This window comes from Chinchilla lanigera, unplaced genomic scaffold (genome assembly GCF_000276665.1).
Source record: "Chinchilla lanigera isolate Chin_1 unplaced genomic scaffold, ChiLan1.0 scaffold00030, whole genome shotgun sequence".
NCBI lineage: Eukaryota > Metazoa > Chordata > Mammalia > Rodentia > Chinchillidae > Chinchilla > Chinchilla lanigera.
The window spans coordinates 5,153,692-5,225,780 of record NW_004955431.1 but is presented as its reverse complement, the minus strand read 5'-3'; the positions used below and the strand labels follow the sequence as shown (position 1 = coordinate 5,225,780).

General features: G+C 42.0%; 1 protein-coding gene and 1 long non-coding RNA gene across 3 annotated transcripts; one reads left to right on the top strand and one right to left on the bottom strand.

Moving 5' to 3' along the window:
- The first annotated feature begins 44,131 nt into the window (after positions 1 to 44,131).
- Positions 44,132 to 45,693, top strand: LOC106148856. The gene is made up of 3 exons (XR_001234573.1): positions 44,132 to 44,218; positions 45,023 to 45,093; positions 45,538 to 45,693. It is a non-coding gene; the product is annotated as an uncharacterized LOC106148856 (long non-coding RNA).
- A 9,824-nt stretch (positions 45,694 to 55,517) lies between these two features.
- Ccdc70 (coiled-coil domain containing 70) lies at positions 55,518 to 59,330 on the bottom strand. 2 transcript variants are annotated; one of them, XM_005387609.1, is made up of 2 exons: positions 59,223 to 59,330; positions 55,518 to 56,391 (listed from the first exon to the last, which is right to left on the bottom strand). In XM_005387609.1, exon 2 carries the CDS (start codon positions 56,343 to 56,345, stop codon positions 55,671 to 55,673), a length of 675 nt encoding a protein of 224 aa, XP_005387666.1. In that variant the 5' UTR covers positions 56,346 to 56,391; positions 59,223 to 59,330; the 3' UTR covers positions 55,518 to 55,670. The 2 variants fall into 2 exon arrangements, with proteins under 2 accessions (XP_005387666.1, XP_005387667.1); XM_005387610.1 differs by having other exon boundaries at positions 59,138 to 59,226.
- Positions 59,331 to 72,089: the final 12,759 nt, after the last annotated feature.

Here is a 72,089-nt window from a genome sequence, read left to right as displayed (position 1 = left end):
ACTGAGCTCAGGGGACTCTGAGTCACACCTGATGGGAGACGAGGATACAGTTTCTCGTCCAAACCAGGATACATTTAAGAGTGGCGGGATGCACTATTAATTATTAATTATTATGCCAAGACAGCTGAACTGGGACTGTGGAGATAAACTGGGACATGTCATCTTCCTCTGGAAGGAAGTGGAAATCTGGGGACAGTGGTCCATGCCTGTAATCCCAGCACTTAGGAGGCTGAGGCAGATGGACTGTAAGTTCGAGGCCATCATGGGTATCATAAGTTTGAGGCCAACCTGAGCTGACAGCAAGACCCTGTCTAAGAAAAGAGTGTGTGTTTGTTGAGGGGGAGCAACGTTGTGAAGTCACCATCAACACAAAGTTTTTTTTAAAGGTGGTGAAAATTTATATTTATTTCAAAGACACAGTTTATGTTTTTTTTTTTTTTATTAGAAGAGTGTTCCAAGACTAAGGGTATGAAAAAATGTATTCAGTGAAATAATAGAAAATTTCCTAAATCTTCAGAAAGATATAAACATCCAGGTACAGGAGGCATTTAGAACCCCAAACCAGCATGACCAGAGAAGAACCTCCGGCATCATACTTTAATTAAAACTTCAAAAGTACAGAGCACTGGACTGGAGCTGCCGAAGGTTCAGGATGGTGGCTGTGGCTAAGGGCTTGGGGTGGCGTGTGCCGCTGCCCCTGCGTGGCTCCCAAATCCTCCATCTGCTCCTGGCTATGAGAGGGGGCGGAGTCCTGAAGCAAGGAAATCTGGACCAAAGAAAAAGCATTTGGGGCCTTGCAAGCCAACTGGAACCAACTGCTGAGCTCCAAGTGGTGAGGATGCTGAGTTTCCCACTGTGTCTGCCTGTGAGGGCCTGTATCTGGAGGTCCCCTCAAAGACTCATGCAGTTTTGGGGGGACGGGGGCCTTTCTGGAGAGAGCTGAATCTAGTTTGTGATTGATTCATGGGCCAATGCTGGGATTAAGGGTGTGAGTTCTACATTCACCCTAGGTCGGGTAGCCCAGACACCCTGTAAGGGACAGGAAGAGGCTTGTTTGTTCTCTCTCTCTCTGCCCCCCTTTGCCTCCCTCTCTCCCTTCCTCCCTTTCATTGCCTTTGCTGTCTTCCACCACCATGAATGGTTGCCCCTCTGCCATGTATCACCCTGCCATGGAGCCAGCGGATTATGGACTGAAACCTCCACAAACTATGAGCTTTCCCCACTTTAAATTTGGGTGTTGGGTATTTGGTCTCAGCAATGAGAAAAGTAACTAAGACACCATCCAACAAGATAGACCGAAGAAGTCCTTGTCTTCATTGTGGAGATATTTGTATGCAGATACACTCCATATCTGAAGGCGATATGAGACACCAAACTGCAGAAATCTAAGGCCAAGCATCCATCGCTACACGTAGGGAACTATGCAGAGTTTTTCCTGGAGTCAGCACAGTGAAGCAAAGCTGATCCTTCCATGGAGTCTACAGAACATGAAGGTAGCTGCTTCCCTGAATTCTGTGTCTTCAAGTGGTTGTGAAAAAGCCTTCCATATATTTTGATTTTGGTATATAACTTGTTATGCAGCATATGCAGGTAATGAATAATAAAATATTGTTCCCTTAACTGCTAAATTAAGCTGATTTTCTTTTATTATTTGTAATCTACTTTAACCTGGGCATTCCAAATACTATTTGCTGTTAGGTTTTTAAACTTTGTTTCCTTTTAATTCATGTTATTAGCTTATGTGGTCTTTGGGCTTTTTCTTTTACTAGTACATATTTGCTGTATGTAATGATCACATTCATCATAGGGACTTTGTACCTGAACATAACATACCTTAATTCTTCTGTTTCCCATTCCCCTGCCCTCTGTGCAACCTCTCTTCCCCTCCCCATTTACAAAAGCTTTGTTTTCACCTTTTTCATTCCATTTTCTTTTTTAAAATCCCTTTTCCCTTCCTTTCCTTCCTCCCTCCCTTGTTCCCCTTCCCATTTGAACATGTTCTTCCTACTTCCCAATACCTGTCCTGTTTTGCTCCTTATTTAGCCTTTCAGTTTCTCACACAAGAGAAACAACTGTATGTTTAAACTTGTGTGTCCGACTTATTTTACTGAAGACTATGGTCTCAAGGTACATCCATTTACCTATAAATGACTCAAGTTTATCCTTTTTCATGGCAGAGTAGTAATCCATTGTATATAAACACCACATTTTAAAAAATCCATTCATCGTTTGGTGGGCATATGGGCTGTTTCCAAGGTTGAACTATTATGAATTGTGCTTCTGTAAACATGGGTATGTATATATCACTGTGGATTGATGCTTTTAACTTTTGGGAAGATACCTAGGAGGGGAACAGCTAGGTCAAATGGAATCTCTAGTTTTAGTTTTTTAAGGAGTCTCCATACTGATTTTCATGGTTGTACCAGTTTATAGTCCCACCAACAATGTAGAAGGGTTCCTTTTTCCCCACAGCTTTGCCAGCATTTGTTATTGGTTGATTTCTTGATAACAGCTATTCTTTTTGGAGATGGAATCTCAGTGTTGTTATAATTTGCATGTCTTGAATGACCAGTGATGTTGAACATTTTTTTCATATATTGATTTGCTGTTTGTACTTCTTCATCTAAAAAGTATCTATTAATTTCAGATGCCCAGTTTTGAATGGGTCTTTAAATTTGAGGAGTCTGATTTTTTTTTTCAGTTCTTAAATATTCTAGATGTTAGTTCTTTCTTTGAGGAATGACTGGTAAAATTTTTTTACCATTCTGTGGGCTGCCCTTCACTCTGTTGGTGCTTTCTTTTAAAAACTATAATTTGTGTAAAAGCTTTATAATTTGAAGTAATCCCAGTTGTTGATTTTTTTGTAGTATTTCCTGTTTGATCAGGTTTTGTTCATAAAATGTTTTCTGGTTCCTGTGTCTTTGAGAGTTTTACCTATTCTATCTCCTAGAAGATGAAGTGTTTTCTGTTTTGAATTTAGATCATTGATCCATTTTAACATTTACTTAGTGCATAGTGAGAGATATTTATCTAAGTTTAATCTTCGGTATTTAGAAAACCAGTTTTCCCAGCATCATTACTTATTATTATCTTTCTTCCAATGAAGGTATTTAGTCCCTTTGTCAAAGATAAAACTGAGTATGCTTAGAGTTGTTTCTGCAATTTCTTTTCTGTCCTATTGATATTCAGGGCTGTGTCTTTGCCAGTACCATGCTGTTTTCATCATGGTAGCTTTGTAGTATAGCTTCAAATCCTGGATTGTGATGCCCCTGCCTTACCCTTGTTGCCTGGAATTGTTTTTGCTATTCTAGGTCTGTTCTGGTTTCATATGAATTTTGGGATTGTTTTCTCTAGTTTTGTGAGGTATGCTATTGGTATTTTGATCAGGATTGCATTAAATGTGTATAACAGTTTTGGAAGTATGGATATTTTTCACTATATTGGTTTTACCTATCCAAGAACAGGGGAGATCTTTCCCTTTTCTGATATCCTGATCAATCTCTTTTTTTCAGAGTATTGTAACTGTCAGTGTAAAGATCTTTTACTTCCTTCATTAGATTGATTCCTAAGTATTTCATTTTTCTTGGTGCTATTGTGGAAGGTGGTGTTTCCATCACTTCTGTCTCAGTGAGTTTGTTATTTGTATACAGGAATGCTACTGAGTTTTGAATTTTGACTTTGTATCCTGCTACTACCAAATTGATTTTTAATTCTAGGAGTCTTTTGGTGAAGTTTTGGGGATCTTCATTGTAGAGTATCATATCATCAGCAAACAATGATAATTTAACCTCTCCCTTTTCTATCCATATTCCTTTTATTTCTTTTTTAATTGCTCTGACTAGTGTTTCCAGACCTATATTGAACAGGAGCGGTGATAATGGGCATCCTTGTATTGTTTCTGATTTTTTTTTTATAGTCGAAAGAATTTGTTGAAAGAAAGAAAGCTTCTGTCTAACAGAGACTGAAGTGGGCCTGAAAAGTGGGTTGCCTCTGTTTCTGGTTTTAGGGTGAAAGTTTCCAGGTTTTGACCATTTAGTATGACGTTAGTTGTTGGTTTCTCATAAATGGCTTTTATCAGATTGAGATGAAGACCTTCTGTTCCAATTTTCTTTAGAGTTTTTATCATGAATGAGCATTGGACTTTGTCAAATGTTTTTTCTGTATCTATTAAGGTGATCATGTGTTTTTTGCCCTAGGTTTTGTTTGTGTATGTTGAACCATCTCTGTATTCCTGGGATGAATACTACTTGGTCATGTTGTGTTATCTTCTAGATAATTCGCTGCATTCTTTTTGCCAGTATCTTATTGAAGATTTTTGCATCTATATTCATTAAGGACTCGGGCCAGGGATCTAGCTCAGTGGCGTAAGCACCTGCCTGGCAAAAGCAAGGTCCTGAGTTCGATTCCCAGTACCAAAAAAAAAAAAAAAAAAAAAAAAATCAAACCAATGTTCATTAAGGAGATTGCCCTGTAGTTCTCTTTTTTTGGTTGGATCCTTCTCTGATTTCAGTATCAGGGTAATAGTTGCTTCCGGGGAATTACTTTGGGAATATTGCTTCCATTTCAGTTTCATTAAAGAGTTTGAGGGGTAGTGGGATTAGATCTTCTTTGAAGTTCTTGTAGAATTCAGCAATGAATCAGTCATAACCTGGGCTTTTCTTTGTTGGTGGGTGTTTTTTCTTAATTTTTTTCTTCAATGTCATTGGCTGTTATTGGATTACTTAGAATTTTTATATCTTCTTGATTAAGCTTTGATAATTCATATATACTTAAGAATCTGTCCATTTCTTCTGAGTTCTCCATGTTATTAGAGTACAAGTTCTTAAAGTAGGTGCTGATGATCTCCTGGATTTCTGCAGAAGTCATTGTGATTTTTCACTCATAATTGTATGTAGTTGAGTCTTTTCTTTCCTTTTTTTTAAATAAGGTTGGCCAAGGGTTTGTCTATTTTATTTAATCTTTCAAAGAACCAACTCTTTGATTCATTGATTCTTTTATTGCTTTCTTAGTCTCAGTTGCATTAATTTCTGCTCTGGTCTTTATAATTTCCTCCCTGTACATACTTAGGGTTTAAGTTGCTCTTCTTTTGCTAGAAGCTTGAGGTTCAACATTAGGTTATTTATGTGCGCTCACTCTGTTTTTATGATGTGGAATTCACCACTATAAATTTCCCTTGTACAACTGCTTTCATTGCGTACCATAAGTTCCAGGATGTCATATATTAGCGTTATTGTTTAATTGTAGAAACTGTCTGATTTCTTCTCTCATTTCATCTGTGACCCATTGGCTGTTCACGAGGATGTTATTTAATTTCCACGTGTTTATGTAGGTTTTGTGGTTTCTTTTGCTGCTATGATCTGATAATACGAATGGGATAATGTCAGTTCCTTTGCATTTAACTGAGCAAGTTCTTTGAGTTAGTATGTGATTGATTTTTGAGAAAATGTTGTGTGCAGCTGAGAAGAATTGTATTCTTTTGGGTGGGACAGTGTAGATATCTACTAAGTCCATTTGCTCAAAAGTTTCATTCAGTTCTGATATTTCTTTGCTGAGTTTTTGTCTAGTTGATCTGTTTGTGACAATGGATCATTGAGGTCCCCAATTACAGTTGGATTAGTGCTTATCTGATTTTTCATATCCATTAGTGTTTGTTTTATATAGTTGGGTGTGCCACTGATATTTGGTGCATATATATTTATGATTGTTCTCTCTTCTTGGATTGTTCCTGTAACAAGTATTTAGTGACTTTCTTTGTCTCTTTTGATCAGTCTTGACTTGAAATCCACCTTGTCTGCACATAGAATAGCTACCCCTAGGTAGCTTTTTTTCTGGGTTCCTGTTGCATGGAATATTGTTTTCCACTTTTTGACTTTCAGTCTATGAATTTCTTTTTGGATTAAACATATTTCTTATATGCACCATATTGTTGGATATTGTTTCTTGATCTGTTCTACCAATCTTTTTCTTTTGATTGGTGAATTGAGACCATTCATATTGATAGCTATAACTGATACTATCATATAATTGACTCATCCTTGTTGTTATATTATTTTCTTCTTGTCACTTCCCTTTCTTCCCCTTCTACTTAACTGCCTTCCTTGCCTGGTGGATTCAATCTACTGGAATTGTTGGAATTGTTGTCTTCATTGTCTTTTTTTAGAATATCCTTCAAAACCTTTTGGAGTGCTGGTTTGGTGGTCATGAATTTTTTCAAGTATTCATTATCAAGGAAGTGTCTTATTTCTCCATCAATTTTGAAAGATACCTTTGCAGGGTACATCAGTCTGGGTTGATGGTTGTTTTCTTTCAGGGCTTGGAATGCTATGCTCCAAGCTCTCCTTGACTTAAGCATTTGTATTGAGAAGTCTGCTTTGATTCTGATGACTTTTCCTTTATAGGTAATTTGTTTCTTTTTTCCCTAATAGCTATCAATATTCTGTTCTTGTGTTGAATTTTCAGCATCTTGACTATTATATACATAGGTGTAGTCTTTTCTGATCATGGCTAATTGGAATTCTGTATGCCTCACTTTTATGTGTATGTGAAGTTCTTTTTCCATGCTTGGAATGTTTTCTGCTATTACTACTTCTGTGAATAGGATTTTATATGCTCTTTGTGCTGTCTTCTGATTTTTTCATTGATTCAGTTAATTAGTCTTGTTTGCATCATCTAGCGGGTGTTGAATTGATTTTCTGTGGTCTCTTGCTATTTTTAGGAAGTCTTTCATTTGGTGATCACCAATCACAACCCTGTCTTCCAAAGCTGTTATTTTATCTCCACATTGGTTGACTGTGCTATAAAGAGTCAAATATAATTTTTAATCTAGATTTCAATTTGAGTCTGTTTTATGGAATCCAGTTCTTTTCTGTGTTGGATATTAATGGTTTCCAAGTCTTTCCCAAGGGCCTCTATTTTTTTTTGATCTGTGTCTACTCTAGATTCACAAACCATTTTCTTCAGTATATTCGTCATCCCTTTAATTATCTGTGTTCTTATTTCTGTTTTGGTTTTGTGAAGACTTACTCATGTGTTTTGTTACTTCCTCTGCTGCGTTTCCAGAAAGGTCAGCTGTTTGGCTTTTGATGTCTTCCATCTCAGTACCCCTGGATTTGCTTTGGGTGAGTTCAGGGTGGTGGGTTTCATCTTGCATCCATGTTTCCTTATTTTCTATTTTTTTATTTGTTTTCTACATTTAGGCTTGTAAATTGCTTATGGTAGGTAGCTTTATTAATAGTATCGAGACCTCTAAGAAATGGCTACTTTTCAGGGATGTCTTCTAGGCATAGATGACTTCTGACCTTTGAGTCTGTCCGAGGATCCTACCACTTCTGGTTCTTCAGGATGAAAGATTGCAGCCTGTTTGGCCTAGCACCTAGTTTTTGGTACTGGCTAGTAGTATTGTTTATGACCCCCAAGCAATCTAGGTGTTGGCATAGAAGGAAGATCAGTTGATTACAACTATATCACCTTGGTTAAAGTAGCACAATTTGTAATAACATTAGCCTCAAACACAGACCAGAAAATGACAAATAATTTTGCCACCTTTAACCCTAGGTAGAAGAATTATAGTTATATGACAAAATCTAAGATAAATTAGAATATTATATATAGTAAGTATGTACTCAAAAGAGCAATTTTATCCTAAGGGGAGAAAATTTAAAAGGTAGAAGAGGGAAAAAATAGAAAAATGAAAGAAGAGAGGTTAGAAGCAAGGCCAAGACAAAGGGAGATTATCCAAGACTCAGGAAGAAACTTGAAGAGGAGAAGACAGAAAGGAAGGAAAGAATCAGAAAAGAACAAAACAAGACCAAAAAAGTTACTAAAAAACAGTGTTTACACGTGCGCACACACACATGCACACACACGCGCGTGCGCGCGCGCACACACACACACACACACAAAGTAATTAGGGGACAGGGAACAAATGACCAAAGAAATACTAAAAGCAAAGAAAAAAAATTTCTGTGTGGTTTCAAGCCTGTGGTTATCTCCTGGGTCCACAGGTCTGTGGCAGAGTCCAATTCAAGGTGTGACTCTGCTCTCACTGGTAGACATAGGAGGCTGTCAGAGCCTGGACCTCTGCTGGGTAATCTGAGCAAGCTGGCAGTAGCATTAGGGTGGGATGCCAGTTCTGGGACTTTGAAATCCACAGAAGTTCGGATAGAACCTGCCCTGTGGTCATGAGTGACCTGCTCTCTGGTCGTGGGGGTGGGCCCTGCGTCATTTAGCTTATAACGCTCTGAGTGTCTCTTTCCCCACTGACCACAGCTCCCTGGCCATGGACATCTCCTGTGGTTGTCCCTCACCCAGTCACTGTGGCAGTTTAACACTGGGAGCCCTGAGATAAAGTCAGCCTGCAGCTTCTCTGAGTCTCAGGTTCCATGGTCTTCTCCCTAAAATGGCATCGACCAGGCGCCCGCTCTAATGCATATGGCAGATGCCTGGACGGGCATCATTCACCAGCTGTTGTAGTGCATAACATCCACTGCTCGGTTGCAATGGTGCATTGCTCCCTGAAGGTATCTGGCCTTACCGCTTTCACTGTGTCTCTATAGATTTGATCTTTTCTCTCATCGTGAGCCACAGATTGCCCCTTCCCTTTCTCTGCATTTTGCTCTGTTTCTTCAATTTCTCTGTAGGATCCAGTTTTCCCTTCAGGTCTTTCCTAGGTCCCGGGGATCCATCTCCCTCCTCCTTTTCTCCCCCAAGTTGTTATTTTCCAGTGTGTGGATTCAGAATCTTGGAGAGGTAGATTTGTTGCTGCTTGCTGCTGTGCCATCTTCCTGGAATTCTCAGGCTTTACATTTATCAAGGTAGGAAAAGAAGTATGCTCTGCGAACTGATAGCGGTACACTGAGAGAAGCTCACAGTGGTCATGTTAATCAACACAAAGTATTTTAGAACTTTGCCCTAAGTACAGGTTCTACAAACACACTGATGACGTAATCCTTAACCAGGTTTTCACAGTTCTGCCAGTATCCATGTCCTGACACGGTTTCTCTGTTGAGTCATTGAGGTGATTATCTTCTTGGCTCACTATGACCAAGAGTTAGGTGGCCAGAGCCAGGGGGGCTGTGTGCCGGTACGTTATATGCTGCCTAGCACCCACTGGACTCTGTGCCATCCAAGTATGAGAGTTCACAATGTTTGCATGTCCCACTATAGACAGGCAGCGATGGTAACACCTACGGAAGGACTCACTTGTTCATTTTAATTTGTATTGCTTTTTGAGACAAGTTCTTGCTACATAGTTCAGGCTGGTTTTCAACTCACTTTGTACCCCAAAGTATCCTCTAACTGTGGCGATCCTTCTGCTTCAGCCTTCCAAGTGCTGGGATTATAGGTGTGTGTCACCCTTTAAAGAAGACAGATACCTTCTAAAACTTGAGCAGATTCCCTAGTAGGATGTCTCGCCCAGCAGGATAAATCACAGCACCTGTCTATTCATGATAAATTTTCAGTTTAAGACATTAACAAAGAATCGTAGTGGGATCGCTTTTTAAAAAAAGAATAATTGTAGTTGTTTTTTTTTAATGTCATCTGGAAATTGATGTGTCAAAAAAAGATAGATCCCCAAATTATTGCTATTTTATTAAGGAACAAGATTAATAAAAGCGACCTTCATTCTAAGCAAATCCAGTGCAGACCAAAATCAGCCAACAGTCTAATTTGATTAGAAGATTATTTGAATTACAGTATTTTTTTTTTCTTTAAAAATTTCATGTCGGGCTGAGGGTACAACTCAGTGGTATAGTGCTTGCCTAGCATGTACAAGGGCTTGGGTTTAAGCCCCAATGCCAAGGGAAGGAGAGAGAGAGAGTATTTCATTAGACAAATTTACTAATCTGAATAAAATTTTTGAGCTATGAGTCGTATTTGCATAGTCTCCAGATTGCACATTTCTTTGGGACACATGAGGAAATGCGGTAAGCAGCTGCCCTGCTGGTTCTGTTTCGGGTCACCTGGGTGTGTGGGAAAGTTGCCTTGGTACTGGGAAGGGAAGAAACTACTCTACTTTCTTAATTTTCACACTCATGTTGAACAGGACACTATTGTTAGAGCTCATTCCAGGGGGAGATGTCTTCTGGTCTGCCCTCTTTTTGTGAAGACAATGACATAGCTGAAATTACAGAATAGAATGTGAGATTGCTAAGTAATGCTTTGAAATCCCAGAGTCTCCTTTATCCTGATCAGAAAGATGAATAAACAATAGAAAGGTAAAATCATCCAAGGGGTAAAATGAAAAGAATGGATGGGGATTTAACTTTTTTTTCTCTGAAACTAAAATGGCTATTAAATCTCCTTAATATAAACAAAATGGGCTAGTGGTACAGCTGAACAGTAGAGCACTTGCCTAGCATGAAGGAGTCCAGGGGTTCCATCCCCACCATCAAATACAGACACACGGACACCGAACAGCACATAACTGCTCCTGGCAAAAATTTAAACAGAAATGCAGGCGAGGTCTCTGTAATGATCCATCCAGGCTCCAGAAGAATTTATAAGCATGACATTGTGGAGGGTTTTGTGGGTAGAGTGCATCGGGACACTGAGGAAACGCACCCTCTCACTGTCCAGCTTCTTGACCAAATTGCGTCCATCGGGACACAGCGACGTGGCAGTGGGCTCCAGCCTGGCTCCAGTGAGAGCCGATCCAGGGCCTTGGAAGGTCAGGCAACAAATACCTTCAAGCTGCGGTGTGCTGAGCAAGCCACAGTTTGTGTCTCGTTTCCTGCCTCCAGTCCTCATCATGGCCTTAAATGCTATTTGCTTTGCGTCTCATCTCCGCTGGCCGGGAACCAAGCCTCCTGCTCAGGAGACAGCCGGAGCACGCAGACCTGCTTGGCTGTGGCCCCAAATCCTGTAAGCTCTTGTTCTCCCTTGGGAAGCTCAGACCTCCGCAAGATGAATTCTCCATCTCCTTTGTCAGGACAGTGTGGTTTATCTCAAGAGCCACCAGGTGTCTCTCTGACCAAAACAACCTTCCAGTCTGCAGCCAGAGTCCAAATTCTTTATCATCTTTTAATACGTGTGAAAATTGAAATAAAGATCATGATGAAAACACAGTGACAAAGAAGAGTGTGAGGCTGGAGCTTCCCCGTGGCACCTGGGTGCCTCTGAGCTACAGCACATTGAATACCTGGGCGTGCAGCCAGGGTGTCAGAGGATCCTGCTTGCATTTAGCTTTACAGAGGTCGCACTGGGATGACTCAACAGAGAGGCGCCATGCTTCTCTGTCGTGTACATTTGAGAATCATGTTAGAGATTCTTGCAAATTTGGATACTGTTTTTAGACTTAAACATTTTTAAAATGTATTTTCTTAAAGTATTTTAAACTTTTGTGGCTCCTGAGTCCAAGTTCTACAACTCCTGTGTTTGCCTAGGGTTTGTAGGACTTCACACCACCCCGCTAGGCAGAAGCAGTGTCAGATGCAGAGCTGGTATCTTTGCCTGCAGAGGAATCCTTACCCAGGCCCCCAGGGCCACTTGTCATGGTCTCTCTTTTCTCCATCGTTCCTTGAGGGGGCAGTGCCTAGGAAACACCTACCAAGTGCAGGATAGCCAGCGGTGCCAGCTAATCTCAACAGGCCTCAGGCTCATTTTTCTGTCCCCCTCAGCTCATTCTTACCGCATGCCTCTGCTTCTCTGTAAAACTGGAGACAATGGTAGGAGCTCTTCTCACAGAGCTACTGTGTGGGTGATGAGGTCACCTGGGTAAAGCGCTTGGAACAGTGCCTGCCACTTCCTGTGCGCTGAACAGGTGTCAGCTGCTGTGTCATCGGCAGTGAGGTCTGTTTTCTAGGGCCAAACACCACTCAACCTTTCTGTGCTGAGCAGGTAAAAGTTGTCTTTGTATGTTCCATGGTTGAGCTAGAGAAAGCACCTATTACAATTTGCGCCCCCCCACCTCATTAAACCCAGGGCCGGGGCTGGGGATTTAGCTCAGTGGCAAAAGCGCCTGCCTGGCAAGCGCAAGGTCGTGAGTTCGGTTCCTGGTACCGGAGAAAAACCAAAAAAAAAAAAAAAAACCCAGGGCCTTCTACATACTAGACTCCTACCACTTAGCTATACCCTCAGCTGCGGTTCTCCTAAGACAGTGGGTTGTTAGTGAATGTCTGCTTTAGAAGGATCAGCCTCAGAAAAACAAATGCTGGAGAAAAGATAGTTTCTTAAGCAAATGGCACTGGGAAAGCAGATTATCCATGTGCAGAAGAGTGAATCAAAATCCATATTTCTCACCCTGTATTAAAATTAAAATGGGTCAAAGGCCTATATATGAAAATAAATGTTGAATCTGCTAGAAGATCAAGTAGGTAAAACTCTTGAAGACACACGTATAGGCAAGGACTTTCTGAGTAGAACCCCAATTGCATAAGAAATAATACTAAGAATCAACAAAAAAGATATCAAAAAGCTTCTGAACTGCAGAGAAAACAGCAGTGTGAAAAGACAACCTACAGAATAGGGGGCGGTTGCCAGCTACTCCTCAGATGGAGGACTAATATCTAGCACAAAAAGCTCAAAAAAAAAAAAAAATTAGACTTCCCCCAAACAAAAGACTCTATCAAATGAACAGACATTTCTCCAAAGAAGTACAAATGGTCAGGAAGTACATGGAAAAATACTCAGCATCTTTGGCCGTTAGAGAAATGCAAATGAAAACAGCACTAAGATTCCCTTTTACTTTAGGAAGGATGGCTACCATCAAGGACTCAAAAACAACAGATACTCAGTTGCAAGGAGAAAGGAACCCTTCTACATCGTCAGTGGGAATATAAGTTGGTGTCACAAGTGTCAATCAGTATAGAGATTCCGCAAAAACTAAAAAAGAAATTCCACGTGACCCAGGCATACCTTCTTTGTTATCTTCCCCAAACAGTTAAAGCTGTCTGGTGACATTGCTACATGCGCACCCGTGACTGTAGCAACACAATTCACAATAGCTACAGGACGGAAGTAGCCTGTACACCCAGCAACAGATGGATAAGGAATATGTAGAGTATATATACACAAAGGAATGCTACTTAGCCCAAAAAGATAAGTTTGAGTTGTTTGTAGGAAAATAAACGCATTTTGAAACCATAATGCTAAGTGAAATAAATCAGACACAGAAGGTTAAATGACATGTGGTTTCTCTTATATAAAAAGCTCAAGAAATAAAGAATAAAACAAAGGTGAGAAGATAGGAAACACGGAGGTAGACTTTTTGGACATGGACAGGGGATCTGGGAAGGAACAGTGGGGAGGGAGAGGAAGTAAAAAGGATCAGGATGCAATATGTATATGTACCAGTTCTCCACAATTGAGTATTGTGGATCATAAACATACTAATAGAAGCAAATTTTTGAAAAAGGACCAAATGTAGGCTGCTCAGTGTGTGACCACCTGCGTAGTACACCACCTGTTCAAGGAAGCTCCTTCCCTCAGGAGACCACATAATGTAGCGGCGTCAAAAGCACCGGCCCTGGAGCAAAGCATAACTGAGTTCAAAACCTGCCTCAGTCCCTTCAGGAAATCACTGTGCCTTTCTGTGGTTCTACGTCAGTATAAAATGGATTAACTACTACACTGCCTTGTGAGAGTTAAGGGGAATTATGTTTGCCTAGCTCTATGCCTGGGACATGGCAGGCACTCCTAAAATTCAGTCATTGTGACAGTGACAAGGACATCATGTCTCCAAGGAGGGTTGCAAGGTGCGGACGCTTAGGAGGACCTGGAATGTCTTGGGGTGGAATGTAGGCTCTGAAAATATTTACTGATTGAATATTGGTCCTGCTGCACAGTGGGGATTGAGAGCAGGGTTAGAAGAGAGTGAACATAAGATTCCACAAGGGGAAAGTGACTTCTTTTTAACATGGCATCCAGTCTAGATTTTGGAAGTGGGAATCTTGTCTCATTCAAGCCACCTCTGTTATATTTAGGAATTTGATTATTTTACCAACCTTTTTTGATGTCTTCCCCTTCCTCCAGGATAGAACTATATCCATCCTTTGGGTATGCTTTCCTAAAGAATGTACTAATTTTTGATTAAAATAGAACAATCTTGTTCTGCTATTTTTGATGACCCAGCTTTAGTGACTAAATATAATCTCTAGCACAGTAATGTGGTATTTCCATCACAGAAGCAAGTGGGCCATGACATCATGGGAATTTAAATCACAAAATAACCTGTCTTTGATGTGCACAAGGGTGAGGGAAAACAAGAAAATCTTCCATTTTTTAGAGAAATATATGTATTTTACAAACTTGTGTTTTCTGTTTCCTGTTCAATGCTCAGAATTAAGGCTAAAATCCACATGAACTTAGAATTCAGCTAAATTTTGGTATTTACTTCTCAGGGAATCTAAAAGAAGCTTGTACTGTCAACCTCTGACTTTAGACACACTTACCTGGGGTCTAGTAATGTTTCCTGTAAAGTATGAATATGCTAAATACCTCAGGTTGGAGCTCTGTTTTCCACTTAAAGCTTCATCCATTATTTTGCGATGTTTTAATGCTACCTACTCTTGTCCCTCTTCGGGACACCCTCACAGATGACCTCGAAGATCACCCTGTGCCTCCTGCTCCCCGTGGGCCCCCTCCCCACTCTGCTACACAGAGAAACATGGGAAGGATACTGACTGTAAATGGCCACTCACAGGCTCTTCCCTTGTTCCTGGGGGGCAGTGGGATCAGAAGTGCCTTCCCCTGGGCTAGCCAAGTGTTTCCATGTTATCTTCATAGAGGCGATGTGGAAGGGCTGGGGAACTGTATACATTATTCCAAGGACTGGATTTCCCTAAGGGGTTCATATAACCTTGGCTTTCCCTGGTTACTGTTAAGTGACCAGAGCAGGGAATATGGCTTTGATGGTGGCTGGGTTTGCCCCAGCAGAGTGAAGACAGCAGCTGCTTTATTTATCCTGACCAGTGAAGAAGAACAAAGCATGACTGAGAAATTGTGGCCAGAAAGATAGGTATCAGTTAACTCTGCTGTTGCTGCAACACAAGACCCCGCTGCCCACAATTTAAAAGAGGAATGCTCACAGTTTCAGGGGATTCAGTCCGTGATCAGCAGGCTCCAGGGGAGAAAGAACATGGCAGAAGGGCATGGCTGACCAAAGCTGTTTACTTCATAGCAGCTGAGCATCAGAGCAGGGGAAAGGGCAGAGAGGAAAGGGCAAGGGACTAGCTGTAGTACCCAAGACTGCACCTCCATGACCTATTCAGACACACCCAGGAGTGTGCTTTACTAACCTGCTAGAACCAACTTCCTTGCTTCCTTCCTTTTTTAGAGACAGGGTCTTTTTTGTAGGTACTTCAGGCTGGCCTTGAACTCAGCAACCCTCCCATCTCAGCTCTCAAGTGCTGGGGTCACAGCTCTGTGCCAACATGCCTGTTGGATTTTTTTTTTTGCTGCTGCTGCTAGGTGTTTATTGATCCAGTGAGGTCGACATACCAAGACTTGACAGTCACAGGGCACGTACTACGAAGCTCTTTTTTCAAATGATGATTCTCACAATTTGAAGGTCTGGAAAGGGTAAACTCCTGTGCTCCCCACCTCTCCCTTCCTGCTTAACTCTGTGGAGCCAGCGCTGCCTGGAGAGAGCAGATGTGAGTCGTGCCTCTGTTTCAATAAGCAGCCGAGGTGTACAAGTCAGAGTGGAGGGGCTGCATGGTCAGGTTGAACTGACAGCCTCGTCCGCAGCGTGTGCGTGCGCGTGTACACACACACACACACACACACATGCACACACACATACTGGGAAGCAATGCTGGTGAGGAGCAGTAAACAAAGTTTACACGAGGTTGAATTCCTGAGAAAATGCTTCAAACACCACCCCCCAGCTGAATAGGAAAGTGAGAAGAGGAGGGACATGTTTGTGGGAGAAAAATGCTTGAGCCCACTAAATTCTGTTGGCTTGGAAGTAGAGCAGACCGTTGTCCTGTGTGCTGTGTGTGCCCTGGGACGGTGAGCAGCTCAGAGCCTCCTGTGACCCAGCGAGCAGAAGACAGAGTTGCCTGGAGATGTGCTCAGGTGGGTCTGGGGGCCAGTGGTGCCGTGGCCTTGGAAAGGTGCAGCCCCTGGGTTCCTTTCCTGGAAGAAGACTCCAGGAGGTGTGCTGACATGAATATTGGGGTGCAAACCTGCCGGGCCTCTCAAGAGGGCCTCTCAGGCACTTGGGTCATTTAGGGTTACTGAACTGGGAGCCACCTGGAGGCCAGCCATGGTTGGCATGTAATTCCGGCCCAGTGGATGTAGGGGTTAGAATAGCAACAGAGGCCTGAGTTTCTGGGTGAGAGGAAACCTGTGAGGTATCTGGATGCCTTCTCTGTAGCACAGAAAGGAAGAGAACTCCAGGCTTGGCCCCTGCCCTTGCGGGTACTTGACTGCCCACCATCACAGAGATCTACAACCACTTCTCAGTATCAGATCAGGTTTGAGTGTTGGCCTGGATATGCCACATAATATATGGTGGGTTTTTTGCTTTTCATTTTTGTTTTTGTCTCTTTGAGACAGGGTTTCACTGTGCAGTTCAGGCTGGCCTTGAAACTCACTTTGTGGCCCAGGCTGGCCTCAAACTCGCAGCGATCCTCCTGCCTCAGCCTCCCAAGTGCTTGGATTACACGCGTGTACCAGAAAGAAGCAAAAAGTGCTTCTTTCATTCTCCCCAATTATTTATTCTTTTTTTCTTTTAATTTTATTTGATGAAACAGCGTAAAGTAAATCTGAACTTCTTATCTTTTTGTCCCTACATCCTGCAGTGTGCATTTCTAAAATATCCAGACATTGAAGCCAGGTGTGGTGGCACAGGTCTGTCATCCGAGCATTTGGAAAGCTGAGGCAGGAGGATCACCGTGAGTTTGAGGTCAGCATGAGCTCCATAGTGAGACCCTGTCTCAAAGAAACAAAGAACAACAAACCCCAAAATATTCAGACATTGAGAATGATTTAAAAAATAAATTTTATTACCAAAGAATATCTTTATTTTTCACAGTGGCTCACAGTGGTCAGCCACAGAGTTGGATGAGGAAGCGTGCAGAGGGTGTCTGCACGCTGGAGACTGAAGAGCCCAGCCCCAGGCCTGGAGCTCATTGCAGCATCCATGCAAGTCTGTATCAGGAGGCCAAGGGTCTGTGATGGAAGGCTGAAGAATCTATGATGAAGGCCAGAGAGCCTACACCAGAAGGCTGGAAGCCAGGTGGAAGCCAAGCAGTCTGTACCAGAAGCCAGGAGAGGACCACCAAGCTGCAGGCTAAGACTGGAACTCCTGGGAAGAACCAGCAATCAGTCCTTCCTCATTTCCCTTTTATTGTATGCAGTCTACTCGCCCTGAGGGAGGTGGTCCTCTCCACCCACACCATCTCCAGGCCTCCCTCTTGCACAGGCTCAGGATGAGTACAAAGTAAGGACCCTGGCTCCCTGCTGAGTCACACAGTTAACCTGAACTTCTCAAGTTAACACAATGAACAACATCCTACAGCAGAAAGGGCGTGTCCTTTTCACCCCAGGATGTAGAACTGCTGAGTTACTTAGTTAAGCTTCGAGACTCAAGATGACAATGTATCAACCCTAACACTGTCATATTTCCCCCAAAAAGCGATGGATGGATTTGGTTCAGGTATGTAAGGTACCTGGCTACCTGGGAAGATTGAGAGAGTCAGGAACCCAGGGATGCCTTTATTGTCTCTGGAGTTCCTGATCCTGATTTTCTTCTTTCTGCGGCAAATTCCTTGTGGTCTGCAAATGACCCTCTTACCTGGACTTAGGAAACCTCACCCTTGCCAGCAGAGGCATATCTCCACCTGCCGTTAGTGCAGACAGAGGAGGACAACGGATGTTGCAGATCCACTGAAAGACCTTGAGAAGTGGGAGGAATGATTGCTCTGCTGAGTTCCAGGGTCATGTTTTCTCCAACTGTCAACTTTCCGTGGCTGTGACAAACATTGGAGGTAAACAGTTTAAAGAAGGAGGCCTTATTTTGGCTCTTGGTTTCAGAGGGTTTTGCCCATGGCTGGCTCCAAGGCAGAAACATCTTGGTGGAAGGGCTTGGCAGAGGAAAACTCACCTCATGGCAGCCAGGAAACGGGGAGAGCATGTAAAGAGCCCGAAAGGACGCTATAACACTATCCAACCCCAGTACCCAGCCACAAAGAGTGTCCTTTCCACCCCCCTCACCTCAGGTGGCAGCACCACCTCTCTCCTCCCTGAGGCCCTCTCCACCCCAGGATTGGTCTCTGATGCTGCAGGCAGCAGCAGGGCACGTACCTGGCTGATTTCTACTTCCCTGGTGTTCTTCATCTTGGGGCAGAGCTTCTTAGCCTCACTGAGCATCAGTTTGCATGTGTATGAAAGGGCTTAATATGATCCACCTCATAGATGTATTCAGAGATTAAGCAAGGTGTTATAACACAAGTTACATGACACTGCTCTGCGTGTGCTGGCCCGTAGCCCCTGTGGAACTGGTCATTGTTGTTCCAGGGCTAAGCTGACCTTGGTAATCAAGCAGCTACTTCTTACAGCATGCCCTCCCTGCTTCCTTTTTCTCAGTGCTTGTGAAGAGGCTGAATCAGAACACAAGGACATCTGGGGACAGCTCCAACCCCGCAGAGGGCTGAGTGAAGGCTGAAGGTTGACGGCAGCTGATTTGCTCCCTGGCAGATGTCAGCTTTGCTGTCTGTCTCTCAGCATATTTGCAGCTGTATACCAGGCTAAGAGCCTCTGGCATCCTTTTCCTGCCTTGGCCCACCCAAAGGTACCCCAAATCCTAGCCACACGGATTACCACAGGCCACTCTAATGACAATGTGCTGCCATGATTTGGTTGTCTTTAAAGCATAGGTAGCAGTATTTTTTCTGAGAACCTTCAGGTAATTGTCCCATGGACACGTGTTCTAGGAAGAAATGCTAATGGGTGGTGGCAGGCTGGGTTTCCTAACTGTTCAGTTCTCTGGAGGTTCCTGGTCATTAGCATACCCAGAAGTACATGCAACATAATGGCTGCAAAACCAGCTCTGCAGGGTCCCAGGTTGGTGGCAGGATGGCCCGGGTTTGGGTTATTTTAAACTGCCATGCAATGCAGCTGCAAATCCAGACCTGCTCACCAGGGACAGCTCTCTAAGCACATGCTGCCCCTGGCTTAGAGAACGGGGAGAGAACATAATGACAGTTGTTCTAGGAGATTCATTCTGCTGCACTGCCCCCTCTGGAAGCCTCTCTCTCATTTCTTTGCTGCCAATACATTTTTTAACATACTGGTACATTTCAAAATGCCACCAATAAAAGCAGTGCTTCCCTTAGCTCTTTGGTTTATTTGTTTAGGATTTTTTTAATGTATCTCATTAAAATTATTTTTGCCATGGCCTAAGGCTCCTGCCCCTGGCCCTTGGGGGAAGTGGGGAGTCTAAGAGTGGAGAAGGGGGTCTTTTGTTCTAAACCTGATGCCCTCAGATGTGTTCTGGGTGCAGCCTGAGCTCCTGGAAAGGAAGAGCACAGACTGTCCTGGGAACGCAAATCCCACTTATCTATGTCTTAATTTGGTGCCTGAATCAATAGGCTCTGTCCAGAAAGCAGAGAAGAGGAAGCTGTAAAATTCCTTTCCTTAGTGAGCTTGGTTTAAGGAACAGCTCTTAGTACTGACTGTTCCCTGGGACCTTGAGGTTGGGAGAGTGACATCTATAGTTCTGAAATTCCTTCTAATACTTGTTTCCATCATTCTCACTTTATAACACTCAAAGTATTTCTTTTCTTTCATTTGTTCATGTATGTATTCATCCCTTCAACAAGCGGCCATTGATATGAACTATAAACCAGAGCTTCAGTGGACGTGGGGGAAATGTCCTTGTCTCTGAGTTGCTTGCAGGCCAGTGGTAGGGAGACAAGGCAGACAGCTGTGGGAAAACCCAGGGTCAGGGGTGTGTGCAGCAGCTTCTACAGGGTCTAAGCGGGTAGAGAGGCTCTTGGAAAGTTCCTAATGAAATAAGTGGGGATCCACAGAGGGTAACTTTGGAGAAAGACAGAGCTGTTTAAAGGAGACTTGTGAAAAATGTAGCCATGTGGTATCCCACATAAACCTCCTTCCTGCCTTTATTAACAGATTTTTTTCCCCTGAATGTATCATGGCTGGTAGCTCTGCCACTAGACGCACTAGATGTGCTTTCTGACCATGATGTGGGCAAATAGGCTGTTTCCTGGGCAGCGCAAAGAGCAGCCATGAATGGCAAAACTTAGGTCCTCAGCCCTGCCCAGTCCCCACCTATCGATCCATTCTCACATCTGTAATAAGTGATACCTGTGTGTTCCCTGTCCTAAGGACTGGAAGTACTTGCCAGTTGCTCTCTCTGCCCTTTGCTTTTGGGTCTTCATGTAATGAGAACTTGATGCCTCGATCAAGGAAGGTCGTGGGTTCCGTACCCAGCAGGTTTGGTGGGGTTAGGATTAGGTAGCTGGGTGGGGGCTCTGGAGTGGTTGGTTTGTATATGAAAGGCACACTGGTGAGGAGGCTGTTCACTGTCTGCAGGAATTGGCTAAGCCTGGGAAGGACTGTCCTGCCACTGACTAGCATTATAATGGAAGTGAAAACTGACATGATAGGGGCTGGGGATTTAGCTCAGCAGCAAAGCGCTTGCCTGGCAAGCGTAAGGTCGTGAGTTCGGTTCCCGGTACCGGAGAAAAACCAAAAACCCAAAAAAAAAAAAGAAAACTGACGTGATAGTATGAGTTTACAGGCAAAAGCTTTAATTGCAAGGTAAGGAAAGATAGGAAAGTATTCTAACTCAAGGGTTCACACTGATGAACAGGATCAGACTTGCCCATCCACAAAAGAGGGAGGCATTTTTAAGTTAAAGTGAACCAGAATCTGGTCAACTATAGTCTCAGTCCTGGTTTTATAGTTCAGGTTGAATCCTCCTGACTTAATTTGGTTCCCATGGGAGGAATCCCATGACTTGAGGGACAATTTCCTTCCCAAAGGAGGAATCTCATGACTTGAAGGTCAATCTCAGTCATGTGAGGCTCTGCTGGAAACCAAGGCGACCATAGGGCATAGCTCAATGTCCTTATAAATCTCTTATTGGTATCCTCAATCTTGAAGGGTAATGAGATAGACCAATAAACCTTGTTTTGCCAACTTTTAGACAGACACTCCCTAAATGACTAACATGGCTATATGCGGAGCTGAGGATTTGACCCAGAGTTTTACAAAATGAAGGTTAAACTTTGTTCTACTTTTACTTACCTATTAGGTATATGTAGGCCCAAGGGAAGAGTCACGATTTTTAGCAAAAACCATTAAGTCCCTGAATGCCTCAGAAGAAAATACAAGTTATGCTTTTGATGAGTAAGAGGGCAGACTTTGACCTTCGTCCCTATTGTGATCTCTGACTCTATCTGTCCTTCCCTGGTCATCAGGTCCCAGAGATTAAAGCATTAGACCCACACCCATTCTCATACTTTCTTTTTCTTGTTTCCCTTTTCTTTTTAAAATGGGGTCTTGCTATGTTCTACAGGCTGACCCCGAACTCCTACACTCAAGCTATCCTTCGGCCTCAGCCTCCTGAATAGCGCGACCACAGGAAAATGCCACCACACTTCAGCTGGCTCAGATTCTCACTCTCGATGAAAGGAGAAGAGCACTGGACGATGCAGGATGGGAGGGTATTGTGACCTCTCTGCAAAGGATCTGTCTAGAAGATGTGTTAGAATGTGGCCGGGGCCTCTCTGACCTGTCAGATCAATGGGAAGAGCAGAAAGCAGTTGAGTTCTGGCATCCTTGTCTTCGCTGGTATGTGGACAAAGTATCACTGCCTTCCCACAGTTACTTCCCAGCATCCAAGGGTTTGCCCTGGAGCCACAGGGACTTTTTGTGTTTTTAGAGGAGGGTAGGCAGGGCTTTGAGTTGCTCCAGGGCCTGGCATTCCAGAGAGTGCCTGCCTGCCCTGGCCAGGAGCCTAGGCCTGTCTTTTTTTGTTGCTGTTTTTTCTTTTTCCAGTACCAGGAGCTGAACTCACGACCTTGCACTTGCCAGGCAGGCGCTGTGCTGCTGAGCTAAATCCCCAGCCCCGACTAGGCCTGTCTTACACTGTTTAAATGCCTCAGGTTCAGGCTTTCTCATGGATGTATTGTTCTCTTCTCAGGAGTTAAAGTAACCCTATAACTTTGCCCATAGAAACACAGATGCTTTATGGCCCTTGTACAGCACATGGAATTGGGCCAGTATTCAAGCCACACTAAGGTCAATGAAGCACAGTCCTGTATGCTTTTCCATTTGTCCTTACAGTCCCCTGCAGGGCTGAACTTATTATTCTACTTTCCCATACAAGGACACTGCAGCTATGGGGTTTCAGGGACTCACCGGGGGTCTTAATGGGGGGGGGCGCTGCCCTGAACCCACAGGCCAAGCTATGGGTACCCCCACCTCACACTCATGCTTTGGTGAACCACTTCTGTCCCTCATTCCTGCTTATGCCACCCTTGGGGATAGGATGTTTCTGAGAGTTCCCTTTGTGTACCAAGGAGTTATGCTTTGCCAAAGGATTCAGCTCTGATAATTTAGATATGGCCCGGCCTTGCTCACTGCTCCAACCTAGCTCCTGCTCCAATGGGCCAAAGCTGGCCCTGAATTTGCTGGGAGGTTTCACCAGGCTGTGGAGAGCTGAAATGGTTCTCAGAACGCCCCCACCCCCAACACTGGTGGGTGCAGAGCTGCTTCTTCTGTAGGAGGAATGGATCTTGGTGACTCATTTGTTCTAAGAGTCTGAGCTAGACACCTACCTGTCTGCTTCAGAATCTCAACAAATCGTGCTGTCATTATCAGTCCCACTGGGGACAAGAAACTGAATCACTGTTTGAGTCACTCTCCAATGTGCCATCATAGAGCACTGTCCTCAGACACACAGTGACAGTTCTCAAGGCTAACAAGGACAGTTCCTCAGGATAACATCCTATTTTGTTGGAGACCAGAGTGCGATCTTTTAAATTCTGCATGATCCCTTCATTATATTCTGCAATCATAGAATTTGGAGCTTCCTAAAATCTCTACAGGATCTGGAAGGAGGCGATTCAGGTTGCAGCTGCAGTGTAGTGGCATGCTCAGAGACAGACTCTGCTACTAGGACTCATTCTTACCATTCTGCTTTCTAGGTGTTTCTTTTGTGAGCAGAGATAATTAGTCTTCCATAAAAAGTCTCAGATACCTGCTAAGGAGACATTGAGACATCCCCTAGGATGCCTTGGAGAAGGTGTTGTCCAAATGAAACAGTTTGTGTCAGTCAACTTTTCATTGCTATGACAAGAACACCCAACATAAACAATTTAAAGGAGGGACAGGTTTATTTCTGCTCACAGTTTCAGAGATTTCACTCCATGGTTGGGGGGGCTCAAAGATAAAAACATCTTGATGGAGGGTTGTGACAGGAAAACTACTCACCTCGTGGCAGCGAGGAGACAGACAGAGGGCAAGATCCAGAGAGGAAGAGCCAGAGGAAGGTAGAGGAGATAAGATATAGTCCTCAAGGTCATGTCCCGTGACCCACTCCTTTCGACTAGGTCTTCACCACTTTTCAATAATGCCATAAAATTATAAATCCATCAGTGTATTAACTACTGATGAGGTTAGAGCCCTTAAAATCTAATCATTTTCCAAAAGCCCTGCCTTTGAATACATGAGCCTTTTGGAAATGTCTTAGATCCAAACCACAGCATTCCACTCACCTCATTAGGCAAAACACATTTAGTTCATTTCCAAGAGTCCCCAAAGCCACAGTAATTCTATCACTGCTCAGAAGTCCAAGTGTAAAATCTCCTCTGAGACTCATGGCAACTCTTAGCTGTGAGCCCCTGTAAAAATAAAAAAGCAAGTACCTACTTCCAACATATAACAGCACAGGATAAACATTCCCATTCCAAAATAGAAGAATAAGAGAATAGTAAAAAAAAAAATGGACCAATGTAAGACCAAAATCCAGCAGGACAAACAGTAAATCCTGTAGCTCTGTATCTGGCATCTGGAGTATCTGGTGGAAGGATATGGGCTTCAGAAGGCTTGGGCAGTCCCACTTCTAGGGCCTTGCTGGTTGCAGTCCATGTGGCCTCTCTCTGGGGCTGGCTCTGCTCACTGACTGCATCTTTCCTCAGCAGATATTACACATTTTGGTATCTCTGACTTCCTGGGGTCTCCATTGCAGCTTTGGCTTTACTGTCACAGCTTTATGTATCACATTCTCAGGGACTTCCTGCAGGGATTTTGACCCTGCCGAACCTCTCAGGTATTCCTTTGAGATCTGTGTGGAACCTTCCACAATCCTGTAACTCTTGCATCCATTCTGTATGCCTGCAAAGTCAGCATCATGTGGACAAAGCAAAGATCTGCCACCAGTGGGAGCAGTAACTGGACCACCTTGAGCCATGACTGCAGCAGCCTTTGAGTGCCTGGAGGGCTGAACATGATAAAATAAATCCTGGGGAAACAACTTCCTAGAGTAGTCCTGTGGGAGTCCCAAGATGCTCTTCTTAAAACAAAGTCTTTCAAAAGAATTTGTGCCTTTATGCCCTTCAGCCTGTCATGGATGGGGTCTAGCTAATTCCTGAGATGCTCTCAAGGCTTCTTTTCTGTTGTCTCTGCAAAGTACTTCCATCCATTAAGCTCCTCCTCCTTTTTCTTCTCTTTCTTCTTGATACTAGAAATTGAGCCCAGGAAACACCAAACACTGGGCTACATCCTAGCTTTATTTTATTTTGAAATAAAGTTTTACTAAATTTCTCAGGCTGACCTTAAACTTTTTGTCTACCTGCTTCAGCCTCCTGAGTAGTTGGAATTACAGGTACGCACCAGCATGCCCAGCTTAGGCTTTTTAAGAATGGTACTGATCTCTTCAGTAACCACATCATTTTTGTTCCCAACTTAACACAGGCTTCTTTTCTGGCTAAACTAAAAGTTTTTCAAAATCTTTTCACTTTGCTTTTTGCCTCCAATTCTTACTGTAAATCTGGCTAAAAATAGACAGCAATACCCATGTCACAGCCTGAATGTTCCACTGCCTTGAAATTTCCTCTGCCAGATTAATTAGTCTGTCACTTTTAAATTCAGCCTCACACAAAGACTCAGGGAATGGACAAAGTGTAGACAGATTCTTTGATGGAATATAAAACAAATGGCCTTTAGCCCAGTTACCACTACAGTCCTCATTTCTAGCTGGAACTTCATCAATACAGTCCTATTGTCTGCATTTCTATCAGCATCTGTTTTTACAAGCTCCCATCAGAACTGTCCATTTAGCTCCACATACAGCATTCTAATTTCTAGCCTGCATCACCAAGACTTTCCAAACTCCTCCCATAAATCAGTTCCAAAGGCTTCTGAACTCCATGATCACATAGCACACTAATAACCCCACTTCTGGTACCAATTTTCTGTTAGCCAACTTACCATCACTGACATAAATAATTTGAGGAAGGGAAGGTTTATTTTTGATCAAAGTTTCAAAGGTTTCAGTCCATGGTTGCCTGGCTCAAGGACAAAAAGATCTTTTTTTATTTTGTACCAGAAATCAAACTCAAGACCTTGCAATTGCCAGGCAGGCGCTTGTGCCTCTGAGCTATATCCCCGGCCCAAGGACAAAAAGATTTTGATGGAAAGGTGTTGGCAGAGGAAAGCTGCTCATCCACAGCAGCCAGTAAACAAAAAGTGAGAAAGAACCAGAGATAGAGACCCTAAGGTTGTGTCCTCATAAAACACTCCTTTCAATAGACCACAACTTCTAAGTCTTCATCACCTCCCAATAATGCCATCAAATTATAAATCCATCAGTGGATTAGTTGATGAAGTTAAGCCTCATGATCCAGTCATGTTATAAAAGCTCCACCTCTGAACACATGATCTTTTTGGGTGTCATCTTAGATCCAAGCCATAACAGGGTCCTAAGTGCAGCCCCAAGGTCTGAGGGGCCTTGCTGCTCCTGAGGTGCTGAGTCTGCTCTGAAGTCACAAGTATCTGTGTTGTTTCTGAAGTCTGGTGTCTGTGCCCTGCCCTTCATTGCACTTTTCTCTAGAGTTGGGTGATCTTGCCCCTTGAATGATTGCTGGATTTCCTTCTCCAACTTCAGATCTTCTCTGCTGACTGCTCTGTGATACGCCTGACTCAGCCTTTCAGAGCACTGGGATTAGAGGTGTATAACACTGCATGCAGCTCTCCTGGCGCATTTTCATCAGGCGGTGGACAACCTCTTGGAAATGCTGCCGCTGCCATGTTCCTCTCAAATTTAAAAGTCTCTGAATAATTAAAACATTGCAATAATTGTAGCAACAATCTTGTATCTGTGCTCTCTTCTCCACCCAACACGCTAAAGCTTGTTAAAAAGTTATGAAAACTCTATTAACCAAGCTGTCCTGATGGCAGAGAAGCCAGCCTGAAGCTTTTTTATGTGCTGAGTTAAGATTCCCATGGGCTGGCTTTTCCAGGGTCAGGGATGCTGAATAGCGGGCTTTCCAGTGCCAGTGTTGGGTGTGGGGCCCCAGTGTTTGCTGAATGTTAATGGAACTTTAACATGCCCTTGTTCTCCTTGCAGAAAAGTACTATTACACAGCAGGTGCTGTTCACAGAAAGAAAAAGTGGTCCTCTGGGCTTAAGAGAGAAGGAGCAGGCAAACACGGGGGAAACATGTGGCAGGAGCATCCTGAGTCTCAGGGATCCTTTATTCTAATCTTTTGAAAAGAGGAGAGATTGTTTACCTTCACAGAGATACTGTCTGGTAATGTATGTTACGTGTTTGGCACATACAAATGCTCCACTCTGGTAGTCAGAAATATCATTAACTTCCAGCTCAGCTGTTTTCCCTTTCCCCCATCTGTCAATGTCCCCAGGTAGTGCCTCTCCAGTCCCTCCCACAAGAGTTCTTTTCAGGGCTGTCAAAAACAGCAGAGTCCATTCCCCTCAGAAGAGAATCTGCCATGAGCTCATGCTCTGGCAACTGGATTTCCCTGCAGCTAGCTCCAAGTATGAGCCCTGTCTGAGTGTGAACACCCCTGTAGCCACAGGAGTGAGAAAACCACCTGAAGACTCAGTTTCCCACCCTCAAGTGGGGAGCCGAAGGGGACAGTGCTGTCAGAGTCCTTGCTGGCTATGACCTCTGCTTCTCTCTACAAGTCACCCCCAGTGCTCCAGGTTCCTTTCCCTTAAATGACTGCAGATTCCATCCACACAATTTCCAACAGAACTGCACCAGGACCAGTGTCTTCCAGCTAAGTGGAACCAGGCCAGGTTAGGAGTTAACAGAGGCTGGCTCATTGGCCAAATGCATGGACACATGATTCCATTCTGAGCAATCACAGGGTCTCATTCCTGGAGCAGGGATTGATTCAAGGGATGAACTAGATACCAATACCCAATCAAGCAAAGTTTTCCTACTGAATTTGCACTCTTGAATTTTTGATCATCCTTTACCTGGACATGTAAATCAGCTGTTTTCTGTGCTGCTATCCCCTTCACTGACATGCAGAAAACATGTCTGCAGTGGGAGAGAACAAAGCCAACATGGTAAACAGTATGCTATCATTTGTAAAGTACTAATGCCATTGCTTTAGTTTCTGAATCCGGTTGTGCTGGAGGCCACTTCTTTCAATGTCATTTGACAGTTATCTAAACTGATAAATTCCACTGTCTCCTTGATGACTTAAATTTTTTCACCTTTTTTTTTTTCTTTTGCCTTTCAAGACAAGCTTTCACTATGCAGTTCAGGCTGAACTTATAAGTCACTATATAACTTATAAGTTAGCCTCAAACTCACAGTAGTCCTTCTGCCTCAGTCTTCCAAGGAATGGGATTATGGGAATATACCAACACACCAGGATGAATTTTTTTTCACTTTTCTTTCTTTCTTTCTTTTTTTTTTTTTTTTTTTTTTTGTCGTTTTGAGACAAGATCTTGCTATGCAGTTCAGGCACTTTGTAGTCCATGTTGACCTCGAGCTCATAGCAATCCTCCTGCCTCAGTCTCTCAAGTGCCCGGCCTGAACTTTTTTTACTTCTAACCGCTAAAGTTGTGTTGAATTACTGTTCTCCATGCAATTCCCCAATGCAAGTGATGGTGTATCTCTATCCACTTAATCCCGCTCTGAAAATCAGTACATGTTACTGGCCTGGGGCAAAAGGTTTTAAGGCTCTGTCCTGTATGTGGACCTATTCTTCTTCACTCAACTTACAGCGCTGCTGTCTTTGCCATTTTCAGTCATCATCGTCATTATTAGCCACACTCCTGGAGATCACCCCTCAGCTGTGGTTATTTCTTGCATGTTCATTTTCTCAGGGTGAAGCTACTAAGCAGAAACACATACAGAGAGAGCCAGTGGTAGAGATACTTGTGCAACTTCCCAAATTAGAAAGGATTCTTGGAGAGCCTCAGAAATGCACATATTCTTTGTTGTCCTGATGTTTTTCTTTTTCTTTAAATTTTTATTTTCTATTAGTACATGTGGTACATAATGATCACACTCCTCGCGGGGCACTGGAAAATGCACATAGCACATCTCAATTCTTTGTGTATCCCCTTCCCTTCCACTTCTACCTCTTCCTTCCATCTCTTGGTCCCCCTTTTGCCCAATATCTACCTCCCCATTTCCTATTATTTATCTTTAGATAATGCTCTTTACTTATATTTTGAACAAAATGCTCTTTATATTTTGGGTTTCTCATACAAGAGAAACCATGTAATATTTAAGCTTGTGTATCTAGTTTATCTTACTTAACATGGTCTCAAAGTACATCACTTTTCCTACAAATAACTTAAGTTTATCCTTCTTTATGCCAGATAATCCTCCGTTGCATATAAATACCATTTTCTTTATCCACTCGTTTGTTGATGGACATATAGGCCATGTCCAAGATATAACTATTGTGAATTATGCTGCTATAAACCTGGGTGTGCATGTATATCACTGTAATATAATGTTCTTGACTCTTTCAGGAAGACACCTAGAAGGAGAATAGCTGGGTCACATCAAATTACTATTTTAAGGGTTTGTTTTTTTTGTTTTTTTTTTTTTTTTTGTCTTTTTGAGACAGGGTCTCACTGTGCAGTTTAGTTTGGCCTTTTATGAAGTTGGGTATGTCAGTGTTTGGTACATATGTGTTTATAACTGTTATCTCTTCTCATTGGTTTGTTTGCATGACCAATTGTAGACTTTCTTTGCCTCTTATGATCAGTTTTGGACTGAAGTCCACTTTGTCCTAAAGTAGGAATGCTACTGTAGCTCACTTTGTAGCCCAGACTGGTCTTGAATTTGCAACGATCCTCCTGCTTCAACCTTCCAAGTGCTAGGATTATAGGCGTATGCCACCACATTTGGACTATTTTAAGTTTTTAAAAGAATCTCCATACTGATTTCTTTAGTGGTTATACTAGTTTACATTCCCACCAGCAATGTAGAAGGATCCCTTTTTCCCCACAGCTTTGTCAGCATTTTTTATTATTATTTGATTCCTGGACAGCAGCCATTTATTCTGGAGTAAGATGGAATCTTAGTGTTGTTTTAATTTGCATTCCTGTAATGGCCAGCAATGTTGAATATTTTTCTGTGTATTTATTGGCCATTTTTACTTCTTCTGGGACCTGTCTATTCATTTCAGTTGCCCATATTTTGATTGGGTCTTTTAATTTGGGGAGTTTAAGTTTTTGAGTTTTTTATATATTATATATATTAGTTCTCGGTCTGAGGAACCACTGGCAACAGTTTTTTTTCCATTCCACAGATTATTATTTTATTACTGAAGATTGAAACCATTTACATTGAGTTATGACTGAGAGGTATTGACTTATTTTTGTCATTGCATTATTTTCCTGTTGATGATCCCTCTCTCTGCCTTTTTTCCCTTTCTTTCTCTTTAATTACTCACCCTTCCTGGTGTACTCATTGTACTAGACCTTTTGACATTGTTTGCTTCCTTGTCTCTTTCTAGAATATCCTTGAGAATTTTTTGAACTGCTGGTTTGACATTTGTGAATTTCTTAAGGTGATCTTTGTTATGGAAAGAACTTTTTTCTCTATTTTGAAAGATAGTTTTGCAGTATACATCAGTCTGAATAGGAAATTGTTTTCTTTTAGGTCTTGAAACACTTTACTCCAAGCTTTTCTGACTTTTAAGGTCTGTATTTTCTGACTTTTAAGGTCTGTAATTCTAATGGGTTTACCTTTATAAATGATTCCTTGCTTTTCTCTTAACAGCTTTTAAGATTCTGTCCTTGTGTTGGTCTTTTGAAATTTTGACTTTGATGTGCCATGGATAGGTTCTTTTTTGATCATAGCTATTTGGGATTCTATATGCTTCACTTATCTATGTTGATTTCTTTCCCTATATTTAGAAGAGTTCTATTATTTCTGTGAACAGAAATTTTATGACATTTGTGCTATCTTCTGATTTTTCATTAATTCTAGTTAATCTTAATCTTTGTATCATCTAGCAGCTGTTGGACCCATTTTTCATGTTCTCATATTGTTTTTAAGGTACCTGAATGACTGGTCTCTGACAGCAGTCCTATCTTCTAGTTCTGCTACTATCCTCACATTGGCTGTTTCGGCTACCCACACTTTCAACAGAATTTTTAATCTCCTGAATTTCTGTTTAGTACCTTTTCATGGACTCTCATTCTTTACTAAACTGGCAATTCATATTCTGTGTTGTTCTGTTTAGCTCAACTAGCTTTTTATTAGTGTCTTTTGTAGACTCAATGATCATCTTGTTTATATCCATTGTCTGTTTAGTTATATCTTCTTTGAGCTCACCAAGCACCTTATTTATGTTTTTATCTCCTTTGTTATTCTTTCTAATAAGTTAGTGGTGTGGCTTTTTATATCCTCCCCCTCGATGCTCCATGGGTCAGCTTTGGGGAAGTTGGGAGTGTTGGGAAGCATTTTGTTGCCTTGCATTATGTTTTTATTGTTTTGTTTTTTTGTTTATTTGTTTTTGTTCTGAGGGTTGCAGGTAGTAGTGGTGGACTTTTCTTAGGGTTAACACTGATGTCCAGCCCCATTGTTTCTCCCCATAGCTGCTGACTCTGTGGGGTTTACCTTCTCTCCTTGGGCACCGGCCTCATCTACAATCAAGTCAGTCAGTTGGTTAGCACCTCTTTTGCCCTGTGCTGCGGAGAAACAAAACACAGAGGCTTGGAGGTGGAGGGTGACCACAGCCAGCGCACAGAATGCGTGGCCAACAGGAGTTGGCTGGGCACAGAAGCTACCTGGGAATAGGTTCCATCTGTGCTGCTGTAGTTTTTCTGACTAGCTATAGGACCAAAGTGATTCTGAAGCGGCACAACCTTGCTGACCCGGAAGAGAGGGTGGCCATCTAAATGGCTTAGTCCTCCAGGGGAGGATCTGCAGCACAGAAGTAAGACCCAAACTTTCTGATTGGGGTTGCTTCTTGCTTCTACTTCCTTACTGAAGGAGACAGAGGACCTCACACATGCTAGGCATCCCCTAGCTAAATTACTTTTTAAGGGGCTAAACTGATAGATACAGTTTAAACTCTTTCCTACACTCCTAAGCAAATAGTTGAGAAATGCAACAAAAGCAATTTAAATTGATTTAAGGGCAGGAAGCACTGATTTACAATGTCAGAGAGGGGCTGGGGATTTAGCTCGGCGGCAAAAGCGCCTGCCTGGCAAGCGCAAGGTCGTGAGTTTGGTTCCCGGTACCAGAGAAAAAAAAAAAAAAAAAAAAAAAAAAAAAACAATGTCAGAGAATGCAGAGATGAAGAAACCAGCTGGAAACTCTCACCAGGTTAATTAACCCTTGTGTTTTAGTCAGGGTGCAGCCAAGAAAGTAGATGCTAGGGGCGGACATCTCACATAAGGAACTTAATACATCAGGCCAGCTGTCAGGGTACTATAAGGACTGAAATTGGGGAATGGGGGAGGCAACCCAGAGATTAACTGCAAGAAGCTGCTATTACTCCAAAGGCTGGAAAAAAGACAAATATAATTTAAATATTATACTTTTAGGGAAAACAGCAGCTCCAGGACACAAAAGTTACTCAAGCCTTTTTCCTTTCCAGAAAGTTGACTCTAAAAAAATTTGTTAAGTTTCTCAAAGATATAAGCTCGTAAATTGGGGCCTGGGCTTTTGACCTATAAAGTGCTCTTCTTCCCACAGGGTTCTGAGACAGCAGTGTTGGTGGAAAGCACATTCTGACTGCAAACACATCCGAACGGCTTACATTCTAACACAGCCTGACAGAGACACGTGTCCTAGGTCACGCATCTTGAAGACACACCAAGACCGTATAAAACTCTCCAACCCCAGACCACTACGCTCCTTTCTCTTGAGGGACCTGAGCTGCGCCCAGTTCAGACTGGAGAGGTTCACTTGTGGTCTGGGCAAGGCGAAGAGACCCAGGGCCGTGGAAGTGTCTGGCGGGCCTTTGTTCTGTTGCTCAGCTGCTCAGCTGCTCAGCCGCACCCCATCTTTAGGTGCTCAGCGCGCCCAGCAGGCTTTGCTTTGCACACCATCACAGAGTCCCCAACCATCAGAGTCCACAGCTGCCCCCCTGCTGCCCTATCTGTCCAGGAGCCCCGCCACTTAGTCTCCCAGCCACTGCACACTCCTGCGACGGTCCTCAGCCCTCATGGCAGCCTAGGTTTATAGTGCTCTGTGCAATAGCGGCTGCTTGCCAGTATTGACCTTGGTTATATACATTATTTACAGTGAGACTTGGAGATGCTTGCGCTGGAATCCTGTTCACTCAGTATGAACTGCCGAAGTATTATGGTGGTGGTAGTCTAACATGGCTAAACAATGGTTTATCTTCCCAAAGACCAGCCCCCTTTTTCCTCCCCTCAGCCCGGAGTGCAACTTCCTCTTGCCCTTCCCGCTCGCCTGAAGAACCCCCCAATCAGCTCCTGACACGTCACTAAGCCCGCCCTTAAGCCCCGCCCCTAGCCAGAGTCTTCATAAACCCCAGCTCCCTAGTCTATCCCCAGAGGAGCCTGGTGTGGCGTGCTGCCTTTTCCTCTCCGTGTCCGTAGCAAAGGCCTTCTTTCCTTTCTTTGTTTGGTTCTTTTCTGTGCTGGAAACCTAACACTCAGAACTTATTGTCACCTGTTTATTATCCTCCCCCCCCTCCCCCCGCCTCCCCTCACACACCCTGAACTACAGTGTAGCCATCTTGGGCTTCGTCTCTCCCTATAGGCCCACACTCTGTACTTTCTGAGTGTACGCTTTTAAAGTTGTGCCTGCTAAACCTTATTATGCCTCTCACTGACAAGTCTTGAAAATTCTTTTGTTGATGGAGGTCAGTGAACCAACAACCTTACCTGTGGGTTGAGTGAACTGAAGTCCCATCTCTCCTTTGGAGAACTTTCTCAGACCCCACCCTGTGACAGAACGATGAGCTGAAACTGTGGAGGAGAAGCTGGACTTGTGGTCACTGGACAGCCCCATGGCTGCCTCCGTGGGGGAAAGGCCTTAGTGAGGAGCGGAGAACAGAACAGGTCTATGTGTCAGAGCTGGGCCCAGGGATTAAACGTGTTCATCTACAGAGATATAGCTGCTACCCTAGAAAAGGTTGGAAAGGTGGAAAGGCAGGATAGGCTGGTGTGTTAGGAAGGGTCTCCCTTTTCCCACTATTAGCTCAACCAAAGCTTAAGCAAGGGGCCACAGTAGCCTGGGAAGTGTACCTCAGGAACCCCGCCCCAGTCAGTACAGAGCAGAGTAGGAGAAGGAAGGGCCTCGGCCTCAACATAAGCAGCAGATAACCTGCCCATCTCTGCCAGTGACTTCCCGGCCACATGAGTCTGGGTATTTTGTGACATAGCAGATGTCCCTGGATGAGATTCAATGACTGTGATGATAACTGCAGTGTGCAGGGAGGTGAATGCTCCCATTTCTGTGGTTTAATAAAGATAAACCAGTATATCTGTAGATGGTTGGTGGGAAAAGATTTCCAGTCATCCAAGAATCTCAGACAGCTCTATCACTGAGGAGCAGGAACCGATCCTGCTGTTCCTCAGTCTTCTCACAGCCAATCATTGCCACAGAAGACTCATGCAAGGCACTGAGGGGAGGGTCTTAATACATCACTTCCTGGCTCAATTCCCCTTGCCTTTCACCTCTAGGCATGAAAATATGGACACATTGCCTCTAAGAGAAAACAATTTCCCTAAAACTAACTTTTCCTTATAGTACTATTCCACTGGAACTTTTAGTTTAATTCAATTTGGTTAAACTAAATTTACCGGTATTATTTTTAAATCATTGACCTTAAAAAGCATTTCATTTGGATTTTGATTCCATTGCATTGACTGTTCCACACCCCAACACTAAACAATACTGATCAAATCAATTTTTCCCTTCTAAACATTCTTTCCCGAAACATTAATTGAGCACCTACTCAGGGTTATAAGCTGGAGACACAAACATAAATAAAATACAGTCTGCCTCTTTCCTTCTGTTTTCCTGACACCGTGGGGAAGTGTCCTTCTTCCCCAACTCGCTCCTGCAGAATCTTTTTCACGGATGTCATTTTGCTGAGGAAACAATACACTAAATGGGGGGAGGGTGTGGAGCTTCTATGCTTGAACTGAGCCTTATTTCCCCCCTTTCTTGACCCTTCTCTCCTCCTCCAATCTGGGGTGCCAGGGGCATTTTTGGAATCCCTGGGCCTTTTCAAACAGAGTTTCCAAACCCCTTCTCCAGGGCAATCCAATGAAAGAACATAAAATCCTCGGTAAATCTGTTAGGAGACAGAAAATAAATGAGGCTTGTCATAAAAATGACTAAATTTTACTACCTATGTGCCCTTTGGCAAATATGAGTTTGATAGATACAAATCATCCCTAGGCAACGGACAAGGCTTTGTGGGAAAGAATCAAATGACATAATCAGTTCAAGTGGTTTGTAAACCAGAAGCTGTAAACAAATATCAAGGATTTCATTTGGTGTTTTTCCTTTCTTGACAGAAATTTCAAGAAGATTGAAGAGGAAGGGAGAGAAGTCTCACAACAAAGGCCTGGCATTTTAGAGGGCTGAATGATCACTGGGTTATACCCACCAGAGAGCTTTATGTGCAGGCCCAGAACACAAGCCCATGATGTATTTGTGTCTGGTCAGTGGTCTTGTTATCAGAGTCCTAGGCCAGAAGCCCAACTCTGAGGTTTCCAACAGACCAGGTACGGCCATTCATCCCAACCAAGCAAACAAGGGAGAGAAACAGCAGTCTAGTAACTGAAATTTGGTCTCTTCCAGGTGCCAACAATAGACTTTGGGTTTTATAGGCAAGAAATAAAGATAAGAGCTAGGTGCTTGCATAACTGACAATTTTGATCAGGCCATAGTCTGGTTGATCATTATCTCAGGATGGTCTTGTGAAACCTTGTTGGTGATAAGAAAGTTGCTGCTACCTTGGGTAGTTTCTACTTGTTGTAAGATGTCTATTGATCAGACCTGCTCTTCCTGGAATCAAAGGTGACTCCAGGAGAAAATGACTCAGGAAAAAAAAAAGCGAGCAAGCAAGAGGTAGACAGGTCAATGATTGTGCCCTTGTGTTAGTTACTTTCCTTGTTGCTGAGACAAAATATCCAGTATCCACAAGTGTTTAGCTCACAGATTGTAGAAGTTTCAATCCATAATTGGCTGGCTTCAAGGCAGGGTAGTGTGGCAGAGGGGCATCACAAGGGAGAAACGGTTCATGGTTGGCAGAAGGTAGCAAAGCAAGCAAGAGACAGGACAAGCCTCTTTCTGTCCCTTATACTGTATCTAGGCTACCATGATTGGGACGGTGCCAAACCAATCAGTGAACTGATTTAGTAATCACCCACCTTTAATCTTAGCACCCTTAATCCTAGCATTGCACCATGAATCAATCACACACTCTAGACAAAAGTTATGACAGCCCACCTTCAGGTTTAGTGTAGGGGGCAATGAACCTTAGCATACTATTTTAGATAAAATAGTTTGGTAAAAGCCTGCATGGTGCCTTGGGAAGCCTCCCAGGACAGTGCAAGAGCTAATTCCCCACATCAACACTGCCCAGGAATGTCTCCCCAGAATAAGGGGGTGCCTAGGCCTAGGTGACCCTCTGTGACCCTGCCTGGGCAGTGCTGTCTCCTGGCCCTAGGTAAACATTGTAACCCTAAAGAAATGCATAGGTTGTAAAAAAGGAGATAATGGGGGGAAACATCTATCATGGTTAGACATGCGACCTGCAACTGACCGGGGGTCCAACAGGATGAGAGAAACACCATATGCCCACCGGGGTCAGAGGATATAACACCCCAATCTGTTGTCAATGGAAACCAAAATGTATATAAGGTGAAACAAAGTTAGCCATGGGCCCCCTTCCATATTGGCAAAGGAAGTGAGGGTGGCTAGCCTAAAATTAAACTCTGGTTTGTTCTCACTCGCATTTCTTGTGGAATATTTGGGCAGGGGAATTTCTGCCGTAATATTAGGACAATAATTAGTGGCTTCTTGGTGTCATTCTGGTGGTTTGAAACAAGACGTTATATGCCACCACCTGCATGGCTCTTGATGGTCCTGGGGGAAAAACCCAAGGCCTTGAGCATACTAGACAAGTGCCCTACCACTGAGCACTCCTTTTTTATGTTGCATAGGGAGTGTGATAAAAAGGAATTAAGGAATGGAAAGGAAAAATACATGGGGTGATATTGAAATAATGTTCTAAGCTACAGAAACCATAGCCAAGCTACTCAGGGTAAAGCAGACTTGAGACTCAGATCCATCCCTCACACTCCCATCTTCTTTGTTCCCAGATCTTCAGAGAGATCTCAGAGCAGTAGGGGGCACAGAAATCCATTGTATTACCGTAGACATTACCAGGGGAAAAGAATGGCACCTCTCACAGTGGGTAGAGCACAACAGATAGCAAATATGTGTGGACCACGTCTCTATACTTAACAATAGGGGTTTTTTTGTAAAATAAAAAAAGTTACCTACTTTTGTGATTTTGTAGATTTGGAAATAAAGAAGAACGTGTTTTTGCAAGCTGTTCTGCAGCTTACTTAGGCTGTGGGGGAAGGGGGGGTGAAATAATGGATGTGATAAGGGAAGGATGTAAGGCAGCCAGGATGAGGTCAAAGAATGAACAGATGTGTTTAAATGTGACCAGGAGGAGGCCAGGGCAGGGTTATGGGGTCAAGAAAGAGGGTGGAGGAAGACAGGAGGCAATGGGTTCTTAAAAGCTAGAAAAAGAGAAAATAAACTGAAGTATTTGAGGACTAGAAAATGGAATGTTTTTCTCATTTTCATGTTGAGGTGTTTATTGCTAAATAAAAGAAAAAAACCCTCCACTTTGCATATTTATTAGTTGTCTTCTAACTTAGCTACCTTATCATCTTATTATAATAGTTGTTGTGAAGCAGAGTGTATTGGGTTTTTAAAGCATATAACCACATCAAGAAGAAAGAGAGAGAGAGACTTTCCAAAATAAACCATACCTTATGCCTTACAGAATGCCTAAATAAATACGAAAGAATTCACTTTATCAGAACCTCCAACAAGATATTATATTGCTATTCAGAGAGGACTAAATACAGAAAAACTGGTAGTAAACATAATTGATTTCAAAAATGAATTCTTTAAAGCCCAATAAGGTAGATCAGCCTCTTGTGATACCAATTAGAATAACAAGGACAAAGACAGGAGAAATGGGTAGGATGAGAGATCAGAAGGGGAACATAATAAAAATACAGGAAAATTTCCCACAGTCCCAAGAATACCTTGGGCAACTCAATGGCAAAAAATTGTTTTTTGAAAACATGGAATGTTTTTTGAGAAAATAGAAATTTTCTAAATTTACCCCAAAAGAGGGTCACACAATGACAAAACTCACAAAATGGTTAAATATGAATCTAACAAGGAGCACACAGGACTCCTGAGAGGTGATTCATCCTCTTGAAGGGCACAGAAGAGTGAAGCGTACTGGCGTTGCGGCTGCCATAACAAGGTACCGCCGCCAGGGGGCGTAAACCAGAAGCGTTTGTCTTCTCACAGGTTTAGAGGTTGCAAGGTCAAAGATGGAGTTCTGTTTCTCCTCGGGCCTCCCTCTCTGCTTGGCTTGCAGACGGTCATCTCTTGTCATCTTCTCACATGGCCTTTCCCTGTGCACACATGTCTGGTATCTGCTCTCCTCTCTGTAAAGACCTTAGTCCTATTGGATTAGCACTTCAACCTTAGGACCTCATTTAACCTTAATTACCTCCTTTAAAACTTTGTCTCCATACTGGGAATTAGGGCTTCACACAAGGATTTTGGAGGGCCAGAGTTCCATTCATAAAAAGAGGGATATGAGAAAAAGCATGCATATTAAACCTTTTAAAAAATAATTAGGGAGGCTGGGGGCATGGCTAAGTGGTAGAGAACGTGCCTAGCCTGGGCAAGATCCTAGGTTTGATCCCCAGCACCCTCCCCCCCCACACACAGGAGTAACTTGTCAGTATCTATTAAATATATTAAAATAAAAAATACTCTTCTACCCAATAATTTATCCTTTTTTCATTTTTTAATTGTAATGTAATACAAATATATATTAATAAGAATATTAAAGAGGACTCTTCTTACTTTGATGAGAATAAAACAAAATTTCATAATTAATCTACCTTATTGGACTTTCAAAGGATTTGTTTTGAAGTTAGTTATGTTTTCTACAAGATTTTCCCTGATATTTTCTCTAATTCTCTCTGAATAGCCATTTCACATCTTGTTAGAGGGTCTAGTAAAGGCAATATGAAAAATAAATGAAAAAGTAAAACGGGAATGATATAAAACTTTCCTTCCCTCCCTCCGTCCTTCCTTCTTCTCTCTTTCTGTCTCTCATCTTTCTCTTTTCCTCCACAAAAACAGAGAATAAAAACAGTTAATACACTTTGTATCATAATCTTAAAAGAATGGTCAAATGTTAAGAGTACAAGTCATAGACAACAAAGACTCTTACAAAGAAGAAACAAACAAAAGCACAAAACTTGCTGTTCAAAGAACTAAGAAAAACTACTAACATAAATGGAACAAATTAGCATGTATATTAAATATTTTTGACAGAATAGACAATTTAGGAAATTATTTGGACTTCTCTCTATTTCCTATTTATTGAGACAGAGGTTGATTCTCATATGAGAAATCATGTGATATTTAAACTTATATGTCTGATTTATTTCACTTAACATTGTATTCTCAAGTTGTATCCATTTACCTATGAATGTCTCAAGTTTATTTTTATGGCAAAGTAGTGCTCCACTGGGTATAAATACCACATTTTAGCCAGGTGTGCTGATACATGCCTGTAATCCCAGCACTTGGGAGGCTGAGGCAGGAGGATTACTGTGAGTCTGAGGCCAGCCTGGGCTACAAAGTGAGTTCCATAGCAAAACCCTGTGTCAAAAAGACAAACAGACAAACCACATTTTCATTATTCATTCATCTGTTGATGGACATATGCTGTTTCTCAGACCATGCTGTTATAAGTTGTCCTGCTATAAACATGGGTGTGCATGCATCCTTCTAGTCTAGCAATTTATATTTAAGAAATGATCCCATACCTAAAAAAAACACTGTTAAGAATGGACATGAGATCAAATGTACTTACCACAGTACTACTATACTGGCAAAAGCCACACCTGAACACAGAATAAATGCCCATGGGTGGGAAAACGGTTTAAAAATGTGTTGAAACACACGTTCCTAAAAATTATGCAGCATTTAAAAAGACTGAGTCAGAGCTGTAACAATTTACTTGGAGGGCGTTCTGTAAAATGTACTGTGTTTTTTCAAAAAAGCACAAGGCAGAAAAGAGTCCATAAGATCATTATAAACAAGGAAAATCCGAACCTTCTGTGTATGTATGTTGGTGTACGGTTCAGAGTGTTGTTACTCCAGAATTCCTAGAAGGTGAGAGGGAAGGGTGCTGATGGGACACAGTGGGGTTGGGGGCGCTGCAGAGGTGAGGGGCTTGGGAGAGAAAATACATTTGCAAAAGTTTGCATCAAGCAAACACACAATGAGTATAGCATGATCACATTTTATCGCTTATGTAAAAGGGTATAGGTTCATCTATGTTTAGAGATATTTTAAAAGTAGAGTGGAAAAAAAAGGAACTCAGATCTGCCCCAGGAAGCTAGAGACAGCGGGGCAGCACAGGCACAAGCAACACTAGACAGGGGTGAAAGCCTGGCCCACCTTTTGCGCAGCAGCCCCGCACTTCCCACTGGTCATGCGTCTTCCAGAACAGAAGAAAGCACAGGCCTAGAATAGCTGATGGAGTCTTGGGGAATTTACTTACCGTTTTCCTCATGCTGTGGTCTAGGCATGGAAACAAATACCTCTAATTCACTTTAAGTAGGCCAGGAAATGAGCCACAGAAGGCTATGCATTACAGGATTAGCGTGAAGGAAAGCGTTCAAAGCCAAGGACTTCCACAACAGAAACATTCATTGTCTGCAGGGTCCTGCCCGTCTTGGTCAGGCTCTCAGCTGGTGAAGCCAGTTGATAGAATTTTCGAAATGAAAAGATCTTGTTCCTATTATCATGTTTTATTCAAAATAAAAAGAAAGGAAAAAATTCTAAGAGAAACAAAATAGGCCAAGTCACTGTTTCTGGGGTTCTCCTTTGCCAGTCTTGGGCGGCTTCATTCTCCACAGACGAAGCTCACCTACGAGCAGAAGCAGTGCTCAGACAACAGCATAGAGTTGCTCGAGCCACTCAGGTAATGGTGTTTAGGAGGGGATCAGAGAAGCCTGCGCCGCACCTACAATTGGTAGAAGATTCCCACTCTCAACGGTCAGGCCTCCCAAAGAGCTCCTGGGCAAGCCTGCTGTCAAGCATAGCCACGTTTGTTAGGCTTACTGAACTGCACAGCACGCCAGTTTTGGGTCTCAGCAGTGTCTCAGAAGAGGAACATAAGGAGATCTACATAGTTTTAGGCCTCAGACTAGATTTTCTAAAGTGGGTCTTGCAGTTGGGGAAGTTGTTGGGATCAGGCAGAATTTCTAACCTCCTAGTGTTGAACTGGTGAGCACAGTAAGGTAAGGATTTTAACGTTAGCTTTGAGGAGCCATCTCCTAGTCTTGAGAAGTTAATTATTTTAGTTGGGTTGCAGCCCTATATTGTGGAAATAAGCACTTCCTTGTGAAAGTAGCTAAGCTGTTTTTGGTTGGTCTCAGCACTGTTTAGAACTGAGATAGGAAACTCTGTTTAGTTTTAGCTCTTAACCCTTAGTTCTTCACCAGCTTGAATTAGTACTTGGAGGAAACACTAGGAACTTACTACAGATCTAACCTTATGAAAGTAAAGCCCATGATACCCCTGAATCTTTGCTAGTTGAGAAGTAAGTAACTAGAACCTGAAATGAATATGAGATAGAGAATTTAGAAAGTTTTGCATCCATAGGAAAAATCCTTACCAAAGAGCAGAACAGTGGGAAGGTGAAGAGCACTGGTTCTAGAAATAGCCTGGCTTCAAATCCTCATTCTGCAGTTTACTAGCTGTGTGACACTGAGTCTGGGTCTGATTTTTCTCATTGTTAAAATGAGAATAATACAAGTCCTTTCTACACAGGACATTTTTAGGGTTAGGGGAGCTAATGTATGTGAAGCATTTAGAAGATCACATCCTATCACCAAATGCAAATATTACTGCTTAATAACATAAGTTATTTAAACTAGAAACAAAGTCTTCTACCTGCTGATTTTTTAAGACTAACTTCATCAGCACCTCTTTCTATTTTTCTAGTCTGTTCTTATTTGGACACATGTCACATCAATCTTGGTTTTTCTTGTCTCTAGATCACTAATGTCACTTTCCCAAGTCAATTTCTTGAAAATAAAAGCCATACAACAAATAAAGAGGAATGATACACACTACTCCTGGTTCAGGTACCAACTGGGGAAGCTGAGCATGGAGCACATTTCTTCTGAAGATCAAAGGCTTCTTCCTTATTGGAATTTTGAGTGGCCCAAGCAGCCTCAGAATCCTCAAATCCCTGTTTGGGGGCATAGTTTTCAAAAACCTTTGTTCTCATTGGACACTTCTTTGTTTATATGGATTTATATGAGACAGAAACCCAAAACTGAGATCCTGTGGTTTGGGGAATAAGGTTGTGTGTCTTAGACTTCTAGTTCCATTAAGAGCAGCATATAACTGTCAATATCCAAGTGCTCCTCAGGGGAAACTTGTTTCTCTAAGAATACCAAGGCTGGCCAGGTATCCAGTTTCTTTACCAGTCACTGTGGTCTACAGAAATGTTATTCTACTGTAATTTATTGACATCTGCCTATTTTATATATGCCTACTTGTTGTTATAAATGAGAATCTAGTAAAAAGGACTGAGAAGTGTCGTGTGCGAATAGAGATCAGATACCATCTCTCCCTGGAGCTCTCCTGTAGGGGAGACAGAAGTGTTCATGGAAGCAAATACCACACTGGGCTTCAAATCTTATTGAACAGAAAAGAATCAGATACTCATTCCTAAACTTAGTGGCAAGGGAGTGGAGTTATCATGATAAAGTTTAACTGGCATAGAATAGGGGTCATGGTGCCCAATTCAATGAACCTGCAGGCATGTATTATGCCCCTAGCCATTGTGCTAGGTGCTGAAATATTATTTCATTTAATCCCCAAACAGCCCTGTGAACTAGGTATTACTTTCTTGACTTTCTATAAAAGGAAAAAGAGGCTTGGAGAGTGTTGTGGTTACTTTCTTGTTGCTAAGACACATTACCCAACACCCACAGGTTAAAGAAGGAAAGGTTTATTTAGCTCACAGTTTGTGGAGGGTTCAGTCCATAGTCAGCTGGCTCCAAGGCAGGGCTGCATGACAGAGGAGAAAGAGTTTATGATGTGGCAGAAAGAAGCAGGAAGCAGCAAGCTGTCAAGGCAGGAGTGTTATACACAGTTCTAGGCCACGCCCACAGCAACCCACCCCGTCCCATCACACCCATCAGTCCACTAATTGTGTGATGAGTATCACACACTCGTGATCCAGTCACCTCCCCAGAGCTCCACCAAAGCACATGAGGCTTTATGGGGACATCCAGATACTAAGCAATGACAGCAATAACACCACCACCACCATCATCATCTTCAAGCATTTACTGTAAAATTCCTCATTATTGATGAAGAAGCTGAGGGATGCGGAGAAAATTTCAGGTTTCTACAGAAAGCAAGGGGAAGAATAGAGGTTTAGGCCCAGGAAGTCTGGCTCCAGTGTTTGGCCATTTCACCATATGTGACCGAGGTGATGTATGCTACCAAGGTCACACACACTCATGAAGTCACATATACTACCAAGACAGGTGGAGGAGTCAGGGGTCAAATGTAACTTGGCCTACTTCCAGCGCCCCAAATCTGAATTTTAAGTCTATTCTGTCCTTTAAACCATACACTGTAGCATGACTTCAGGACTCTCAAATATACATTTCACATATTTTTAATTACCAAATTGGAGCTGATAGAATAACTCAGTGGCAGAGCTCCTACCTACCATGCCGTAAGCCCTGGGTTTTAATCTGGAGCACCGCAAAGGATAACAATAATAACAACAAGGCAATGATCAAATTAGCCCCTTGAAAGGTAACACTGTATGCAGAAAAGAGAGCAAAGCCTGGGGCATCTAACTCAAGTCACAGAATTCATAGATGTGTGAAGCAACCTCAAACCCAGATCCCTTGACCCTAAGAACTTTCATTACCCTAATTCCCCTCTCCAGAAGCCCCAACCAGGGCTTCATAATAAGATCAGTCCTTAACCTTGTACATTACCCTTAAACAAGATTATGGTTATGGGCATTTTCCTTTTTACTATGGAAATTTTAGGGATGCACAAGGATAGGTTATCCACAAGCAAACCTTAACCATGGTAGAACTCTGGGCCGACACTGCATCATTCTCTACCCCTTTTATGGTGGTACCTGAACATGACTTAATAATTGATTTGATTAAACACTTGTGATTGATTATTTAATTGTTATTACATACATTATCATTAATTGATAGTGATTAATAGTAATTATAATAGTGATTAAAAACCTGGTCGCTTCAGGTTGCCAATATTTCCCTCACACTCTTTCAACCCCAGAAAAATGATGATATAGACTTTAATGTTGTTTTCCAATAATTTCAGTTACAAAGTGGAAGAGCGGGATGGAGGAGAGCTTGAAGATAAAATGCAAAGGAATGGATACACTGAAGGGAACAGCTTTCTGTGGGTGGAAGAGATCCCCTAAGCTCACTCAGCAAACACCAGCAGGTGAAGACCCACTTCAGGCGTCACCATCGAATGTGTTACAGAGTGCTCATGGGTTTCTTTACCTTCTTGATGGAAAGTTTATAGTATTCACACTTTTACAGCATGAATAGCATTGCCACTTAGGTCTCCCCTTTTCTGAACCCACTTTCATATCTTCTTGGCAGTTAAGGTCACAGCTCTTCCTGGTGGATGAGGGTCTGCCCTGTGCCTGAAGCCCCAGAGAAGAGATTTCACATCCTTTCCAGGCAGGAGCAGCCGTCAGTCAGGACCTCTGTGTGTGACCTAAGTCCTGCTGCTGCAGTTTCCTCCCCTTGCCTGTCCCCTCTGTCCTGCCTTCAGAATGGCTGTGATTAACTTGTCCTCAGCCTCCTGGTCCTAAGGCCAAGCACTCAGTTCTCCCACCTTCCCAGAATAAGCTCTTTGCAGCTTTGTGGAGGACCGTGGCTAGGATTTAGATCCCATGAGCCCAAAAGACCTGTAGGCTTCTCGTGGTGCCATGGGACTGTGGGGCCTATCACCTAGGTTTAAAAATGTTATCCTCTTCAATGGAAAAAATAGTCTTGAAGCCTTGTGTTGTATAGATACCTCCTCTCTTTTGTCATTAGTACTTGTTTATTTCACATGTATTTATCACTAAAGTGTGGTTGCTAGGGTGTGGGGACCGATTTAGTTTCTCCTTAATATTATTTTCTTTATCATTTGACTTTATACAAAAAATATTGTTTAAAAGTTCCCCCACATGTACCAGCATTATTTGATCTCTTGGACATCCTCTTCTAATTTCCAAATACTTTAATACTACAGGCCCATGCTGTGCGCAATGACCTCTGTGATGGAGAATCCATAATTACAGAGCTTCTCTTCAGGGATTTCAGGTGAGCCTCAGTCCTTTTCTGTTCATAGCTTAGCTTATACTTTTTATTTCTTTTGGGCTGAAGGACTGAATTTCAAAGTCAAAAATCTAGGAGCTTCAAAATGACTGTGGCCACCTACTACCTTCCCAAAATAAGTACCCATCAGAGCTAGATTCCATTATGCTTGTTCTAGTATTAATGTTTTCAAATCAAATTTAAGCTTGAAAACAGAAACTCTACAGCTTTGTTCACCAATCCCCAACATATGTTCCCCATCCCCTGCACCCCCCTCCACACAACCAACCCTGCCCCAAACCCACCATGGCATATTAGGAGAAGGAGCAATGGATTCTGGTTGCTACAGGAAATATTTGGGGCTCTGCTTCGTTTTGCTGTCAGCACAGGACTCAGCTTGAGGCAGCTATGGCTTGACTTGCTGTTTTATCTCTTTTTTTTTTTCTCTAGAACTCCCTTGCTCGGCTAAAGGACCCTTCTCTGCCTTCTGCAAACCTCACCTTCAACACCTCTCACGTTCTGCTGGAATTAAATCTCAGTGTCCCACTGTACATGTCTTCGAGGACAAGTGGCCATTTGTAAGTCACTATTGTGTGTGTAGGGTCTGGCACAAAACAGGTGATCTGAAACTCCTGGTGAAAAATGGAAGTGCCCTTCCTAAATATGGGAGTGGGAGGGAGAGGGGCAACATGCTTTCATTTAATGATTATTCACTAGGTCACTCATGTATAGCTCTATTTTCCTTAGAAGCCACTTTGAAGATCCCAAAGTATAGTACAACAACTATTGATAATCTCCTACCTCTTTTGTCTGTAACTCACTATTATTTGTCTATTGGTTTTCCTGAGAAACTATCTTGTAGATAACAACATGTAAAACAACAACCATTGATAATTTTTTACCACTTTGTCTGTAATTTGGTAAGCCCCCCCATTACTATGCTATCCTTCTTTTACTTTTTAAAATAAAAAAATAAAATTAGAAAATAAAATTAGAACATGCAAATTTAACAAAAGTAAACAATAGCAAAAATGCAAATGATGTGCAAAGAATTTAACTAGGTATTAACCTGAAACAGCAAGCAGAAGCACTAAAATGATACCCAGGATTTGGAGGCACATTTATTTACATCAATGGGCACTGATTGGGATCATTCCCAAAATATCAGACCATGATCTTTGGTGGTTTAGGGCTTATAGGGGGTAAGCAAGCAGGAGGTACAAAGGCAGAATGGCTTGTCAATTGGAGATTGGTTTACACAATGGGCATCACGGTGACCAGCTGTTTCTAAGAGACAGAAGCAACTGGAACTGGAACAGGAACTATTACCTGGACATCTAAGAAACTGAAGTATACTGGCCAGGAGGGCATTTTCTGCTACAAACCAAGATTCCAACAGAGTGATCTTCACAGCATACGTGAATCTGTGGATGTATAACAATTATTAAGAATCTGACATGATTTCTGGTGCTCATGATTAAACCTAGTTTCAAATTGGTGATATTTGTGCTAGTGAAAAGATCTTGGACTCCCTGAATCCACCGTTTGAGGACCTTCCCACAACCTGACTGACCACTGACAATGCAGTGGTCTGCCGGCTATACTGCAGAGAAATCCAACAGGACTATCAAAAGTAAACATAATTTGGGAAGAGGCCATGGTCGAGTGACTGTGGGAGGATGCGAGAGACATTCCAGGAGCTAAAAGCCCAATGCTGTGACAAATTGCTCCTGGCTACCGCCTAGCTGCCTTATTCCCAGGGCATCACCTGGAGAACTACAAAGAACAAGCTGGAAGAGAGGGCTCATGGCTGAGGATGGAAAGGAGGTGCTCAGGGAAACCCCAGCTTGTAAAGAAGAGAAGCAGCAGCCAGGGCAGACAATGAGAAATAGTGAAAAGAGAATTGTCATTTGTTTGGGGGGTCAGAGTCTAAATAGATACTTGTGGCCGAGGAGGAAGAGGCAGCTATCTACCACAGGTCTCATACCTAGAAGCCTGCAGCGAGGAGGGTCCTGAGGGGATTTTTGTGGGCAAATGGAAGCCAAGCATGGGCAAACGATTGTATGTGGGCCCTGAAGTGGGCTGTGGCCATGCCAGGTCAGCAGCTCCTAGAAGGAAGCTCCTCCTGCTTCAGTTTCTGCCCCTAGCCACACCCTTGCACAGCCTGACTTCTCGTCCTCGTGAGGTAGGTATAGCCCTTGGGAATGCTGAGGTCCAGAAAGGCCCCCTGGGTTAAGTCAGAACTGTCAAGTTTGAGAAGGGGAAGTGGGTGGAGGGCCAGGAGAATCACTACCAGAATACTTCCATGGCAATGTGTCATTTGTGCAAGGGCCTTGCCGTTGAAACTGAGCTATTCCTTGATGAGGGTATTTGAGATATTAGAAGAATGTTAAGCCTAGCTTGACTTTTTATGCAGCTAAAGAACACACATCTGTCCATTGGATGTTTTCTGCCTGGACTACTTTAAGGGAAATGTGTTGAAGAGTAGTTACTGGATGGGGCATTTTAACTTAGTTCAAAAAGCTTGCATTCTGGAGCCAGAAGGCCTGGATCCAAGTCTGAATCCTACTTTTACTGGTTGTGTAACCACTGGCTCTTTGTGCCTCAGTTTCTTCATATCCAGCTAATACTAGTGCCACTTCACTGGGTTGTGAAGATTTAGATATAACATGGTGCATAGCACTTAGAACGTGCTTAAAGCAGTGTCTGTCTGTAATGGTTGATACATTGCGTCAACTTGAGAAGTTTAGAACTTTTACTAAGAAACTAATACTCCATTCTCTGCAGTATGGCTTATGGAAGAGGAGGGCACAGAGATGGTATGGGTGATAGCCGGCATACAATATAAGGGAGGAAAAGAGGCTTGTCCCCCCTCTGTTTTTGCTCTTGTTGCTTTTGCTGTCTTATGTTGCTTAGAAGTGCTGCCCCTGTGCCGTGCCACAGTGCCTTGGAGCTAGCTAAATAAATGTTTCCCCTTTAACTTTGAGTATTTGGTATTTTGTCTCAGCAATGAGAGAAAAGTAAATAAGACAGAAATTGGTACCAGATGAGTGGGGTCATTGCTGTGACTGTATCTGACTATGTGGTTCAGGAGCCTTTGGGAATGGCTTATGGGAAGAGTCTGGAAAGATTTGGGGATGACAGCTGAAAGAATGCAGTTGGAACACCTTACCCTGTTCTATATGGGAGATTCTGGTCAGAGCTCAGAAGACCAGAAGGCTGATAGAAATTTTGCAGGTAAAGATCAGGTTTGGGAGATTTCTGGTGGGAAGAAGGACTGCAGTGGCCATTAGACTCCAGACAATGTGTGTTATGGATTGGCAGAAAGCTTATCTGCATTTTGCTCCTATCCAGAGACTTTGCCTGACACTGAGATTAAGGTCAGTGGGCTAATTAATCTGGCACATGAAATTTCAAGGCAGTCAATTGTTGAGGTGGTGGCCAGATCTATGTTGAGAATCAAGAGCAAAGAGCCCAGCAGAATGATTTAAAATATTGTGTTTGTCCAGAAAGGAAGCTTCAGTAAAGCTGTAGGCTACAAAGATAGAGTTGATGAAATCTTGACTGCTGAGAAAGACCAGGAGAATAGAAAAGATGGCCTGAAGTCATCACAAGAAGCAACAAGTCTCCACCCTTTGCAGCCTCAAAACTGCAAAGGTGAAAGACTGCTTTGAGGAGAAAGTCACAGACCACCATGTTTTAGAATGGCAGTGGCATAGAAAATTTGATCCTAGGAATTGGATTCAAAGTGCCCAACAATCCAGTTATTCAAACCCTACAGCCAAGAGAGAGGAAAGCCTGGCTACTGCTCCTGTGGCAGCAGACCTTGGCATCATCCAAGTGGTGCTGTTTTAGGTGCATGTAGAATGCAAGAGCTGTGGGGTTAAGAAGGCTTCCACCCCAATTTCAGAAGGCCTAGGAAGGCAGGCAGTGTGCCCCTGAGAGGGCAATGTGTGAAGCTGTGAGGGTGAAGCCAAAGATGTAATGAAGACCCCAGAAGTTTGGAAAACCCAGGAAAGTGGATCATTTAAGGAAACCTGCAAAGAGGGAGCAAAACCAACCCACGAGAGAAGCCATGGGAGCTTCTGGAAATGCCATAGTGGTGGATCCACTCAAGCCCTTTGGAGCTCATAACTTGCCACAGGTTGCCTCAGATGTTTGCCCTGCTGTGTTGTGGACTTGCTTTGGTCCCATTCCTTTGTATTGCTGCTTGCAACTTTTGGAATGAAAATGTTTATTGTGTGCCATTGAATGTTGGAAGTGTCTAACTTTTCATTTGTACAGGGGCTTGCAGCTAAGAGTTTGCCTTACATCTAGGAGATTTGTGATTTGGACTTTTCAGCAATGCTGAAACTATTAGGACTTTGTCAACTCTTGCAGATGGACTAAATGCCTTTTACATAGATGTGCATTAGTCTTTGGGGGAGGTAAAGAACAAAATGCTATGGTTCCAATGTAATTTAATGTTGATAGACTTAATACTGGCTCTTAAAGATTGTTAACCTGTGTTGTAATGTTTCAATTGTGAAATGTTAAGAATAAGCACGTCTTTGTATCTGGAAACCAGTTTAAAGAAATGTGTGTGGTGGTCAATTTGACAAGGGGTGGATTGTTATGATTGATACGTTGTATCAACTTGAGAAGTTTAGAAGTTTAAGTAAGAAACTTAGCAAGGAGCCAGGGCCCTTACTTTGTAAACATCCTGAACTTGTGAGAGAGGAGGGCACAGAGATGTATGCTGGTAGATAGCCAGCATACAATATAAGGGAGGAAAAAAGCCTTGTTTCCCCTCTGTTTTTGCTCTTGCTTTTGCTGTCTTCTGTTGCTTTGAAGTGTTGCCCCTGTGCCATGCCACCATGTTTTGGAGCCAGCTGATTATGGACTGAAGCCTCCACAAACTGTGAGCTAAATAAACCTTTTCTTCCTCAATTTTGGGCATCAGGTATTTTGTCTCAGAATGAGAGAAAAGTAAAAAAGATACTGTCTTAACAAACATTGTAGATCTGTCTACTCAAGGGTTTGCTGGGGGTCTCTGCTCTACACCAGAGGGTTAAAGCTGCATTGATTAGGCAAATGTGGATCTGAGCTAGTTAAACCATCATCTCATTTTGTTGCTAAGCAACCAGCTCTGAGTTCTGCAAATGTACATTGCCGTGTGCAGTGGCTGCCCCTAGCAATTGAGACTCTAGTCAGGCTGTTCCTCAGCCTTGTTTTTATATGACTTAAGAGCTCATTTCAAATTGTGGAGGAGGAGGGAGGCACACACAGGCAGCAAAGCCAGAAAGCATGAGTCAGATCAGTCTCTCTGGCTGGAGGAGCTCACAAAGGGTGAAAATATAAGAAAACAAGTACACTGACACCCACTTGCAGCAAGGAGAGAAGACATTCACAGGAGTTGTTCCTCCCTAGGCGTAAAGATTATCACCCATCTCCTGAGTAGTATTCTCCATGCACGGGGGGGGGCGGGGGTGCATCTCACGTTCTCTTATGTTTGGGTCTGGGGTTGCCTGGCTTGAGTGCAGACCTAGAAATGTGGGTCCACATCGGGAAAGACAGGAGGGAAAGCACCTATGGTGGCTCTGCACTCCCTCCTTCAGGGAAGTCACAGGGCACAGTCACTGATTTCAGAACAGTTTTCCCCTCAAACATTCATTTATTAATTCATTTACTCACCCACATCAGTAAACATTTAGAATTTAGAATTTAGAACCTCTTATATACCCAAGGTCTACTAAGCACTGAAGATGAAATCCAAAGCAAGACAATTACTCTTTCTTTTCCTGTTTCTTAGTTAAGAATAAAGAAACCTTTTTAAAAGAAAAATGAACATGCTCTAGCTAGCTTAATAGATACTATATTTAATGAAGGGTAGGAAGAAACTTACAAGATTTCCTTAACAGCTAGTTAGGGTAGGTGGCTGATCAGCCAGGAACACTGTAGAAAATTCAGTTATGGATTGTTCCAGAAGAGGACTTACTGTCTCTGCATCCAGGCACACAGGCTCTACAGCTCACAGCACTGTCCTGGGCAGGGAGACCTCTGCCCCCGGCTTCCTCTAAAAGCTCCATTTCCTGCCACCCTTAATGATGATTTCATATGACATTTTTTCTTCACTAAGGTCTGGCATTGATGCACATTATTAGTGGAGCCTGGGTCACATGTTCAACCTCTGGCTGCAAGGGAGGCTGGGAAATACACTTCTGACTTCTATTTCTGAAATGGAAATTCCTGTAACAAAGGCGTTTGAACATAATCTCTGCCCTCTTGAACTTTACAGTCTTGTAGAGAATTCAGGCAAATAAATGGAATAGGACAGCCTGGTGTGACCAGTGCAGGGCCAGGGGAAGTGCAGATTCAGGAGGACCCCAGAAGGATCCCCAGTGGACAATAGGGTTGGCAAACACTCCCCAGAGTCAGCAATGTATAGGCAGGCACTTGAAGGTGAGAGTGAGCTCACAATGGTGATGGTGGAGGGACAGAGAACATCCTGATTACAGGAGGGATATAGACAAAAATCCAGTGTCACAAGGGAGCACAGTGTAAGGTGTTCAGGGTAGGAACAGACTTTCCATGTGACTGGAACAGAGGAGGAGAAGAAGACCAAGTGCCAGTTTAGAAAGCCCTCTGAAAGGTTCAGATAGATGCTGAGGTTGGGGAGGTGCTTTAAATAATAGGCTTATATTGCTTTTTGAATTTTCAGTGTTGAATATTATTGACTGATTCCCACGAGAAAAAGTGAGCAGACTTCCCCTACCCTCTCTCACATCTCCAATGTTGTAATTTAGGTTAGATCACTACTCAGAACTCATGTTTGTATAACTATTGAAATGCTATTCACAGCTGTATTTGTAGCATAATACCACAGCTATTTTTCCTTTCCCACACAAACCTTTGTTTTTCATTAACAAATAGCTGTTTCTCCTCCAGTTGCTGAATTTTCTTCCTACTTACCACTTATTCACCCTCAAACTCTGCTCACCAGTGTTTATCTTTCTAGATACAATTACTTTGGTTATTACAACAATTTCATCATTTTGTTTTGTTTTAGGGTATTGGGGATTGAATTCAGAGGTGCTCTACCACCAGACAACCTCCTTGGCCTTTTTTATTCTTTGAGGCAAGGTCTTGCTACATTGCCCAGACTGGCCTGGAACTTGTCATCCTCAGCCTCCTGAATAGCTTGGATTACAGGTGTGTGCCACCTCACCTGGCCAGTTTTATGCCTTAAAGTTGTTTTTAAATTTTTATTTACTAGTATATTTTCCCAGTACATAGTGTTTACATTTATCATGGGGAGCCGGTATATATATACAATACATCTTAACTTTTCTCCCTTTTTTTCATTCCTGAGCCCCCCTCTCTTTCCCTATTCCTCTAGTCTGGACTGCAATGCTCTTTAGGCCTGGACCACAGCTGTTGTCTCAGGTTTTGTCTCTCTAGCCCCTGATGTATTAGTTAGGTTTCCTGTCACTGAGGTAAAATACCTGACACCTACAATTTACAGAAGGAGGGGTTTATTTGGCATACAGTTTAGGTGGGTTCAGTCCATGGACAGCTCTCTCCAAAGCAGAAATAGCAAGATAAAATTGGAAAGCTGTTCACCACATGGCAGCCGAAAAACAGAAGAGAAGGGAGGAAAGGAGGAGCCAAGGACAAGAATACATCCCTGTAGGACACGTCCTCTGTGACCCTTCTCCAACCGGGCCCCAACTCCTAACACCACATTCAGCCAGGAATTCACCAGTGGATTAACGTCCTGATGAGTGCAGAGCCCCCATGGTCCATTCACTTTTCAAAATCCCACCTCCAACCGCAGCAGATGTTTGGGGGACATTTTAGATATGAACCATGACACCTGGATTTCCAGGATGCCACAATCGCCCCTGTCTTGCTTAACTCTCTCATTTCGGAGGGGCTTTCAAAGAATCTATCTGTGGTAAGCTGAGGTCCTGAGCACTGAGAATGCCTTTATTCTACCCTCATTCTTGAAGAATAGTGTGGCTGAGGGTAGAGCTCATAGCTGGAAATAATTTCTTTCAGAATATTGACATTCTTGTTTCCTTGTCCTCCAATGTTTTAGCATCTCCAGGGGTGCTAAGAAACCTGAAGCTATTATGGTTTTTAGACCTTTTTCTTTTTTTGAGGCAGGGTTTCACTATGCAATTCAGGCTGGCCTTGAACTCACAGCAATACTCCTGCCTCAGCCTCCTGAGTGCTACAGTTACAGGTGTGAACCACTATGCCTGGAACTAGACTTTTAAATGTGACTTTTTCTATATTTTTAACTTTCTTAGTACCCCCTCCTGCCCATCTAACTGCCCTCCTGTTATTGTATGGTCTTCTCTTTGCCATGAATGACCTGAAATTCCACAGTGCCATGTCCTAGTTGGATCTATGTTCATCCACTGTTCTAGGCACTCTTGGCCCCTTTCAGTCTGTGAGATTTTGCTCTAAGCCATAGTCTTGAATTATTCCTTAAATATTTCTTCCCTATATTCTTTTCCTTTTCTTTCTCCTTGGACATCATCATTTGAAAGTGGAGGTCCTGGACTAGGTCTGTGTCTCTGTTTGTGGTGCTAGGATTGAACCATACCTGCTAGCAAATGCTCTACCACTGAGCCGCACTCCCAGCTCACCTCTCTCTCTCTCTTTCTCAATACTTTCCCCACCTCTTTGTCTTTTTCTCATCTTCCTCAGAGAATTCTTCAGTTTTATCTTCCAGCCTACTTGAACTTTCATTCCTGCTGTGTCATATGGCCAATAATAATATTTTCTTTTTGCTTTCTAAATTTTGTCAGTTTTCTTCTTTCTTTCTTGTAAATTTTCTCTTTACACTAAGATACAGTAAGTTACCTGTGAATTTTAGGCTACATCATAGTTCATGTTTTCCTAATGTGTCTGGTGGTTCTCAATGGGAGGAAGGCAATGAGAAGGTGCCTGTGTGAGCTCTGTGTGCGTGGCTGAATCCCCAGATTTAACACTTCTAGGCCTGTTCTCCTGGGATGGTCAAATTCCTCAGAGAGGATTATTCCAATCTCCTGCCTAGAAGGTTCGAAATCCAGAACACAGAATTTCCCAGAGGACTCAGAGACCTGGGTGTTTCTGGAAGTTGGCCCACTTATCTGGTACCAAGAATGTTTACGTCTCTATCTCTTCCTCTACCTCTACCTCTGCCTCTACCTCTGCCTCTACCTCTACCTCTATATATGGGACTCTGTTAAGTTCCTTGTCTTCTCCATCTCTTCACCACCACTCCAAATCAGAATGAAATCCAAAGCACTTCAGGCTCTTGCAGTGTTGTGGCCATTATCAGCAGAGTTACTGTTAGGTCATCTGCCATGAACTTGGGCTATATTAGAAAAGGAATGGGAGTCAGAGGGAGAAAACAGGTTCTAATCCTGGCCCTTCCATTTGCTATTTACCTGGCCATATGCGATCATTTTGCTTCTCTAGATCTTTGTTTCCTCATCCGTAAAATGGATATATGTGCCTTTCCCATTAGTCCAAAGAATCATGGGAAGGTCACATGAGTTAGTGTGTGTGGAAGTTCTTGTCCAATATTAGGGAAGTTGCAAAGGTAAACTTTAATATCCTTAAGGCCATGCCTAACAGAAAGCAAAGGAGATGTCTGTTTTGACGTTTGTAACCCTTCTACCTCTGGTCATTTCTATATCAATCCCTATAAAGATTATCTAATCTCCATAAGAAAAGTTGGGGACATAAATTACTTGACCACAGTGGTGTGCATTTATTGAATGAATTACCTCCCAGGGCATTTTAATTTTAAATAAATGAAAACAAAGACCAAAGGAAAAAACACCATGGGAATGAACTTACAATAAAGAGATGCAGACATAGAGAAAACCAGTGAGTGGGACTATATGGGGGACAGGAGCAGAGAAAACTTCCGTAAATCTATGCGTCCACTTTGTCTACGTCATCAGAGAAGATCAATGCCTTTGAGGGGTGCTCTTGGGCCTCTGGTCAATGTCAAGGGCCTTTGTCATGCTGAGAGGATGGACAGTTGAGAAGTTTGATGGGATATCAGGACTGCCAGTGGGTGGACTCTACCTAAGTGTTCAAAGCTGCCTGCTAGGTGAGGAAGCAGCACGTATGGATTACTAACAGCAATTTGGCCATTTCTGGACAGCTGTCAGCCTTTGGCGGGCCTCCAAGACTGTGCACAGTGAAGGAGACGTGATTGCCCTACAACATGACAGAGGCAAGGGTGTCTCAGCCCTTCCGTGCCCCTCTGTCTCTAGCTGGCATTGTCTGAGCCTCTTTTCCCCAGTCTTTCTCTTTTAAAAAGAGTGACTCCATTTCTACCCAGGAACATTGCAAACGGCCTTGGGACCAAGGTCTATAGCGGGAAATATGACCTTGGAGGATCACAGAACCTAAAAAAAATACAGTCAGCCTTCCTCTAAACGCTAGTTTTTCAAACCTCTCCTCAGAATTTTATTAGATCTTTCAAAGCAAGGAGACAAATAAGTGCGTATTTACGGTAGCATTGGGGATCACTGTGGACTTGGATCCCAATCCAGTAGAGTCTGGATACCTTGGCTCTGCAAGTCGAGTGGTCACTATGCTGGGCCTCGGGGTAAAGCTGCCCTTTGTGGCCTGTCTTGGGGCACCTGCTCCATACCAATGTGGCCGCCTTCCACCCAGAATGCTTTCTCTTCCTCCCAGAGGGCATTCTCTTCCTCCCAGAGGGACTTTTTATCCTCCCACAGGGCCTTCTCTTCCTTAAGGAGGGCTCTTTCCTCTACCCACAGGGCCTTTTCTTCCTCCCATAGGGCCTTGTCCTCCTGAAGAAGTTTTCGGTCTTTTTCCCATAAGGCATTGTCCTCTTTCCAGAAGGCCTTATCCTGCTTCCAAAAGGTACGGTATTTTTTCCAAAATGTTTTTTCTTCTTCCCGGAAAGATTTTTCCATTTCCCAGAAAGTTTTTTCCTCTTTCCAGAAAGTCTTTTCCTCTTCCCAGAAAGGTTTCTCCTCTTCCCCAAAATCCAACATCTGGCCCCGGAAAACACAGATCTTGCCTCGGAAATTCTGTATCTCTTCCCTGAAGTCTTCTATTTTCTTATGGAAAATCTTCATCTCTTCCCGAAAAGTCTTTTCCTCCTGCAGCTTGTAAATTAGTTTCTCCTGTCGAATATTGGGTGGGACTACCATTGGCCGGAGGCAAGCAGGTCCCATCCATTTGCTCACCTTGAAGGAAAACATCTTCTTCATCAGCCAGATTGATGAAATGGCCATCACAGGGGACAGGGCTCCTGGCCAAGTCCTGATGGCTGGTTACACCCTGTGGGGACACCAGAAAGAACATGTCCATGACTATCACAGGCCGGGGGATAGTGCTTGGGTTCATACTTTTGTTCTCCTGTAAATGGTTGTGTGTAAAGGGCAAGCTTTGGTAAAGAAACATATTGAAGGGTCATGGCTTTGAGCTGGTCAGTACATTCAAGCTCAAGGCTGTTCAAAACAGAATCCCAGCCAACAATAGTGGTTTTAAACCAGGGAATCAGCACATATGCAGGTGATATATTTTGTTTTAAAGTAACAAAGCATTACAGCCCTAATAGAGTTTACTTTTGTTAAGTCACTCAGAATTAATTTAAAGTTTTGGCCTTCTCACTTGAGGATTATTCACATCCTCCTTATGGGCCTGCTCACAGCAATGTGCCTCACGTGCGAATGTTCTCTGCTACAAACCACTGGGGAATCTGAGGCTCAGACCCACTGGCCTAGCGGGGTCTGTTTCAGTAGGAGACTCTCTTTTGGCAACAGAAGTTTAAAGCAAAAAAGTGACACAACAATAAAGGTTGGAGAAGATGTGGAACAAGAGAACATTCATGTGATATCAAATAATATTGAAAAATACTGAAGATGTCTATGAGTCAGCAGCTCCACTCCCAGATACGAGCCCTGACAAAACTCATGAATGGTGATCAGGATATGCATACAAGCATCTTCAAGGAATTTTGTTCATAAGAGTTCACTCTGGAAACAATCCAAAGTCCATCACTATAAAATGGAATAAAATCCATGCAATAGACAGCATGGCTATGTATAACCACACCAATGAATCATATACACAGTGTTGAAAGACAGAAGCAACCAGAATCAAGGGATTTCATAGAATAAGGTTCCAAAACAAGCAAAACTAAACTGTTGTTTAGGGAGGTGAATATACCAGGTGACAACACAGAAGAGCAAGGAAATGAGTTGCATGGTCAGGATAATAGTTATTGGGAGTGGTGGACAGTAAGTAGAAAACACACAAGGCACTTCAGAGTGGTCGGTAGCATTCCATTTTTTCTCTAGGGTAGTAGTTGTTTGTATATCATTGTAAAAATATGTTCACAATAAAATAAGTGGTAATTGAGGAAAGGAAGAGGGAGTGAGAGAAGCAGTGAAAGAGGGAGGGGCAAGGAAAAAGAGAAAGGGAGAGAGAGGAGAAGGAGAGAGAGCTCAAAGCACTGCCATCTATCTGAGGTATTGGATGTCAGAACTATCCACAAAAATTCATGTAACTACGAAGGTGGGTGAAGGGACGAGAAAAGGGCTGGGTGCAGGACGGTGGGTAGAGCACAGGCAGACAAGGGCTGGTGTACACAGGCAGTGGTTTCCATCCTGTGCTTCCTGGAGGAAGCTGCCAGGGTCCGGTCCTGCTCAGTAGACTCACGAAGCACCACACTGTGGAGCCATGAGAGACCAGTGGGGAGATTCTCCTGGCTTTCCTTTGTTTTTCACTTCTGGCTAGGGAATATGAGGTGGGAGAGAAGGAAGAACACACAGCTGGAGTGTGTGTGTGTGTGTGTGTGTGTGTGTGTGTGTGTGTGTGCACACATACATGACCAGACAGTGGCTATGCTTGGGCAGCTAGTGGCACCTCCATTCCCCCAGTCACACAAACCACAAACCTGTGGCTCATCTTTCACCTCCTCCTCTCATGATGGTGTTTATTAGTCATCAAGCCCTATCAGTTAAGACTTCTAACACCTCTTAGAACCACGCCCCTGCTCCATCTCTTTCATCATGGCCGGTCCAGGCCAGGACACCTGCTCTTGCCTAATCAACCTCTATGGCACTGATCTGACGCTACTGTTTTTCCCCTACACTGTAGCTCCAGGGGTTTCTAAATACTGTCCTGTTGTATTACACTTGCTTACAACACTTCAAAGACTCCACAGACCAAAGCTCTCTCCCTTTACATGGTCACTCCCTTTGCATTCCTCCCCACTCTCCACTCCACTCCAAATCTAAGTTGTAGCAATAGTGAGCTACACCAGTTCTCTGGACACAGCCTGAGATTTCCTGCCTCGCACCAAAGCACACACGGTGTCCTCTACTCAGCTTCCCTGTTTCTCCTGTGTGGGCTTCAATCCCTGTTCCTTTCTTCCTCTGAAAGCTCCCTCGACTCTCCAGATAGAACTCTTCTCCACCTCCCTGATGCTGCCTCTCTGCATCCTCCTATCGGCCCTTGTCTTCCTGCCATTTCTGTAACCCAGCACCTAAAACATAGCTATGCATGTATCTGTGATATAAAAATGTTGGTTGAATTGAGCTGAGTTTGTTTTGAAACTTTGATTTCTGTACAGTATATTATGGCTCTTTGTCTAGAATTCCTCAGAGGTACCAAGGTCTTCATTTGCACTTCATTTTGGTCTTTCCTCCTGGACAGCCTGGCTAGCTTCATTTTGTCCACTAATCTTTCAAGATTCAGATACGGAGTCACCTCGAGGCAGCCTCTCCTAACACCCTGTCACCAAACTCAGACTCAGCTGTCCCTCCTTTCCCTCATCTCCCACCATCTGGGTACAGAACAGATGCTTGGAAAATGCCAGCTAAATGAGTGGCCGTCCCCTGGGTTAGAATGTTGGAAAGAGTTCTTCTCCAAGAGTTCCACAAGGTATCACTAAATTATCTTTGAGAAAGAGATAAACTATGTACCATATCAAATATGTAGATGTACAATTAGAAAAAATTACAACCTAAAATTGGCCATACGTATCTACGTAGATATCAAAAACATGAATTGAACATACCTAGTCTTCATAATCACACTTCAAAACTAGGATTGATCTAACATACTATACAATACTATATAACCTAAAGCCAACAGCTACTTACAGCTTAGCTGTTTCCCAGCAGGCCATGCACTATAGCCCTCAGAAGGCAAGCGGCCATTGTGGTGTCAGAGCCCTGGTGATGCGCGCTCACAGCCTTGCCTGTCGTGACCCCTTTGTGCCCTCTCCTTTCTGACTAATAGGATGGAGGGGCCCCAGAGGGGGGTCCAAATAAGAGACTTTATGGAGAGGAGACAGCACCGAAACGCTTGAAAGCCTTCATCTTTTCCTATCTTTCACTTCACTGTGGGTGGCAGTGTTGACCAATGACTGTTACCTCATATTCAGCCTGGATTGTTTCCAGGAAAGTGCTTCTGAAAGATCATGTTTCAGGGCAGGATCTGCAGGTGATAGAGTATTTCTCCTGCTGCTTTCAAGACTCTCTCTTTGTCTTTTGATAGTTTAACTGTGATACGTTTTGGTGTGCTTCTTTGTGTTTGTCCCGTGTGGAGTTTGTTGGGATTCTTGGGCACTCTGACTTTATGCAGGTTTTCACCAGATTTGAAAAGGTTTTGGCTATTATTCTTCAAATATTCTTCTTTCCTCTTTCTTTTCTCTCCTTCCAGGAATCGTGTTATGTGTATGTTAGTAAGCTGAGGGCATCCCATAAATCTCTGAGGTCCCATATTTTCTTTTTCCTTTCTGTTGGATGGACTGGACAGTCTCAGTTGATATTTTCAAATTCACAGATTTTTTCTTCTGTAAGTTAAATCTGCTGTTGAGCACCTCTAGTTTTTCATTTTTAACTCTAGAATTTCATTTGTACATAGTGAGAATTCTGTGAATTAACCTGCCTTCATTTTGCATAATTATCCCCTTCCTTGTGCATATGTCAAGAGCACCCAAAATCTACTCTTGGCAAAAATCTTGAAGATAATACAATTCTATCTCTAGAATTATTCATCCTACATACTGGTTACTCTGTATTTTTGACTTAGATCTCCCCATCTTCTTCCTTCTTCCTGGCCTCTGTAAACCACTGTTTTATTCTGTTCCTGTGTACCTGACTTTCTTTTTCTTTGTGGACTTCACATATATGTGTGATCATGCAGTACTTTTTCTGTGTTGGGTTTATTTTACTTAACATAATGTACTTAAGACTTATCCATGTTGTGACAAATGACAGGATCTGCTTAAGGCTGGACACCATTCCTCTGTGTGTGTCTGTGTGTATACATATGTCATTATTTATTGTGTAGTCATTCATCACTGGCTCCTTAGTCCATCCAGAATTTCTCCAAAAATATCAATTGTGGCTCCAGAATTATTTTTACTTCTCCTCTTCGTCCTCCTCCCCCTCTTCCTCTTCCCCCTCCTCCTCCTCCTCTTCCTTCTTTTCTCTCTTTGCCCCTTCTATATATTTTTTCCTTTTATTAATAGTCTCTATGGGTGAAACATAGCTCTTATGTTTTCTTTTAATTCTTTAGGCATGTTGTTTTTCCAGGTCTTTGACCATACTTATAATAATAACTGATTTTAAATCTTGGTCTAGTAGGTCCAAAGTCTGCCTTTCTACAGAGATAGTTTGTAATCAAAAGCAAAACACCTTGGTGAATAATATTTTCTATTGATTGCTTTTTTCCCCGTGTGACCCATTTTTCCTGATTTTTTGGTATGTCTCCAACAAAGTTTTTGAAGTTGAACATTTAAAATAATAATTTAAGTAACGTGCTGACTCTCAAAATGAAATTTCTCCTCCCAGAAATTAACATTGGTTTACTATTTCTTTGTTTAGTGAGTTTCTGAATAATTTTGTAAAGTCTTTATCTTTTCATGTGTGGCCACCTGAAATCTGCTTGATTAGCATAGTGACCAGCTAATGATTGGACAGAAGTCTCCCTTTGTTGAGGGACTTGTGTGTGTGTGTGCCTTTAATGCTCAAGTTTTTTGTTTTTTTCTGGTACTGGGAATCGAACTCACGACCTTGCACTTACCAGGCAGGCACCGTGCCACTGAGCTAAATCCCCAGCCCCCAATGCTCAAGTTTATAATTCTGCCTCAGGCTTCCTTTCTGCTTGTGTAAAACCTCAAGTTCAGACTAAGGTAAAGAGTTCTTTCTTGGGCACACGCAAGCACATACACTTGACCTTCGTGGTTTGCAGGAATATAACAGACTTCAAACATTTCAAGGTTTCTATCTCATTCTCCAGTTTTTCTTTTCAAGTTATTGGTCATCCTCTGGATAGCTCCAATTTGTAACTTGTAAGATACTATGGTGTTAATTCCTACTAACTTCCCCCACCACACACACACATACACAGTGTCCTGGGGAAAAACTGTTTGTACAGAATAAGCTTTGGGTCAGGTTACATAAACAGAAGTCCTGTGAGGGAAGCTTTTCAGTGAACTACCAGCAATTCTTGGGGCAGGAATATTGGGGGCTTCAAACCAAGCCTACCCCTTGGCCGTTCTAAAGTCTTGATCTTTGGCTTTGACTACTTTTCTAATAATAGGAGCCCCACCATCCTCGTAAAGGACACATTCCATGATTCCCAGGGGAGCCTGAAAGTAGGAATCATACCAAATTTTCTCTGTACTATATTTTTTCCTTAAGGTCATACTTACATTAGTTTAATTTATAAATAAGTACAATAAGAGATTAACAAGAATGATAATAAAATAGAACAATTAAAGCAGTATACTCTAATAAGTTATATGAGTATGAGCTCTCGCTTTCACTCTCAAACATCTTATATTTTCATCTTTTTTACCTAATGGAAACACTGAACAGCTTCTCTTTGTCATATCTGAATTGCCAGCCATCATCACTTGCATTCTGGGGCCAACATTAAATGAGTTACTTCAGTGCAAGTATTGCAGTACCACAGCAGCTGATCTGATGACTGAGATGGTGACCAAGTGACTAAAGGACACGTGGTGTACACTGGACAGAGGGATGATCCGTGTACTGGGTGAGAAGGAGGAATATGACATGAGAGTTCATCGTCATGTTCAGAATGGTGCACAATTTAAAACTTATGAACTGTTTATTTCTGGGATTTTGTATTCATTTGTTTTATTTGCTTGCTTATTTATTTATTTGGTATTGGGAGCAATATCCCCAGAGTACCTGCAGCCATAGAAAAGTGAAACTAGATCATGAGAGAGCTCCAGCTCATTCTTAAGACTACCGATTTCCCTCTGGACTTACTGCATCTCATGTGTTTTGGTAAACAGGGTTTTAATGACTGTTCAATTAAACTAATTTTTTTGCTTTTCTTTCTTTCTTTCTTTCTTTCTTTCTTTCTTTCTTTCTTTCTTTCTCTCTCTCTGTCTCTCTCTGTCTCTCTCTTTCCCTCTCTTTTCTCCTTCTTTCCTTTTTCTTTCTTTCTGTCTTTCTTCCTTCCTTTCTGGCACCAGGAGTTGAACTCAGGACCTTGCACTTGCCAGGCAGGAGCTGTTCCACTGAACTATATCCCTGGCCCTTTATTTTCTATTTACAATTATATTACATAACTGATTTCTACTTCAGCTCCACTGTGGTCTGTCTCTCTGCACAGACTTTATGGTTGTTACACTCTGATTTCAGTCTTTTCCATTTACGAAGGCTTGCCCTATGGCTCTCCATACATTCAGTTTTGGTAGATGATTTGTGTCCACTTGACAGGCAATTAGAGTGGCAGCTGCCTGGGAGGTAGGCATGACCTGTTACTTATAAAATCCTAGAGCACGTGTGTAGGAGAGTTCCCAAAGCCCTACACATGGACTTCCTGCTAGAACTGGCAAAGATTTTCAATAGGATGGCCTAGACCTGGTGTCAGCCCAAGAAGGGGAGCCAGCACCACTCTCAAAACTTGTATGTAGAAGTTTTCACCTGTTTCCTTGAGATTTGGACAGTATAAAGCACACAGACACCAAGAAGTGCTTGCTATCGTGACTTTCTTCACAATAGCCTGCCCTGTATTCTTCAGGGTGTTCTTTTATTTTGCCTTTTCCTTCCACTCAACCCAAGCTTACTGTGCAGAGCCAGTTTCACTTTCATTCTTAACATTTACTTTTTCAATAACTTTATCAGTGGTTTTGCTTGTTTCATTCAATTCTTTGTGCAAGACTAGAAGAACCTGGAATCCAGCTCCAGAAGGAGAGTCGAACAACCCAGAACAGAGTAACATTTACCTGGGGAGCCACTTTTAGAAGGGGCTACCTGATAATACATCTAAAAAATAATTGATATTGTGCAGTTGTTTGATGCAGTTCTCTCTCTCTCTCTCTCTCTCTCTCTCTCTCTCTCTCTCTCTCTCTCTCTTTCCCTGTGTGTGTGAATTTAGGTTAAGTTTTTAACTGTGTTGTTAAAATCTCCTATACTCTTATAGATTTTTTTCCTGGCTGCTTGTGTTATCAGAAAGAGAGAAAGAGAGAGAGACAGAGAGAGAGAGAGAGAGAGAGAGAGAGAGAGAGAGAGATAGGCAGACAGAGGCAGAGAGACAGAGACTGAGATTCCCTTTTGGACAGTTTTTGTCTTATACACTTTGAGGATGTGTCATTAGGTGCATTGATATTTACAATTGTTATATTTTCTTGGTGTATTGTTACTTTTGTCTTTTTAAAGTTTCCACTTTTTTATCTTAGTAATATTTCTTTCCTTAAGTTCTATTTTGATCCTAGCAAAGTCACATCAGCTTTCTAGGATTTGTATAGTATATCTTTTCCAATCTTTCATTTTTTGATCAGGGCTAATTGGAGCTCTGTATGGCTCACTTAACTGTAGGCTTTAAATTCTTTTTCCCTGCCATCTATCCTTTCATTTTGAAACTTCTGTGTCTTTATATTTAAAATGTGTTTCTTGTATGCACCATATAGTTGAGTTTTGGCTTTTCTGTTCTGATGTAATTCATCATTTATTGGAATATTCTTATATTTATATTCAATATAATTACCAATCCGTATTAGATTTGAATCTATTATGATTTTCCTAATACTAGCTGTTGAAAGTTTTTTTCTTTCAGAGTAATAAAGTAGTTTTGTCATTCCATTTTTCCTGTATTATTTCATTAGTCATATGTTATTTTATGATTACCCTAGAGATTATAATAGGCATCCTTACCTATTAAAGTTTAATATATTTCTAATTTTATTACTTCCTAAAAGCTTAGATGGTTTTAACTCTATTTATACCCCTTCCACCTTTTTCATTTTGTTGTCATGAATTTTAATTTTACATATATTTAATATTCTGTGTCAATATTCACTTATAATTACCCATATTTTTACCCTTTTGGGGTATACTTCAGTTATTCCTGCAGCTCATTATTATTTATGCTTCTGTTTGGGATCATTTTCTTCTACCTAAAAAATATGATAGTCTTTAGATTTTTTAGCATGAGTCTTGTGATGAACTCTTTCAATGTTTGTTTAGTGGTTGAAGATACCTTTATTTTGCTTTCACTTTTAAAATAATAGCTACTACTAGGTTTTATTAGTAAAAAACTTTGTTTAGTGTATTTCCACTATTGTGTGAATAAATGTCTCTTGCCTTTCACTTCATTGTTCTTTACATTGCTGAGAATTTTATGGTAACAGGATTTCAAACTATGGATAAAAAATGAATTTTAATCTCTTAAACATCTGATGGTAAAAATTAATGTTTGTCTCTGATGGGTTTGTATTATCATAATCACCTCTAAATTTTTAATAGAAAAGAAGAAAACAATTTGAGGTTACACATTTCTAAAATTCAAATATCGATTTCTTATCCAGACCTGCTATTCTTTATCATGCCAATGGCCCTTATTATTTGAAGCACATTTCTACTGGTTAGAGAATTCTGGTCAGTTATTTCCTTATAGTTGTCCTGGGCTCCACTATTTCTGTTGAGAGGCCAACATCACCCAATTGTTGCTTTCTGAAGTAGTGTTCCCTTTTTACTCTAGCTGCTGTTAGGAAACAGTTTCATTCTGGTGTGAATAGATGTGCTTTACTTTGCATTTGCACTTCTTGTATCTGTGTATATTCATGGTTTTCATCAATTTTAGGACATTCTTGGCCAATTTTTTCCCAATTTCTTCTTTCTTTTATTCATGGAATTCCAATAACATATATGTTAACCATTTCCACGGGGTTCTCTATGTTTCTTATGCTTTTTCCCCCCATGGCTGGGGATCAAACCTAGGGCCTTGTACATGTTAGGCAAGTTCTCTCCCACAGAGCTATGTTCCCAGCTTTTTTATGCCTATTGTCTATAGCCCCATTCCTGTGTTTCTGGGCTTTAGTCCATGTATTTTCTACTGTCCTATATTTCAATTCACTAATCTTTCTTCAGCTCTAGCTAATCTACTGTTCAAATTATCCATTTAGTCTTTATATTTATTGAACTTTATTTAGGTCTAAGATATGTATTGGTTATTTTATATAGATCTTGGTTTTTTGGTACCAAATTTGATTTTCCATCTTGATTTTTTTCTTTCATTCCTCCCTTCTTCCCCCTTCCCTTCCTCCTTCCCTTCTTTCTGTCTTCCTCTTTCTGTCTCTCTATTTCTCCCTTTCTCTCTTTCTCTTTTTCTTTCTTTCTTTTGCTTTCTCTCTTTCTTTTGAGGCAGTCCTCAAACTCATGATCCTCCTATCACAGCCACCCAAATAGCTGGGATTGTAGATAAATGCCATCATTCCCAGCTTATCTTAATTTTTAATTCTATGAACATGTTAACTTTACATTTTTTAAGTCTATGTCTTATATTCAAGATCTGGCTCTTCTATGGATATGATCCTATAGTCTGTTTTTTCTCTTGGTTCTATCACAACATGTCCTTTTTTGGTCTTCTTTAAACATACAATTATGTGGCACTTATTGTTTATCCACTTATTTTCAGAGACAGGTCTTGGTATGTTCCATATGCTGACCTTGAACTCTTGGGCTCAAGTCATCCTTCTGCTTCAGCATCCCAAGTAGCTGGGACTACTAAGTGTGTCACTGTTTCCTGGTTACAAACCTTGGTTTCTTTTTTTTTTTTTGAGACAGGGTCTCACTATGCAGTTCAGGCTGGCCCTGAACTCACTTCGTAGCCCAGAATGGCCTCAAACTCACTGTGGTCCTCCTGTCTTAGCCCACACGGTGCTAGGATTACAGGCATGCACCATCAGGCCTGGCAAACCTTGGTTTCTTATGTATCTGATTACTTGGATTTATTTCTAATATTCTGGTGCTCTGTGTGATATTATCATCTTTTTTTTTTTTTTTTTGTTTTTTTTTCCAGTACCAAGAATAGAACTCACGATCTTGCGCTTGCCAGGCAGGTACTGTGCTGCTGAGCTAAATTCCCAGCCCCGATATTATCTTCTTAAGAGGTCTTTATTTTTGCTTCTGGAAGATGGAGAGGCTAGAAGCCAATTACTGTAATTCACTCAATTTTGAGATGATTCTACACTGAGCTTTATCCCTCACAAGGCATGTTTTTTCAGTTGACTCTTATTCAAAAGGACTGTGGTGTTTCCCAGAACCTCTCTGCTCTGATGGGCTTTACATTGCTGAAATCACTACTCAGACATCTCAGACTTTCACACTGCTTTCACTTTTAGAATCAAAGCACTCAAGGAAGAAGAATCTTTAAATTCTAGACTCATCTCTACTGACTTTATTCCTTGTTCTGAACTTGGGTCTCAAATTTTTAAACGTCTCCTCAACTAGGTATCTCTGAGCTGTCTACTTCTTATAGTTGTTCCTGGAAGAATACGTTGTCCAAAACAACCTAGGTTGACCAGGCCAAACGTGGCAGTACATGCCTGCAATCCCAGCACTTTGGGAAGTCGAGGGAGGAGGAGCACAAATTCAAGCCCAGTCTTGGCAACATAGCAACCTAGCAGGAGCATGTCTCAAAAAAATATTTAAAAAGGCTGAGGATGTTTCTTAGTGTGAAGGCCATGGTTTTTTTTTTTCCAAGGCCATGGGTTTAATCTCTGGTACTAAGAAAGAGGTGGGGGGAAAAGAGGACTTGACCAAGAAAACCAAAGTAGAAGATAATAAGTCAGTTATAATAATTAAGATAGCAAATATGTGTTAGTCACGATCATTACCTATACACACAATCACTGTTCTAAGTATATACATATATATATACTAATATATACTCAAAATATATATTCAATCATAACAGTAAGTCAACAAATTAGTTATTATTGCTATCTACACCTTACATACAAGGAAGGAAATGAAAATGAATGGAGAAGTTAAGAAACTTGCCTAAGAGCCCAGAAGTACAGTAGAGCCTGAGCTAAAAACTCAGGAAGATTTGCTCAGAGACCACACCCTTCTATAGTAAAAGGTTCTTATAAGAATGGAGGAGGCAGAAGATTGTTTGAGCCACAGCTAGTATTATAGTTGAAGAGTCAGAGACAAATTGATAGGTGTAGGAAACAGTTTGAAGAAAGGTGATGAAATAGTTGCATGGCATGAGGATGAAGGAAGTCCAGCGTAGGTCTCAGATGTCTGGCCAAGGTACGTGGGAATGGGGGCTGAATGTGTAGCTCAGTAGGAGAGAATTTCCTTTGCATGATGAAGCCCTGGGTTTGATCCCAGTACCTCACAAGCAAAGACAAAAAACTTGGAAAGTAATCATGCCCTGACAGAAATTCAAAGTTGAAATGGAACTGGTTTAGATGGGTTGGTGATGCATTCCTACAATGAAATCTTGGCGTTCTCAGTGATTCATGATTCATACAATGTTTGTTATCCCAGCTAAAATTTATAACCTCCAAGGAAATAGCAAATATTATTGTTGAGTGTGAATGGAGTGCAGAAAGTAAATTGATTCTTAAGTTCAGTGAGCTTACAGAATTGAAAACGATACACACATATTGCACCAAATCAGTAATTCATGTTCACTCAAGATAGAAAATTTAGCTTAAATTTTGTTCAATACTATTATATTTTAAAATAGCATTATCATTTTTGCTAGTTTTCCAAGTGATACATGTCCATTGTAAAAATAATTAGAAAATAGAGTGAAAATGAAGAATATTAAAATCCTCTCTGATACCAGTGCTAAGAGGTAATCACTATAAACCTTCCAGGATATATTCTGATATTTTTCCTCTGCTTATGAGTATTCAATTAACTTTATGCTGTGTATACTGTTTTGTGGCCTGCCTTTTCATGTAATGGTATGTCATTTACATATCCCTCTTTCTTTAAATGTTTTTGAGACTTTGATTTTTAATAACCACAAGAATACACATTTCCTTATCTGGGGAAATGGATTTATTCTATTAGAGATATGTTATTTCCTGGAAGGATAAAGTTAACCCAGAAAATTCCTCCCAAGTGAACACAGCAGCAGCATAATCAATCATCACTGTCTGTGGCCTTCGCTTCTCATAGTGAAGAGAAGTGGCATAAGCCATAAAAAGGTTAGCATCCAGTAGAAGAGACCTCAAGAAAGCAGAAGACTTTATTTTGTCCACTGCTATCTGCACAGTGCCCATTTTGTAAAGAGCATTTGAAATCCAGCAGAAAAAAATCAACAACTCAACGGATACAATGGCCAAAGGATTCAATAAAATGATTGCAAAGAAATTCAAATACAGTAGCCATTTATGAGTATGGGGGTGATGGTGCACTGTTGCACTGGGGAGGCTGAGGCAGGAGGATCACCAGGGGTTCAAGGCCAGCCTGGGCCCTGTCTCAAAAAACAAACAAAAAAGAAATGCAAATGGCTCCTAGGTACATGAAAAAAAAAAATCCAAACCATACTTTTAGTTAGAGAAATGCAATTTAAGATAAACTTTACTTTTCTCACCTATCGGATTAACAAAAATCTAAAGGTTTGACACTATATTTTGTTAGCAAAGTTGTAAGGGACTAGGCCCTATTTTACAGTGCCAGTAGCAAAATAAAATGGCACAATCTGCATAAAGGGGAATTTGACAGTAACTGACAAAAATGACAGGTACATTTACATTTTGATGCCATAATTTTATTTCTAGAAATCTACACAGCAAATATAAACTATATAATTTCAAAATGATATCTATAAAGGTTATTAACTGTAGCATTGTTTGTAATTTCAAAGGAGTGGAAATAATCCAACTTACAGCAATAAGGAATGGATAAACTATGGTACATTCACACAAAGGAGTCTTGTGGAACTGTAGAAAATTCTCATGAAAGTCTTTTTGTGCTGATTTTGAGAGATTTCCAGAATATATTAAAAACAAGGTACACCTGCAATCCCAGCACTTGAGAGGCTGAGGCAGGAGGATCGTTCCAAGTTTAAGACCAGCCTGTGCTACAAAATGAGCTCAAGGCCACTCTGAACTACATAGTGAGACCCTGTCTCAAAAAAGACAACAACCCCCATCAAAAAACCAAGGTACAGAATGGTGCTACATTTTGTGTAAGGGAGAAAGAAAAACCCATGCATCTAGGTACAGTAATACTTTGGTTCACAAACCCTTCATCCACAATTTGGTTCTTAAACAAAAGCACTTGACAAAATGTTGCTTCCATTCACAAACTCCACATCCGGTGACAAGCACAACTGTGGCTGCCTTCCCCACACAAACACAACTGTGGCCATCTTTCCAAAAATTATAAAACAAATTAAGTTCACGAACCAAGGTACCACCGTACTTGTTAACATTTACACAAATAAATACATGAAAAACACCAAACTAATACAAATTTATGAGAGAGAGACTATTTATGAGAGAAACTCTGGAGGTGGTGAGAATAAAAAAGCAAGACTGTTCTGTGAACATCTTTCTAGATTTAAGTCCTAGAAAATGTATTCTATTAAAAATTGTAAAACAAGGAATAAACATACGAACCCAGATATCAACTACTTGTATGCCCATACAGAGAAAGGATTTACTTCAGGTGACTTTAGGCACAGTACTGACCCTGCAGCTGCTCCCTGATTAAAATAGGCTTACGGGCTGGGGATTTAGCTCAGCGGCAAAAGTGCCTGCCTGGCAAGTGCAAGGTCGTGAGTTCGGTTCCCGGTACCGGAGAAAAACCAAAAAAAAAATAGGCTTACATCCTGATAAGCCCATATCAAACACACCCTACTTGAGCAGCCTAGTTTATAAGTAGCAGCACGGTACAGCACTGTACAGTGTATAATCTTGGGGGTTTTGTCTCATGATGCCATGGTTGACTGGGAGCTACTGCTGCCTGGAATCATGAGAGAGGATCAGACCACATATTATATTTGATTCAAATTCAAAGTATAGCTTCTATGGGGGCTGGGGATTTTAGCTCAGCAGCACAGCGCCTGCCTGGCAAGTGCAACGTCATGAGTTTGATTCCCGGTACCAGAAAAAAAAAAAAACAAAAACAAAGAAAACAAACAAACAAACAAACAAAAAAAGTATAGCTTCCATGGAATACTTATCACTTTCACATCATTGTAAAGTCTACGAATCTTAAATAGAACCATTAGAAATCAGGGACAGTCTCTACCACCTTAGGGGATACAGTAGTGTAGAGACAAAAGACTTTAAGGAAATTTGAAATGTTGACTCAGTAATTTTGTTTTTGTGGTAGTGCTGGTACTGTTATTCTAAAAATTTTTTATTACATGACAAAATATATAAAAACTGTGTTAATAATGGTAAGAATCACAATTTCACATGTAAAAGAAAATAAATCCAATTCTAAAAATCAAATAAATTACAATAAAATGCTATAATATTGAATTTAAATTTAAAATATCAAAATGAACTCATGATTTTAAAATATACATATACATACAAATATAGGTATATACACACATACATATGTATATGTATACATACACACACAGACAGAATGGAAGCAACCAAATGTAAATTTAATCTGCAAGGCACTGCATGCGAAGTGTGTCATGGATACCCTGGGGGTGCCTCAGGGTCTTTTGCTTTCTTGATTGGAGGTGTACAGGGAGTGGGAGTTTGTAAAGAAGACTCCAGTAAGGGTGTCTGAGCTGGTCCTGGAAGCAGGTTACTGCTGGGCCAGGTTCCCAGGCAGAGAGCAGTCACAAGCAGGCTGGGGGCAGCAGGCATCAGATCTTGAAGCCTTTGTCGCATACGACTGACTGAATCCCATCATGCCAGACTCTCTCGGAAGGGTTTGTAAGCAGATTTGTCAGGCAACATCAGGCTAGAAAGAGGTTAAAATCAAGTTGTAAAGACTGTTACCTTTGCTGTGAGAAAAAACTACTGGAAAATAAGAATGAAGACATTATTTAAATGTATTACAAATCAGCAAACAACATCATGCTTGAGAAGGAAACCCACAGGGCGTCTCCTGCACCTCACCACACAGTGACTCGGCTAAGACAACTTCCACAGCTGGCAACTGCAGCTCCTCTGCCCACCCAGGAGCTCCATTCTGACTGGCCAGGGCTCCGTTCAGCGTTCAAGTATTTTTAAAACACAAGCTGAGAACATTGAACTCAGAACAAGACAAGTGGCTAACACTCGTCTCACAAATGACAGCCAGTATATATTGACAAGGAGATAAAGAAAGAAATATGTATTTCAAAGGAAGGGTGACACCTTCATTTCTTACAGATGATATCACTTCCTACCTAAAGAAGAATTTAAAATTTTAGAGGTGATAAAAATGGGGACAAATGAAGAGCAGAATCACAGTCTTTTGAAATGTAAGTATAAGTTTAATGCAGTCTTAAAATGACAGGAGTTATTCCCTTGAATTCTGCACCTTTTAAAAAAAGGTAATCTGGAAAAATAAACATGGAGATAGACCAGAAGGGACCTTACACAGTGCCTTTGGGCTCGGGCGCCCAGTACAGGAACCAATGTTTTGAGCAAAGCAATTGTCTCTTGCTGAGAGAACCTGGTGGCGCAGACAGACCGACAGACCGACGGACAACAGGAGACGATGGGACAGGGGGACAAAGAGAGCTACCAGGAGTGCTGTGCACTTCCTGACCCTGAC

Coding starts and splice junctions, on each gene's coding strand:
- Ccdc70 (XM_005387609.1), bottom strand. CDS start 56,345: ATGGCCATTTCATCAATCTGGCTGATGAAGAAGATGTTTTCCTTCAAG.